Source organism: Mytilus edulis, chromosome 1, assembly GCF_963676685.1.
Source record: "Mytilus edulis chromosome 1, xbMytEdul2.2, whole genome shotgun sequence".
NCBI classification, from domain to species: Eukaryota; Metazoa; Mollusca; class Bivalvia; order Mytilida; family Mytilidae; genus Mytilus; species Mytilus edulis.
Genome location: NC_092344.1, coordinates 95243119 through 95315207, shown reverse-complemented (window position 1 = coordinate 95315207; position 72089 = coordinate 95243119). Strand labels below are relative to the sequence as shown.

Genomic DNA, 72089 nt, shown 5'->3' with positions numbered 1-72089 from the left:
TCCATGTAATATAAATTACTTTTGTTGCAATACACATGATGCAATGAGATAAGACCACACTATTTATATTGTGGTCAGTGATTAACAGCTGGACACTGGCATCAACAGATGATTGACATAAGAGCCCCTCCTAAATGCCTATATATTTAGATAAATTACCATGTCCTTTTATTTACATAAGTTCATTATCAATGTACTCCCTGTTGTGATATGATAATGATTTTTGGATTTTTACAAACTGTGCAGAATAATACTTACTTCAAAATTATGTGATAAAATTTTTTTCCTTAATCAAAGAGCTGAATAGCTCTGAGGGGAAAGACGGCCCTTGTTTCTATTTAATTTTTTTTTTTGGAATGGGGGGGTATCTTTTGATAGTCTTCATATAAAGAATGATAAAAGAGAACAGCTAGAACATGCAAAAAGGTTGACAATATTGAAATCAATTGTTGTTTACGTAATTTCATTTCCTTAGTTTAGGATTCAATTTGGACCAATGGAAAAGATCTGCATGTTCTAAATCTACACATTTGATTAAAGTTGATAGTTAATTATCTAAAATTCAACTGAATTCTGTCATTTCACAGCAACTACAATATTTTTTGAAATCTTGATTGTTTACCACTGAACTGCAGGCTAGGGCCATTTTCCATTTTTTGTGACAGTACTCTTGGATTTTTAATTTTTTTCTTAAGAAAGTGTGGACTGAAAAATCTATTCAGTTTTAAATTTCCATTGATAAAGTTCCCAGTTACAACTCTCATCACAGGGAAACAGGTACTAATACAAAACAATATGATTGATGTAAACTGTGTGAAGCTTGTTTCCAAATCCTAAATTTGAAATATTTGTAAATTTCATGAATAAATAGGTTGAAACTACAAAATGCAACATTTTTTATTTTTTTTTTTTTTTTTTTACAATTACAATGATTATGTTGGTACACAAAAATTTAGTTTAAATGGAAGACTACTAATCCAATGAAATGTCACATTTTAAGTGTTTAAATACATTAACTTTTATTTTAGTGGATAATTACTCATCAGTTGAGGTGCTCCTGAATTGGAGGAAGATTCTCAAAACAGAATTTTTACAGAAAAAAATCAATAAAATCGTTTCTCTCCCCTATCTCATGTTACCCCACGATCTTTGTTTACTTTGAAAGATGCTGACCTACAAATTAAAGTATTGCATGTTGATGTTTGAATCATCTACAGCAAACAATATTATGTTTAGATTTAGCAAATACCAATTTGTAATTAGTGCACGATCTCTGGGAATGATTTAAATAACCAGTGAAGGATATCCCTGCTTCTGCAAAGTCTGGCATTCCAAGAATGACGTCACTATAAAATACAAGTAGGTTGGATATTTTTAGAATATCTCGTCATACTGATTTTTCCGGATTGTAAAAGAATCGTAAAAAGTGTAAAGAAGAGCTCAAGATACGATAATTTCGTCAGAAACAGAAGGGAAATGTGTAAAAAAGTGTTTAAAGTCAAACTATTCATTTTTGGGTCTCCTTCTCTTCAATCTAAGTAAGATTTGTTGGGGAGTTTTCCCCACTATAAAAACAAAATGAATGATGTGAGGGAATGTCACTCTGGTCAACCCCATAGGGGATTGACGGCTTCAAGCCGTCTTTCCCCAAAAATCAGTTAGACTGTAGTGCTACCTTAATCTGTCCAATGGTGTGCCTTCTGCTCATTGATTACAGTATGACATTTTGAGGGGTTTCCCAGACTATAAAAACAAAATGATTGACGTGAGGGTGGACATGAAGCTGTCTTTCCCCAAAAAGTGTCCAAAATCTTTCGTCAGATGAACCTGAAATTTGAGGTCAAAATCGGCCCTTACCAGACCTACTCCTTTGTCCACATGTTTTCCATGGTGTTGATCAAAATATATAGACATTACTCAATACACCTCATCGCTAACCCGGCTGCTTGAACTTTTGACGCATACAACAATCACTTTTCCATTGTGGCGTCAGATATTTTGTTTTATGATGTCAAATTTTTACGGGAACCTGTGTGATATCCAGTAATAGCGGACAAATAGCGATAAGGTGTATGATAATAGGAATACAGTAAGTACATGTATGTGTGTAGATTCAAGTTTCCCTAGCTAGTTGATACAAAAAGAGTTTGTCAGAAATAACATACCCCACACACTACTGCCATTTGTAAGCTTGCCATTCGTAGACGTCTCAGATTTTTCTTCTCCATTAAGTGATGGCTACAAGTATAAATTCATTCATGTACAATGATACAATGTCTACAAATCAAACTATTTCAACTAATAATTTATTAATAAAGATAAGGTTAAAATATAAAGTAATCTGTTCATTCCTATTTATGAAACCATCAAACTTTTTCTTTGATTAAAAAGGTAAAACTGAAAGCTGAATATAATGTCAAAGAAACACCTGAGAAATAAACAAACACAATTTTGAAATTAACATAAAACGAATTTCATGGTTTAAAAAAAGACTTCAATTTTTATTGTGATCTTATTCAAAAGCAAAATTCATGTACCAGTCATACTTTAGTTTAAATGTTAATGAATGACAACACATCCTTTCAAATACTATATATGGTATATATTTTATGTCAGACCAATCCTGAAAACAAATTACTTATTAGTATTTAATCTACTGGTGATTCCAATTATTTGTGGGGTCTTTATTTTCGTGGATTCTGATAGTATATGTAAACCCTGAATTCAAATTAAATATTCAACAAAATTCAAATTTGCTGTAGGCTTGTATGTTAAATTTTTTTAAATAACTATTATAGGCATCCACAATAATTGAACTTGACAAAAAAGAATAATGAATCCACAGTATATTAATAACGTACAAATTCATCTTGAAATGGAGGTTTGTCTTTGTCATCATCTTTTCCTTTTGATTTGTCTTCTTTATCCTTGGAGTTTGTCCTTCCATCTCTTTCATAATTTCCACGTTTGGTATTGACTCTGCTGTTCGGGTAATTGGCGTAGTAAGAATGGTCACCATGATAGTAATCAAAAGAGTAGAGGTCATAATATCCTGGAGGGTAAGGGGCACCATTTATCTACAATGACATGAAATATGTTGAATTATAATCTAATTACAAATGCATTTAAAAATGGTAATACATGTATAAATTTTTCATGGGTCTAAATGTCAGAGCAAATTACTGTTTTCCTATCAACAACAGATTCTGACAAAGATGTTTTGATCATACAGAATCTCTCAAGAAGAATGTTGCTTATAAAAAGGTTCAGTTTTGGTTAAATAATATGCACAACATAAAGGACTTTTTGATGTTAAAATATAAATAAAATTTAGTGTTTTTGTCAAATTGTTTACAATTTTTTTTTAATTTTTTAAAATAAATAAATAATCCACTGCTCTATTTTAAGCTAAATGATGCTGAATATTTACAGTTTATCAGAAACCTTACTTCTTTTTAAATCTTTTGAGCTGTAGGCAATAAATACAAAAACATACTAATAACAAGAAAGGGTCCATAGTTCACAGATGCCCCATCCACACTATCATTATCTATGTTCAGTGGACCGTGAAAATGGGTTAAAACTCTAATTTGGCATTCAGATAAGAAAGATCATATCATAGGGAACATGTGTACTAAGTTTCAATTTATTTGACTTCAACTTCATCAAAAACTACCTCAACCAAAAATTTAATATGAAATTGTGATCATTCGAACAATTCAAATTACTATGATATAAGAGTCGCATGAAAAAGACTAGTTTAGTTTCAATATAAACCAAATACCTGATTAAATCTCATGTTTGGAGGGTACTTCCCCTCACGACTAGGTGATCTATAAATAGAAGGTTGAGAGTTGTAGGGCATGCCATAGCCATTGTAGTAACCATATGGACCATAAGGAGGATATCCACTGTAGTAATCGTCTTCCACTGAATGATGTCTGTATTTACCACCAGCTAAAGGGTGTCGTTTATCTAAAATAAAACACATTTCATTATCTATTAAACACCAATAAGTATTGTTAATCAACTTAATGAATATTCATATTTATTCAATACATGTATTCACAGTGTCTATGAAGGCAGTAAGGGCTTTTCCATTTTAATGAATGAAGGAGGTCAAAAAGGAAAGTTAGACACATGATGGTGATCATTATTGACAACAAGTTCATTTATGTCATTATTGGCAACAAGTCCATTTTATGTTTACCAATAATGATCACCATCATGTGTCTAACTTTCCTTCTTGCCCTAATATATTATAATTACTAACAAAATATGTCAGTTGTTGCAGGACTTTTGAAGTGACTTCCTACTCCCTCAAAATCATTTAAATAGAATGACTAAGTAAAGGTGTTTTTTTTTAATAAACAGGTTGACTGACGGGGTGGGCCAAATAATTCCCATGTAAATAAGATGTGCCAATGCTTATTCAACTGCATACTAAATACCATGGTCTTAACATAAGTGGTTCCCCTTAAGCACACATATTCACTAACTCTAACATGTTATATCTGCAAAAGTTTCAAAGAAAACAGCTGATGACCAAGGGAAATAAGATGTGTTACTGTATACCAAATATTGTTGACTTATCACAAGTGGTTCCCCTTTAATTGACCTAATCACAATTGGTAATAAACCATCTACTGAGATCACACATAACAAACTACATGCTGATTATTTTTTTTAAAACAATGGGTCCAGATAGGGTTAAACCTAAATCCCCAAATAATTAGAGGAATATATATATATATATCCGCCTGTACGTTGTTAATACACTATCAGTGTTCCAGCTAGCATGAAATGGAGGGGCGCCGCGCCCCGCCCCCGAAATTTTGCGCCCCTCTGCCTTTTTTAAGCGCCCCTGCGCCCCTCTGTGCCCTTTTGAAAAAAAGTTTAAAAAACAATCTTTTTTCCTCATATCGTCGCCATTTTGTTGAGTTCTTTATACACACACTTCATTAAGACAACAGATTAAAATTGTTGACACTTGTTACCTGATTATAATCACCTATTTGATTAGAGTCAATTACTTAATCAGGTGAAATTTACGACCCTGTCTAATCCCTTTACCCTGAAGCACCAAACATCGAAGTTGAATGAATTGATTATTTTAACACCTGACGATGCAAAATATAATTTATAAAATAAATGTGAACGGTGTTCATTTCTATTGTATTTGTTATTTATTATGTCATTTAAAAAGAATCATTCCAATAGGCCAACACGCAAAATGCATGAAACATGATGTAACTTTGACCTCCGTAGCAGAGTTCAAAAAATTTATGGGTCACTGAATATTCACAATTCAGATCGTTTTTGTTTTGATGTTTTTATTTTTTAAACTGATCTTTCAAACTAGTTTTAATCCAGAAGAAAGTAAAAACATTGCTTGACTGTACCTTAAGTTGAATATCTATATCCAAATTAAATTAATTAAAACTGTAATCCATGATCACAAATTGAATGCTTTGTTTACAATTGTTGAAAGCCATGTGCTTTTTGGCGGGAAAATTCGGGAAACCCCTTATTAACAGGAAACAGTTACATTTCATTGTTATTTATAGACAGTAGGAATTTCATTTTGGAAATCATTTTGATTACAACTGCTAAGATTCATTCATGAAAAAATTTATAATAATTTCTTGGGGTGAAACTGATAATACTTTTTTTTATTAAAATAATTTACATCTAGGGGTATGGAAAGGGGGGCTGTTTTTTTTGTTTTTTTTTCCAATAATATTACAAATATATATAAAGTTCACCAGTCTGAAAATACATGGTTAAATGGATTTTAATTCTGAAAAACTCATGTTTATTTAATTCCTTTATTATTTCCATCATAATAAGAAACAAGCTACATGTATAAGGTATTTCAAACATATATTTTTGGCTTTTATATAAGAACATTCAAGACTATTAATATGTATGTGCCTGCAGTAAAAACAAACTTGGTAAGGCCTAAAACAATTCTACAGGGCCCTTGAAAAAACTTTTGGATCCAGGCTGGCCTTCAGAGAAAATGTTAAGTATTGTTCCTGACTGTATTGCAGATTTATGTGAAGTTTTTAAACTGACATGCACAATTCATTTCACAAGTGTAATAAAAATAATTCTACAAAACAACGCAGCGCATTGCGTTGCAAATTCATCTTAAACCCACCATTTATCAAGAAATATGTCTTTATGTGGTAATATTAAGTATTTGATTTTTTTCAGTGAGAACGCGCTAAAGTGCCCTTTTTAAAAACGCGCCCCTCTATTTTCAAATCCTAGCTGGAACACTGACTATTATTTTGTATCAGATACATTTATTAAAAAAAACATAATCATTATACAAACAAGTAAATATCTTACTAAAGAAAGAATCATCTTTATGAGATCTTGGTCTGCTGTTGCTTTTGTCACTATCAAAAGGCTTGGATCCTGATTGCTTCTAAAAATTAAATTACATAACATTAACCAAACAACAATGATTATGAATGTTTAAGTTGTAATTTCTACTGCAAATATGATATTAATTCAGAGACTGTTGATTCATGATAAATCAAAAACCAAAAAATTATTTTTCATTATGCTTTAATCATAATATATCTATAGTTACAAACATACACATCTACTATTCCAACAAAAAAAATATACCCATTTACTGCCTTATTTGAGTTAATTTCCTTAAATTAAGACTTTGGTTGGTTTGCTTGCTTTGTTTATATAATCGTTTGCCTAAACATTGTTATTACAATTAACACCTGCAAACAATATAGATTCCAACGAGTTAAAACTTACGAACATGCGCATGTGTCAAACATATTTTGTGCTCATTAGAACATGCGCATGTGTCAAACATATTTTGTGCTCATTAGAACATGGCTTTGTTTACAAAGCGTAATAAGGACGTCATATTAGAATCTTCATTCTGATACATACATTGTTCAAACAAAGAAGCAAGCCAACCAAAGTCTTAACTTACAAGCATAAGGAATCAATTTCTGTTTCGTTCCATATAAATTTTACAAAAGACTTACAAAATGACTTATAATAGTACTCTACGGCTAAAATAATCTGGAAAATTAATAAAACTCAGGATGGTTTGAAGGGATTTTGTGTTGTTGGTGTGCTGTTTCATTACCACATATATAATTTATTCATGAACAAATTTGACATTATAGGAAGCAAATCTATCTTAATTTTTTAATGAATATTCATGACCTTGAGTCATTTTTTCAAGACTACTTCCAACAGTTGTTCTAATTTATGAGGACAAAGCATACGTTTATCCTTGTATGCTAGGAAGGAGAAACTAGAGGCTCTAAAGAGCCTGTGTCGCTCACCTTGGTCTATGTGAATATTAAAGGAAGCAGATGGATTCATGACAAAATTGTATTTTGGTGATGGTGATGTGTTTGTACATCTTACTTTACTGAACATTCTTGCTGCTTAAAATTATCTCTATCTATAATGAACTTGGCCCATTACTTTCAGTGGAAAATGTTAGTAAAAATTTACAAATTTTATGAAAATTGTTAAAAATTGACAATAAAGAACAATAACTCCTAAGGGGGTCAATTGACCATTTCGGTCATGTTGACTTATTTGTAAATCTTACTTTGCTGAACATTATTGTTGTTTACAGTTTATCTCTATCAATAATAATATTCAAGATAATGACCAAAAACAGCAAAATTTCCTTAAAACTAACAATTCAGGGTCAGCAACCCAACAACGGGTTGCGCGATTCATCTAAATGCTTTGGGTTTTGAGTTATAAGCCAAAAACTGCATTTTACCCCATGTTCTATTTTTAGCCATGGCGGCCATCTTGGTTCGATGGCCTGGTCACTGGACACATTTTTCAAACTACTAACCCAAAAGATGATTGTGGCCAAGTTTGGATTAATTTGGCCCAGTAGTTTCAGAGGAGAAGATTTTTGTAAAAGATTACTAAGATTTACGAAAAATGGTTAAAAATTGACTATAAAGGGCAATAACTCCTAAAGGGGTCAACTGACCATTTCGGTCATGTTGACTTATTTGTAAATCTTACTTTGCTGAACATAATGGCTGTTTACAGTTTATCTCTATCTATAATAATATACAAGATAATAACCAAAAACAGAAAAATTTCCTTAAAATTACCAATTCAGGGGCAGCAACCCAACAACGGGTTGTCAGATTCATCTGAAAATTTCAGGGTAGATAGATCTTGACCTGATAAACAATTTTACCAATGTCAGATTTGCTCTAAATGCTTTGGTTTTTGAGTTATAAGCCAAAAACTGCATTTTACCCCTATGTTCTATTTTTAGCCGTGGCGGCCATCTTGGTTGGTTGGCCGGGTCACCGGACACATTTTTTAAACAAAATACCCCAAAGATAATTGTGGCCAAGTTTGGATAAATTTGGCCCAGTAGTTTCAGAGGAGAAGATTTTTGTAAAAGATTACTAAGATTTACGAAAAATGGTTAAAAATTGACTATAAAGAGCAATAACTCCTAAAGTGGTCAATTGACCATTTCGGTCATGTTGACTTATTTGTAAATCTTACTTTGATGAACATTATTGCTGTTTACAGTTTATCTCTATCTATAATAATATTCAAGATAATAAGCAAAAACTGCAAAATTTCCATAAAATAACTAATTCAGGGGCAGCAACCCAACAACGGGTTGTCCGATTTGTCTGAAAATTTCAGGGCAGATAGATCTTGACCTGATAAACAGTTTTACCCCATGTCAGATTTGCTCTAGATGCTTTGGTTTTTGAGTTATAAGCCAAAAACTGCATTTTACCCCTATGTTCTATTTTTAGCCATGGCTGGGTCACCAGACACAATTTTTAAACTAGATACCCCAATGATGATTGTAACCAAGTTTGGTTGAAATTAGCCCAGTAGTTTCAGAGGAGAAGATTTTTGTAAAAGTTAACGACGGACGCCGACGACGCCGGACGCCGGACGCCAAGTGATGAGAAAAGCTCACTTGGCCCTTTGGGCCTGGTGAGCTAAAAATACACAGGCCTAATCTTATCTTAATTTGGATACAAAAAATACACAGGCCTAATCTTATCTTAATTTGGATACAAAAAATAAACATGTAGTACAGAGAATCCATTTAGTGGTTTGGATGAATAATTGGAATGCTGATACATGTACATGTAAATCGCTATAATGGAGATTCATAATTCAATATTATCTTCAAATACTACATACAAGACACAAAGTTCTGATGAAAAATTAAAAATCCACAGAGTTTAGCTTAACTTGCCCTACCAATGCGGGTGGCTAAGACGTCCACGGATACCAGCAGACTTGTCCACTTAGAACAGGGGATCAAGGGTTAATGAAGCCAAATACTGAACTGAAGACCTCTCCTGGCAGATGATTTCAATATTCCAAACACATTAATTTTTTAAACAAAAACTTTCTCTTTTACATTAAAAGATCCACAATAAAGAAAAGAGAGAACTACATTGTTGTATGTGATGGGTTTCACTTGCTGGCTACAGTTTTAATTAAATCAATTTGCCTCGAGCAAGCGAGATAGCTCTTATTTGAACCCTGAAGTTGTCTTCACTATTATTAACTTTAGAATCTAAAGCCCAAGATCTTAATTTTTTTATAATTCTAATCAGATTCTGTTGGCTTGTGGAGATGATTCTTAAAGGCCCTAAAGCAATTTTACAAGCCTGAGCTGCTGGGCCTGAGACTAAGGGTGAAGACTGAGTAAATAACTGTTAAAAATACTTACAGGAGCTTCGTGTGATGGAATCTTTAGCCAAGCCGGTGCAAAATCGTGCTTTGGAGCGTTGTTTGTGGCCATCACAAGATCATCATCACTAACATTACCTTCAAAGATAATCAAATGGCAAGCTTATCAAAGACTGACTGAAAATTTTGTACAAAAGCAAAAGTGTTTTACAATTATTTCACCAACTACACTCACTGCTTTATTCCAGGCCTAAATTAAAATATTGTTTGTTTGCCCTTTTCCGACCCTATGTTTTGAAACAGGGGTAGGTAGGTAGGTAAAATATTTTCTTTTTCTTTCCCAAAAAATAACTTAGCTCGGTACATTTTTTGTCATGGGTAGGCAGGTAGGTATAATATTTTATTTTAGAGATACAAAATCTGCATGATGTCATTTTTGTCTGTATTGCTTTTGTTTAAGTATGCTTTTGCTAATAAGTTTCTAGGACTATTAGTATAATAGTCCCAAGTTTTGAAAAAAAAATACAATGTATCATGTAGAATGTGAAGTTAATTCATATGCACTACAACTTTTTTTTCAAATTTCAAAATATAGGGCTGTGCGGCATATTTAAAACGTTTACATACCTGGAATTTTTAAGAATTTTAACTTGCACTAATAGTACTCTGTACCTTGAACGCTTACTTCAAGGTTCAAACCTAATGTTTTTCTGTAAGCAGGTAAGAAATAACTTTGTTCTGGTAAAATATGTCCAGGCAGAAATACATTGTACATTACAAGTAGAAAAAGTCCCTAGAGTGTTTTTGTGTGTGCCTGTGTTTCCAATAAAAATGCTAAAAGACTTGAAACTCAATTGTCACGTATTTTACACCGCATTCATAAATGATCTGTATGGAAAAACTTGGCGATTTTACTGCCAAATATTCTCCCCTTTACAGACTTTGGTTCATGTCAGATATAAATCAGAATAGAATGAAATTCAAATCAGTGTAGCTGTGGCCATTGATTGACACATTAAATTCATCCATTGACTGGGACAATTTACGTGAACGTTTGTCTGAAACGACCACGGTTCACGACGTACCTACGATAGATATTTAAACAGTGGGGTCACCAAAGGTTTCTTAACGCCTTAAATTATAAAATAATTCGAAAAATGAATCAGGAATAACCTTTATGTTTTGATTTATATAATAAATATAAATTAAAACATCGTGTTATTTCTGATTCATTTTTCGAATTACTTTATTAAGGTGTTGAGAACCTTTGGTGACCCCATAGTTTAAGTGTCTTTAAAAAGTACATAGTGAACAGTGGTCGTTACATACAAACATTCACCTAAATTGTCCCAGTCAATGGATGAATTCAATGTGTCAATCAATGACCACAGCCACACTGTTTTGAATTTCATTCTATATCAATGCTGGTCGAAGGCATCATTAACATAATCATCCTAATCTACGGACCACCAAAGGCCATCCCTACATAGGATACAAAGTCTGTTTACAAAATATTTTGTACACACGTTGATAATTTAGTATTGGACGAACTTTTTTTGAATGAACCCTGCTCTTCATGTATAAAGACACAGAGTAACGTTCGTTAAATCATGATTTCAAAGCTTTCAACATTGATTTCAAACAAATGCTTTGAAACTCCAAATGCAAGTGTTCATTCATGTCAAACGCTCATGTGATACCAAACGGACTAGACCTTATAAAGGAAAGATAAAACCTGAGAATTCCGGTAAAAAAGTTTTGAGCGGGAAATACAAATATAAGATTTTTGGTAGGAACAAAAAATAAAATAAAATAAAATCTTGCTGGTAAACATAAATAAAAGATTTTCAGGCGGAACGAATTTATAGGGTCGGTCGGTAAAGGGCAAACAAACAATATTTTAATTTAAGCCCCATATTTAATCAAGTGTAAAAATTTACCAAATTAAAAATTATGATGGTCAAAGATACAAAGCTAATTAAAAATGTCACTCTTCGTTATATGTTATATCACTTGTTTAAATTATTTTAGATTTTCACCTTAATATCTGAAAATTTTACAACTGTATTAAAAATTAAGATTTAAGGTGTTACCACACACCTTGACTAAAATTAATCGGCTTGTTTATTTTCACAAAATTTTGACAGAATATTTATTTTGACCCTTTGACAAAATATAAAAATTTCAAAAAATTTGAACCAAACACATTAATGGAGAAAAAATGGTTGAATACATGTATGTAGCAGTTTGACAAACACTGATTTTGATCATTAAAAAGCTTCATATTTTATTAAAGTCGTATAAAATGAGTGACTGGTGAAAAGTCATATGAAATGAGTGACTGGTGGAAAATAATGTTTATCCAATTATTGAACCAATGCATGTATATACAATGTATCATAAACTTGGTCTTCATCATTTTTTACACATCCATATCGTTTAATCGTAATTTTTTTTCTCTCAGTCTGTTATGAACTTATGATGTGAACATATGGCAGCTAATTAACTGTTGTGTTTTCAAGCTGTACTCAGTTTACTGATTGTCACCTTAGTAAACAATCAACAAAGAAGCATGAATATTTAGCATGTGTTTAACATGTACAATACAATCATAATAAGTTTATTTCAATGACTGATCCATCACCATGTGTATTGCGATCACAGGATTTTTACAAGAAAGGTCACACTGAGTACACTGCATACCGAAAAACGTAAAATGTACATGTATCTGAGAATTATTTACTGGACACGAGAAAAATGTACATGTACATAATTTTTTTTCAATTTGAAGTTTCATTTGACTTTTACAATAAACATTTTTGTAACGTAATTAAAATGTAAATTCACAAATAATAACTACCACTTTGTAATGTTGTTTCTAATAACATTAACTGGCAACTTTACTGAAATGTCTTGAAATACGAATTAAAAGACTGTATTTAGAAATTTTACAAAAATAAACAAAATAAAATAAATAAAGCATGTTTTGTTTGAAGTATGTGTATTAATTAAATATTAATTAAACATTAAATCTAAAAATAAAGTTCCCAAAACAAATTAAACACCATGTCCACAATGGTATCTTTTCTTATAATTAAAAAAAAATTCAAAGCTACATGAATACAATTATATATGATCCCATGAATAACCCTAAAACAAGAATCAGAAAATATATCTTACCAGGGTTTTTAAGAATGTTCCTTCTTTTTTTAAACCCAGTAACAGCTTGACGATTCTTTACCAACTCCTGTTCTTTGTACTGCACTCTGCAGATTAAGGCACTTTACAATATAAAACAACAACACCAATTTGTCAAGGAAAAATTTCACATTGAGTCTATCATGGAAATGAAGAGTAATGAAACAGCAACTGCAAAGTTGCCACAGTTGTGAAATCAGCTTGTCATTGTAGCCAATTTATCAACCTTACATAAAAAAGTTTCTGGTGAAATTAAACAGCTGCAGACAACTGGAAAACGTAGACTAGAGCATCTTCAATCTGCTTATATTACAATTTCGTATATGTTGTCATCGGCTGATCAAGAATCATCAACTTTCAAAAATGACATGCCAAAAACGTTTTACAGAGTTGTCGAACGTTGACCTTGACCGGATTCTATTTTCTCAATTTCTAATATTCTCAAAATCCAAATTATCTTGTACACAGATATTTCTCTTCCTAATGCTAATTCTACATGGAGTTGGTAGTCTTACATATAGGACTCTGTTTATCGCTATCTAATTCAAATGATTTGGCATATCAACACATGGAGCCGAAAGAGACATAAACCGCGAATTGTTTACTTCTAAATATTGTTTAAAAAGTCTATTATCTGTTTTAGTATTGACCAAACTGACTTATTATGGCTTCTCTAATTATTCCTGCATTTGTTTCAGGTACTGTCAATGTTCATTTTACGTTCAAAAGTTTTCCTTTTTCTTTTTAAATAGTTCGATCACTTATGAATTTCTTTGCAAGTAACAAATATGGCGCAAAGTTTTCCCATCATGCATTGTAATGTTTCTATAATAATCTCAAAACAAACCAAAAACAAAAGAATAAATGATAATGTTTGTAAAAAACTCTTCCAGACAAGGTTTTCGAATGACAAATATATTCTGAAATCAGACAAAAACATAGAAAACTGACAAAACTCAAGATTTCAAAAGTAAATAATACAAACGATGTCGGAATGGACATACAAAAATTCCGTCTTTCGTATATTTTCTTACCTAACTCAATAGACTGGGATCCCGCTATATATAATCACCTCGTTCTTGATATATGAAATATGTAATATGCACATTGATCTAGACAGGCGAACCAGTCTACTAACCCAACGGCTAGAGTGGGCAAACTTTTTTTTATATACTCCTTTCAAAGATATTCAAACTAATGAGCATATATATGAAAAATAAAGTCGTCCATTCATTTTACTAAATTAGCGTTTAATGTGTGAATGTAGGCCCTATCATGTATATTGAAACTTTCAAAATTATTAATAAAGAGCCCCTCTGTGTATATAAGAGATAGGACCTTTATCGGGACTCCGGGATCAGGTGTTCTTAAGCTCGGGATTTCGGGATTGACCCTTTCGGGATTCGGGAATTCTTTTTTTGGGGGGATTTCGGGACGTCGGGATTTACTTTATTTAAATTCGGGACCTCGGGATTTCGTGTTTTTAAGCACGGGATTTCGGGATCAGGACCCCTCCTATCCCCCCTCATATAAAGCTTTTAAGTTAGCGGATCACTATATCGTCGCTGTTATGCAAAAACCTCGTATCTCAATTTTTTGTGGAAATCTTTTTATTGATTATTTAGAATTAAATATGTATGTTCCACTGTATGCGAAAATATCTGATCTTCTAACCAATCATTAACCTGAATTCTGACATGTGACGAAAAAGTGTAGTCGGATTGGTGAGACATTTTGTTGTTCGAAAATATCGTATCTCAAAAGAAAAACACACGGCACGGCAGCTGGCATCATAACAGCTACAGTTTACTGAATCAATTTTAGGTTCTCAAAGCTAATAAAGCTTAGAAATAATATGAAAAGCTTTTAAAATACAATATAGGTGCAGACATTTTTGCTCGTCTTGGTAATTTATTGGTTAGAAGATCAGATATTTTCGCATACAGTGGAACATACACATTTAATTCTAAATAATCGATAAAAAGATTTCAGTTTTTACTGCCTGGTGTAAAATAATCAAAACCTTAGATACGAGGTTTTTGTATAACAGCGACGATATATTTAGATACCACCTACGTAAAAACAACTATTTACGATAAGATTTTTTTTAAGTTGCTGCTGCTACGTTGCGGAACAGCTTTCCAGAACATTTTTTAGGAAAGATTACAGTTTTTTACCAGTTCAAGAGTGTTATAAATGTATACCTCATGTACAGTCCCGATCAGTCCTGGAATACATCTGAATGTCGCTATTCTGCATTTAGATAACATTTTCTTTTTATTTCATTGTGCCTTATTTACATTACTGTTCTCTAATGCGGCGTAAAGCAACCAACAATCAATCAATCAATCATAACTGTTCTCCCTTATTGCGAATTCTTGCATGTATACATTTATTTGCCACGATTGTGTTGTGCCGCTCAAGTTATTTGTTTGCTTTCTCTATTTTTGAGGAGGAAAAAAGGGGGGTCGGAGGGGCCCTGATCCCGAAATTCCGGGCTTAAAACATGAAATTCCGAGGTCCCGAATTTAAATCCCGACATGCCGAAATTCGAATAAAGAATTCCCGTAACCCAAAAGGACCAATCCGGAAATCCTAAGCTTCAGTAAAAACACCCGATCCCGACGTCCCGAAAAAGCCCCCCCCCCCCCCCTCATTTTTAGCTAGCATGAAATCTTGTTTTTTTTTTTTTTGTGTTTTTTTTTCTTTCAAGTTTGCATTTGTTTTATTATTCGATTAAAAGATCCCAATAGCTTGTATTTTATAGGTCATAATTTTAACGAAACAATAATTGAGAATACTAGAACACACATACTATACATACATCAATCAGTACACGGCGGAATAAAATTGAGAAAGGAAATGGGGAATGTGTTAAAGCGACAACAACCCTACCATAGAGCAGACAACAGCCGAAGGCCACCAATGGGTCTTCAATGTAGCGAGAAACTCCCGCACCCGGAGGCGTCCTTCAGCTGGCCCTTAAACAAATATGTATACTAGCTCAGTGATAATGGACGTCATACTAAACTCCGAATAGTCAATCATACACAAGAAACTAAAATTAAAAATCATACAAGATTAACAAAGGTCAGAGGCTACTGACTTTGGACTGGCGCAAAATTGCGGCGGGTTGAAACATGTAAAAAAAAAATAGATCTCAACCCTCCCTCTATACCTCTAGCAAATGTAGAAAAAACAAACGCACTAATACGCACGGTAAAACTCAGATTAAGAGAAGTCCGAGTCCGATGTCTTAAATATCAAAATTTAAAATAAAAAAAATAAAAAAATAAGTCCTAAATATTTGTTGAAATTCGATAGTTTAGATACAATGTATTTGATCAAACTTTGAAAGAATAAGTGTAAGGTGTGCTGATTTTGATTATTTCGCTTTTTTTTTTTTTTTTTTTTTTTAAATTAAAAAGATATAAGATAAGATAAGAAAACTTTTTTGATTCGGCATAAGTACAAATAAGCAACACAAGCTCTAAGGAGCTTTTGACCGAATATAAAAACATATAAATAACACAAAAACAGTGCATTTTGACATATAAAACAACCTGTAATACAAAGTTGAAATCTCACGTCTCACATACATAGCATGCAATAAAAATAAGCAACACATTTTCGAATGAAGTAAAAAAATGCTTGACCAGAGCAACCAAAAGCAGCATACATAATAATTGAGTGATTGTAAAAAGCAAACTTTCAAAAATCAGAAGTCCATTACTAGAGTATGGACTTCTGCTTTGACATACGCACAAGAGACGGAAACTTCGTAAAATAAGGGGTATGTTTACTTTTTGTAGATCTTGGAATTGTTGACTATTATAAAAATGAGGAGATGTGGTATGATTTCCAATGAGACAATTATCCACCAAAGGTAAAATTGAGTGATTGTAAGCAATAATAGACAACCGTACGGCCTTAAACAACGAGAAAAACCCATACCATATGGTCGTCTATAAATGGCACCGAAAAATATTTAAATAATTCAAATGAGAAAAATAACGACAACAAACAATTTACAAAAAGATAATATGACTGCCAAGAACCAACTACCAACCACTGAACTACAAGCTTCTGGCTTGGGACAGGCATCTAAAGAATATGGCGGAGTTAAACATGTTTGTAAGCATCAACCCCCTAACCTAGGACAGTGGTTTAACAATACAAAATAAGACTGACAGATCACAAGAGTGCACACGCTGAAATGTCTCGCCTTCTTTCTAATCATTAATATTATGTTTATAGTCCTAAACTTAACATTAACTAAGAAAACTAAACATTGACCAATATACGGAACCATGAAAATGAGGCCAAGGTCAAATGAACCATACCAGGCAGGCATGTACAGCCAAAATTCTTCCATACAACAAATATAGTAGACCTATTGCATACAGTATAAGAAAAACAGACCAAAACACAAAAACTTATCAATAACCACTGAACCATAGAAAAGAGGTCAAGGTCAGATGACACTTTCCAGTTGTACATGTACACCGTACAGTCCTTCCATACACCGAATATACTAGACCTATTGCTTATAGTATCTGAGATATGGCTTGACAACCAAAAACTTAACCTTGTTCACTGATCCATGCAATGAGGTTGAGTTCAAGTGGAAACTGTCTGACGGTCATGAGGACCTTGCAAGATACACACATACCAAATACAGTATCCTATTAATTATAATAAGAGAGAATTTAACATTACAAAAAATCTTAACTATTTTTTCTCAAGTAGTCACTGAACCATGAAAATGAAAACTTCGTAACATGAGGCATCCATACACAAAGTATTTTAGAAGGACGAATTGCCATTGGGATTTATAAACAACGAAAGATGGTGCCAAAGGAACATCACCGTCCAAAACACGAAATTAACAATAACTAGGGAACGAAAAAACACCCCTTATGTCGTTAATTTTTGTTTAGTTTCTGGTGTAATACTGAAATATCTAAATATAGGAAAGAAAAATTTGTGTGTTCATATTTCTACCTATCTTTGGAAAGGGATTTATAATCCTGGTACCTTTGATAACTATTATATAAGTTGCAAAACTTGTTTCCCAATCCACTATAAATAAATATGTTTAAACTAAACCTATCTATTGTAGAGATTTCGAGATAATAGGCAAATCACGAAAATATGTCCCAAAAAAGTAAAGTGTAAAGGCAATACTGAAATCCTTAAGGAGCCAACCAGTGGTTTCGGTTTTGTTACATTATTGTAGATCTTGTAGTCCATCAGCTGGTAAGGCAAAATTTCAGTTCTGTGTTACACCCCAGGGTACCGCAATTTTTTGGTATAAGTATAAAGAGTAATGTCTTAAGAATATTTTAAGAGGTGTTAGACTTTTGAAAAAGTGTCCAAAAGGGGTTAAAAGGGGTCTTATTTAAGAGTATATCAAAAATTTTGTTTCACACATATATACAGAAAAAAGAAAAAATAACCAAGTATTCTGTACAATTATCCTTATTAAATTGAACAAATCATATCTTATTAATACGGAGGCTAATTTTTATTTAATTTTTAAATCGTATAGGACCAAGAAAAAAAGGGGGAGGGTAATATCCAAAATTCATGATGTTGAATGAACCAAAGCATACATACTAGTTTTCTTGATAAAAAAGGTATAATTTTTACATTGAAACATAGAACATCAAGTAACTAAAGACAGTTGAACAAAATTCAAAGGTAAGAAAGGGAAAAACATGGAATCATGGCGGTTGGTTTAGCCAATTAATGCTGATCAAATCGTTCTTAACAATCCAATCTTGATTGTATGGCGATAGAACAGTGTTGTGTTATAGCGCAGATTTCCAAATCTTTGCCTGAAAGTTGAATCGTTTGATGTGCTTTAACATTGCATCTTTTGTTGGGGCAGTAGATGACAATGAATGATTTTTGCAGTGCAAAAAAAAATCTGAATTTCATTGATGTTATTATAATCGTATCCATATATAGCACACAAAAACCTCTCGAGTGTTTTTGACAGTTCTTCGCCTACCTCTTTTAAAATTTTCACCAAGACGGAATAGACCTTCTGAAACTCCACAGAACGATTCAAAACGCCAAATGCTTTGCTTTTTCCCTTACCAGACAAAGCACTAACTGAATCACAACCACCAAGGGCGTGAAATCCTGTCAGTGCTCTACAAACATTCTCCCCAAATTTTGCGCACATTGATTGCACATTTAATAATCTGCATTTGGACGACGTACCTATCAGAAGAATAATATTTGAACTGATGCGATTCTGAAAATAGCAGGCCAGTACTTCCACATCAGATTGATTTTATTACAATGGAATCGTAACCTTTGTCAGCTGCGTGTTTTGCATGAAGAAACATTTTTTGTCGGCTTCTTCCTGTTTACTTAGAAGCTCAGTGCATTTTACACTTGTCACTATTTCATTTTCAACAGTGATACAAATAAATCAATTCCTTCAAGTGTAAATCTATAGGATTGTTTAATCCATTTCGACACAAAGAATTTAACAAGAGCAACTTTGTTTCTACCAACTGACAACAATTTCCTCCATTGCCGAGGACACGATTGTGATGGTCTCGAAATTATTGTTATGATTTGCCCTCCCAAGGACCTGCGATTCCGTTCTATTTTTTTATGGATATTGTGAGATACTGATCAGTGACAAAATCAATGCGAAATATCCACATGCTTCCTCAGGAATAGCTTGCATTTGTTCAACGCCCTTTTCTAAACGACCAGCAAGGACAGATTTATTTGTCTTTACTAGTGTACCATCAACGTTTGCAAAAGACTATGGAAGAGGACCTAATTCAAACTTGAGGACCTCTCGCATATCCAACTGTCTCGTCTGGGCTATTACTCTATATCTACTTTCAATGTGTTGTTGTTCATATATCAGTTATTAACTGCTTACCTTTTATTTCATTTGTTGAAATTGTAAGCAATAATTGTCTTTTAATTGGTTTGAAAATTCCGATTGACTTTTGAACCAGCCGTTCACTGATAAATTGTCTGATGCCAACATTCCCTTTTTATAGGCGTCGCACATTAATTCAGAGGAAGAAACAGTGCCCGATGACAAGCCTAATAGCTGCTCAGATGTCTCAAATGGGTTTGTCCACCTTTGCAGTGTTTGAACCAATTTCAAAACGTCAGTTTCATCTCATTTCATTCGAGTTTTGTCAAGTTCTGTTTGTGTGGATGTTTCAGGATTAACTATTCATGCCAAATCTCGACATTTTGATGATATTGAAGCTCTGGCATGTGCATTTAGCAACCAACGTTTAACAGAACCTTTATTCAAACTGAAACCAACAATGCCATCTCTTATTTTGGTATCTCTGTTCAACGTTTGCTCGATTGTTTGGTCAACTGGAGATCTAGAAAATCCATGAGATCTTCTCTGAACACAAAAACCACCAGATGAAAGATATACATGGGCATCAGGATATGTATTTGGCAGATTTTGCATATGAAGCAAATATACTGACATGTATCGGGAATAGTTTTGACGGTCATATGCGAAAAACCATGGTAACATTTTTTCAACACATGCCAAATGAAGTTCCCACTTACCTTCCCTTGTTGCTCTTATAAATACCAATAAAAGTTCGACCATTTTTATGTAAGAATTCCAGAACTTTTTCATTAGTCCCTCACTTAAATTGCAATATACACTAAATGCCTCAAATAGTATACCAACAGAAGGTGAAATTAGCAAGGTTTTTAAGATGTTTTCTGTTAAATTTTGTCTGATTTGAACTAAGATTGACAAAGCAGATGCTGAAAATTAGGATCGAGAAATTCATTTTCATTATTTGAATTAAGCCAAGAACCAAATGCTTCCCAACGTAATCGTTCAAAAGCTTCAGATACAATTTTGAGCAATCGCAGCGCTCAATTATAATGTTTACCTTCAAATACACCAGTCAAAGAACCTGACCCAATAACTCCAGACTCCAACAGGAGATCGCCCAGCCCTGCATCGCCAAACCGTTTCCCAATGACTGCTATAAAAGCACATGTAGTGTGACAATATGTACAAAATCTATAAAACAATAGTGAAGCAATATATCCAATTAAAAGGAAAGAAAAATGATAAAAAGCACTATCAAATGAGGAACAATGTAAATATTACGAAAAGCAAATAAATAGTAACCAGATGGTATGTTAAATCGACATAATTGTGTGCCAAAGAAAGTAAAAAGTCTAAACAAATTCCCCAACTGACTATATGACCTACGTTCAAAGCAATGTTTGTCGATTGAAAGACTTAACAATCTTAACTCAATCACCACATAGCTAAAACACAAAATGTAAACAAGCACACCTTTATTGAGTTCGATAGAGTGCACCTTTTCAAAACGCAAAAAATTAACTTTAATTTGTATTTTTTTCATAAATATTTTGTTACACATTTACTTTATAAAATAATTTGTCTCAAAAAAACAACATAATCGACAACTAAATGTTTTATTTCAGTTGCAAATTGATAAGCTTAAAGTGCGTATGTGTGCACTCAGGTATGAATATATTGTCGACTGAATCGAAGACGGTAATTTGATGATTTCCGGTATTTTACGAGTATTTGCACGTACATATGTTTTATTGAATAATTCATATTTTAGACGATATATACATACTGCAAATAGTTTAAACATTGCATACTGGTCAATTTTAAAGTTTAATTCACAAAAACAGATAATTGTATTACGAATTTCTTTATGAAATGAGAAAATATGCCTTAATTTTAACCCAAAAAATCGGATTGTTTGTAATGTAAATACACACTTTTTTTAAACAAAAAATCTTTAGTTTTACATTAAATATGATAGTTTTATATCTGTTTTAGTTGTTTTAACCTATAATTTTTTTTTTTCAATCGCTTTATATTAAAAACAATTATTAAAAATTACTTAGTCGTGATAGCTAAATAAGGGGACCATTGTAAAGGACGTTTTTAAACCTCTTTTGGACACTTTTTTTTTGGTCTAACACCTTGTATTTTATTAATAAGATACTGAAGTTGAATTCTATCAAAAAAAATTGCGGTACCCTGGGGTGTAACACAAACTCCTTAACTAGAGCGCTTTTGAAAACTAGCTGATGGACTATTGTATTGAGGAATCATTTGTGCTATTGATACAAGTTTATATTGCTACTCACAAGGAAGCCATTCAACCAAGAGTTCAAAATGGTGAAGTTGAAATCATCCCTTCGTAAATTTTACGGACGCTATCACGAGGTCTATCACGAGATGGTTGACCGTTATGGAATAACCGTTTCACAGATGATATCGGATATGTTCCTTATGTCGTTACTACAATACCCTTCCCTTTTCACGAATTTGACCTATCGAATAAGACTATTTACCGGATTTGTAATAACATATGCATCACGACGGGTGCCACATGTGGAGCAGGATCTGCCTACCCTTCCGGAGCACCTGAGATCAACCCCAGTTTTTGGTGGGGTTCGTCCCTCTTTTATACCTGATAATCACATATTTGACATTCTTTTTTTGTGTTAATTATCAGATTTTCCAATTCTGTTACATTTTAATTATACATGTATAAGACTTAAAATTAAATTTTCCAATATGTTCTATTTCAGCCAAAGCAGTCCATAAGAACTTGCAGCCATCAACATTTGGTTAGCTTCCCCTTTGAAAATTGTATCAGTGACCGCTGTGGATAGTAAACCTGAAATCGATATAGTTAACAGCAAATACAAGTTATTTCTAGGATATCTATGTTCATCTTTTATCGTTTAAAGATGCCTTATTTTTCTGACATTTAAAAAAAATTCGTTTCATTTGTGTCCATTTTCTTGTCTCCGATTATTAAGGTTTTGAAACCGGCATTTATAAAAAGATTATTTCACTTATTATGATTTATTGGTATATAGATATAAGAAGCTGTGACACGAGTGCCAATGAGACAACTCTCCATCCAAGTCACAATTTATAAAAGTAAACCATTATAGGTCAAAGTACGGTTTTCAACGTGCATCCTTCCTATATTTGATAAAAGGAATTATTGTCAGTCTGACAGGGTAAACTGACCTTGACCTCGTTTCATGGATTAAAGTTCAACATAAAGTATTTCTGATAACGTCCATTTCTAAGGGAGCTACCATTTGATTTTTATGGGGGGGGGGGCTAGGATGAAAAATTTTGTCCTGCATTTTTTTTAGCTGTAATCTCTGTCCTGCCTTTTTATTTTTCACTCTGTTCGGTCCTGCCTTTTTATTTTTCACTCTGTTCGGTCCTGCCTTTTCTTTTTAGTTTATCCTGACTTTTTTTTACCTAAATTGTCGTCCTGACTTTTTTTTTTGCCAGTGTCTTATCCTGCCTTTTTTTTTTAACTCAAAACTCGTCCTGCCTATTTTTTTCAAATTTCATCCTAGCCCCCCCCCTAAAAATCAAATGGAAGCTCCATAAGTTAATTTGAGCCGGATGTCAACTAATTTGTGTTTATGGATTGATTGTAATGTGTTCATTAATTTCAGGAAACATCTGACCTTGACCTTAATGTCATGGTTCATCGATGAGGGTTTTGATTTTGTTTAAGTTCTCAGAAACTATAAGTAGGTCGACTATATTTGGTGTATGAGATGATTGAAAGGCGCACATATGTTTGACAGATCATGGTACATTTGTCATCTTTATTTTATTTTGTCTGTTTCTTAGATACTATACGCTGTAATATATCATCTATATGTAAGGTATGGAATAATTATAAGTTGTAAATGTATTCATCTGACATTGACCTGATTTTCCTACTTCGTTGTTCAATTATAAAGTTTCCTTATTAGTTTTTTCTCAGATACTATAGGTTACTTCTATACATGTTGCATGATTGTTCGGTGAACATGTCAGTCATGGATAATTGATCAACATGATTTTTTTTTATTAAGACCCTTGTTCAGATACTACAAGCAACATGCCAACTATATTTGATGTATTGAATGATAGTCCTTGATGTGTCCTTCTGGCAAGGTTCATACGACCTTGACCTTAATTTGGTGGTTCATCAGTGAACACTTACACACAATCCCCCGGAAATGAAAAGTTATCAGCAGAGCTTCAAAACAGATGCAACCTTAACAGCGAACATTCTACATTCACCATTTAAAAAGATCTTGCAACACATCAAGATACAAGATACCTAAAAACTGGTCAAAAAGAAACTTCATCACAATACTGGCTAAGAAAAGTGGTCTCACAAATTGCAGAGGAATCACCTTATTACCAATTCCAAATAAAATTCTCAACAAAAATGCTAATAAATAGAATTAAAACAGCAATTGACAACAGCTCAGAAATTAACAAGCAGGTTTTAGAAAAGAAAAGTGCTGCTGTGACCTGTCACCATATATTATTTGTGCTACGAAATATTATCAAACAGTTCACAGAATGGCAGAGACAACAAATACTGATAGCCTTTGACAGCATACACAGAAAAAGCTTATGAATGATCCTGCTTACGAACCTATGGAATATCAGCAAAAAAGTACAAATTATTCAAATGTTTATACAGATTCAGATGCACTGCAGGTTCTTCAGCAAACATCAGTTTTCTTGTAATATCAGGAGTTAGACAATGTTTTATGTCTGGTGGACTCTCTTAAGCTACCTCGAGGATCCGGGCTACGAACTGGCAACCCTGTCACGTCTAGAAACAAACAAGACAAAACCACAAAGTTGCAAAAAAATGCAAGTATGATTGGACTGAATATCAACATCAAGAAATCAGAAGTCCATAGCCTCCTGTAATAGATTTGAATTGGACACACCTGGAATGTGCTTCATCGATCACTTGCCTAGGTAGAATAATAATGTCTGAAGGAGCAGCAGACACAAAGACATCCGAGACAGAATAGGAAAAGCAAGAAATGCATTTTCTTTAAAGATACATCACATCTGCAACATCAGTAGAAACACCAAAATTCAACTATATAACAGTTGGTGTAATTTCAGTGCTGCTATATAGGGACTAATGCTGAATGACTGAAAAGGACACCAACAAGCTTTCCAGTTTTTAAAACGGTTGCCTCAAAAAGATCTTAATGATATTCTGGTCATTCCCCTCTGTTGTCCATCTTACTTAAAATCACCAACAAAGACCCCAATGAAACACATGATCCAACAACATGGAGCTTCTACTCATGCAAATAAGGATGAAGATTGGTTGGCAGTGTTCTAAGAAGACCAGATGAGGACATGCTTAGTGTAGCCCTAAAATGGACAACAGAGGGGAAAATAAAAGGGCACCCCAAAACAACTTGGAGAAGAACAGTTGAAGCTAAAATGAAGCTTAAATGAAAGACCATGCAATCAGCTGGGTAAAAAGAGAAAAGTACAGAACAGAGGTGAGTGGAAAGGTCTAATTCTTGCCTTATGTGACTCCGGCATAAAAAGGACTAGGAAAGTAGGTAGCACATGTACAATCCCATAGAACTTTAAATCTTATATTTTCCTATCTTATCCCTGTAAAGAAGACATACACCTTGCATTGATTATATAGACCAAATATAATGACCTATATTACTAACAGTTACTTGGAAACTGATATGCTCATGTTAACTTCATGTTCATACAAGGACAACAGGTCAAGGTCAAGTTGACTGTGTGACATTTCTCAATACTGATGTGATGGATTTACAAGTTGTCACCATAACAACTTGATTAAATCTCGTTTAATAGGTGTCAAACCAACCAATCAGCTTTCAGAACATACACCAATTAAACCAACCAGCATTGAGAACACAGAAAATTTAAGTAATCAACCTTGAGATTATTGTTAAAATTCCTCTATCAGACAAAACATAGAGCTTTTGATGTTGAAGTTTACTATACAAAATGTAGCAGGTAAAACATGAATCTAACTTTGATATATTTGGACCATTTTGAGCCCTAGTTTTCTTGCCCATGAATTTGCATTAAAATTTGAGGGTGGATGTGCTTACTCTATGTCTACTGAAAGTTTAAAAAAAACCCAGATGATATTTTTAGTAAAAAGTGACTTCTGGAATATCATGTTTCACTACAAGATTTAAACATTGGTTGAAAATTAGCATACAGAAAGGTGTTTTTAATTGGCAGTAATCTGTAAACAAGTAGGGCTGTATATCTCGATAAAATGTAACTAGTTGGTCTAGAACTAAAGGTTCATTAGGCAAACAAAAGAAACACTCTGCAGACATATACTTTTTTTTTTAATTATTTCAATTATTAATTTCACTGATTATTATTGAAAGCTCTTTCCTTTAATAATCAATGACTAATTGGACAGGAATGTACATAAGGAATACCACAAACCAGAAATAGTTTCATGTATACTCAGTTTCAAAATTCGTAAACTTTTAATAGTTATTTTAATTAAGAATCAAGAAAAAAGTCCAGTGAAGGGCAATTTGACATAGGCACTTCATAACTATCGTTATCTTTGTGATACAATTGACATGACTATTTTGCTGCAAAAATGGAAATCTTTCTTAATAATTCACAACTTTGCTAAAGATATGACAATGACAGTGGTTTGCAATAGAAATTATATCAGCACCACATTTTCTGAATTAAAAAAAATATAGCTTAAATATTCAAGTCATGTATATTTTCATTTAAATAGGTCCTAATCATTTCTAAACCATTTTGGCGATACAATTCATAAAACAGATGAGGTACTTTAGGTCTATAAATGATCGTCCTTAATTTTTTTACTTGTACATTCATTTTAAGCCTTCATTTTAACGTAATTAATTAAAAAAATAACTCATGAATAATGCAAAATTGCCTCATCAAAATATTTGTGTATACTAGCCATTCTTGTAGTAAAAAAACCTTATTAAAATTTCATGTCTGTTCTGAGAGGTAACATTTTTATTTTTGGTTTGTTCTTCGATCAAAATGAATGACCATTATTGTAATAGTTAATTTTAACACTGAGTTAACCCACTGCACACTGTACCATTAAGTACATGATTAATAAAATAGCATTATTTTATACAAATGTAATTCAAATTTTCTTATAAACATTGTAAATATATAGAAAACATTTCGGTATAAACAATAACAAACGTTTACAACTGTTGTTAAAACAAATCATTAACAATGATATTCCCCAAATCATAATAATAACTTTCAACAAAATTGTGCTAGAAAAAACAGTTAATTGATTATCCACGCTGTATCCCTTAATCTAGCAAAATTCAAAATCTTTTTTTGTTATCACATGTATAATATATTATATAATATCTGTTTAAACCACATCAAAAGAATTAATATGGACTCAAATGTTGATTTTTATGAAAGGTTGTAAAAAATCTAATGTTAAATATCCAAACACACATTATATACCGTTCCACATAAAACACAATGGCAAAGTTCAAAAGAATTGAGTACTTATATTAAATAAGATGTTAAATTGAAGGTATTGTTCAGGAATCTTAAGTCTAAATGAACCATGAGACCCAAATGGTTATCAATCACACATTTCACTACAAAAATGCAGAGAAAAATTTAGTCAGTCTATGTTTTGCTTGGGAGCCTGGTATTCAAGATCTTCAAGCATAAAAAACAACAAATAAGAAAACAAATTCTTTACATTTAGTAGTTAAAATGTTATTTGTATTTTTTGAATTGTTGTATCTTGTTCATACCCTACTTTTTCAATCTACTAACAAAATTTCACAAAACAAGGTTAATCTATGAAAAATAGAAAAATTATATATTAACACAAAACTTCACTTTTTTATATGAAAAAATAGTGACTGTTGCCCTATCAAACAATAAAATCGCTTTGGAATCTTAATATAACATTTTTATCAGATTAAAATTAATTCTTAAATCAAGGAAAATCAAAACAGATCTAAAATTTAACGTAATACTGACAGACTAGTAACAATATCTTTGGCACTTATCTTCTGATACAAAATGAAGATCCAGGTGGTCTACAACTTAACTTTAAATATCATAAATAAAACTTTGCTAAAATACAATATTCAGCTAGCAAAAGAAACATAATTTTTCTGGCAAACAAAAAAAAACAATTGATTTATTCCATAATATACAAAACACTAACATGATTCAATTGACAATATTATTTTTTTGTCAACTTTGATCCCGTTCTGAGTTGTAAAGAGAAAAAGTGTTAAAACGCCTGATGCAATATTTGACATCATTTGTTCTTAATATTTTTGCCATAAGAAAGACTTCTAAAATGACTCGTTATATTTTGAATTTGGTTGTCTTTTTATTTTGATGTTGGTTTAATAATGTATACAATGAATACTAAAATAACTAGCAAGTACTGGTCATTAAGACTTACAAAAGTAATAAAATTGGACTAGGAATTTGACTGCATATTTGAGTAAATTTTGATTCCTGTCCTCCCAATGGACATAACATACAAAATATAAAAAATAAAACAGGAAACTAATCAAATTCAACACTTTTTAAGGCGTCTTCGTCATGAATTTCTAAGGTAGCAATAGCTCCATCATTGAACTTGTAAGAAAATCCACCATCTATAACTAGATGAGCATCCCACATTCTTGAACGGATCTGTATTCTGAAAAGGAAAATGTTAGTCAGTAATATTTGCTTTGTTTATATAAAAAATTAGAGTTTAAAGAATGACTTTTTTTGCAGAGATATCAGTCTGATTAAAACCAGCATTATCTACTAGCGTTTGTAGATTTATATGAGATTTTTTAAACTTAATTAAAGTGAAAATCTATAAATCCCTATTGTTTTTATTGTCCATCAATCGTTATATGGGATTATCTGAGTATGGGAGGTCTAAAAGACTCCAGCCAAAGTTCCTTACATTAACTTACCTTTTTGCAACCCCTTTGACACATGGAACACTGAATACATCTGAAAACAAATATTCAAGTCATAATTGCACATTTGCGATAATTTTTATTACATATACAAAATTTGTCTCTCATGTTGTGTTTGAGGCTGTAGAAAGTTTTATTGCACTTTAAGTGTTTGCACTCTTATTTTTACAGATAAGAAAAATTTATTCTTCAGACAATTTCTCTTATGCGTATTACAAAATTTACAGCATACTTCACTCTACTTTATTAACATGTATGCTTACTGAATTGTTATGCAATTTATCTGAATGACAATAACATCTTGTTTCATTCCACCTTAGTAATATTTGGATTCATCTTTATTCTCAAAATGTTGATGCGATTCGAACTACTTTCTGGGTAATGTCTGTATTTAATTTTTACATAACAAAATAAGCTTAAATTGTCATTTTTGGTACATATCTTTAAAATGAAGAGTTTGGCTATGGCATCAAAATGATAATTTTTGCACTGCCATGGCCAAAATCAAATTACGGCACATCATTTAATTTCCTTTTCATTAAATTTTACACAGAATCACTCCCTCTAACTGTAAGAGGTGTCTTGTTTGATTGTACATTAATATGTTTACCATTCCTAATAGGATCCCTGATTGTGTAAGCCATTCGTGGTTCACTTGGGTCAAACACCAGTGATTCATTGAATTTCTTTGTGACTTCTCTGATTAATGCTGTATCCTCAACGGGAACTTTACAACTAGAAAGACTATTAGCTGCAATGACATCAAATTACTGTCAGAATTATTTCATTTACAATCATAGCATTAAAATAAATTTTGGTCTACAGTTTTCCTTATCTATCCAATTTGATACATGGGAAATTTTTCATCCATTCATACACAGGAGTCATAAAATAAAATTGAGAATGGATGCTTAGCTGGTTTTTTTTTGGACACTGGTTTTAATGTCCATTATTTGTTTTGACCTGAAGATAAAATAAGCTTGACATGCGTTGTCATTCATGTTGATTTAGAAATTAGGGTAAGAAAATATATGTTTTGGGTTGTATTTTTTGAGAATTTAAATTTCAGTTAAAATAAACCTGAAATGGTTATCTGAAATTTCTAAACTTCTATGAAGTTTTAGTTGATTGCTACATTTTCTAATGCTATGGTGCATAAGAACAATTTTCAGGGATGTATACACTTTTCTTTTAACAAGTCCTAAAGTTAAAACTTACATATGCTGAGTATGTTCTGAACTGCATCTGTAGACAATTGATTTATATGGAAATGCCAGGAAGTAGAACCAGTTCCAGTACAAATTGTTATACCAGAGCTTTTCTCTTTCATATGTGGCTCATCATCAACCTTCATTTCATAATAAGAAACCCTATAAATAAATAAAATACAAGCAATAGAAATAAATATTTTGTTGATTAAAAAAATTAAATATTTCCTATTCAATGACACGTTTTTTTAAACAAATCAGCAAACATGGTTATGCTGAATACTGTTAGCTAGACTATATTGTATCAATTTATAATATATTTTGAAAGACTCCAGCAGTAAGATCAAACATAAATCATTGTTAATGCACTGTTTTTATAAATGACCAAAATAGAAAAATATCTTCAAAAATTTTCATACCAGTAATTTAACTCTCATTTCAACAGGGGCGGATCCAGGGGGGGGGGTTCCGGGGGTGCGCACCCCCCCTTTATTTTTGCCGATCAATGCATTTGTATCGGGACATATGTTTTGCACCCCCCTTTGCCCTGGGTGCCCTGGGTTAGCACCCCCCCTTTCGAAAATTCCTGCATCCGCCCCTGCATTTCAACCTTTTTTTCATGCGTTGTTAGTAGTAGTCATCTACAAGATTATAACATGAAAGTTGAATGTCCCAAGATTGCAATTATGTAATTTAAATGAATTCATAAAATTCTGAATTCAGGTTTATTCAAATTCTAACAGGATGTTTTATAATACAAATTTCTAATTTATGCACATACCTAGATGAATGTGCTTCTCCAATAAAAACTTCATTAAGCGCCACAATAGGTAACACCTCAATATTTCCATTTTCATCACTATCTATAGGTTTTGAGCATTCTAATTTTTCATTCATGTGTTCTAAAAATCTATGTTCATGATAAAGCAATTGTTCTTCCTTTAATTCAGTAGGAAACAATTTTTCACTATGACCTGCAATTGTAATTCTTATTCTTTGTCGCTTCAACCACCTGAAAAGAAAAAAAAAAACATAATTATGTATGTGCCTGTAATTCAGTGGTTGTTGTTTGTTTATGTGTTACATATTTGTTTTTCGTTCATTTCTTTTTTTTTTACATAAATAAGGCCGTTAGTTTTCTCGTTTGAATTGTTTTACATTGTCTTATCGGGGCCTTCTATAGCTGACTATGCGGTATGGGCTTTGCTCATTGTTGAAGGCTGTACAGTGACCTATAGTTATTGTCTGTCATTTTGGTCTTTTGTGGATAGTTGTCTCATTGGCAATCATACCACATCTTCTTTTTTATATAATTTGCTACATTTGAGCCGTTTCCAGAAGTTTGAATTTTGCTAGATCTACATAATCTACAAGGACTAGCAGAACAAATAAATGGTTAATTACTTTAATATACTCTTACTTACAAGTTTAAACCTATTTTATTGTTTTAAATGCATTGGGCACACATTTTACTTTCAGAATAGCCCTTTGATAAATCATGTATTATATGTAGGGATGTCAACTCGGTGAAGATTTACTACTCCAGTACTCGTTGGCTTTACCGAGCAATACTCGAGTACTCACTCGGTAAAACATTAACAAAATGGAAATAAAAACATTCATTGTATGTGTTGTGGGTTGTTGACCTTAAAACCCCGGACATTATTACCTAGGACTAGATAATAGTCCAAAGAATTTTATACCATAATTAATAACTCATTTACTACGTGTACTAATTATGCAAACTGGCAATAATGTAATCAAGTAATTAATTAATTAATAGCTATAGAAAAATGATTACTCAAACAGTATTTGGGAACCGTGAAAAAAAACCAACACATTCAATGATCAACAAGGGTGATGATTATAACTTACTAATGCCTTTAAGCATTTTCTGAGGGTCGATATCGGGAGCAACGAATCTTATTTAAAAAAATAAACATGTCTATTTTCTATGGGAACTCTGACTTCATGGCTTTATTTTATGTGTTGTGTGCGTATTTTGTTTGAACTTGTTTTGTTAGGTTACTAACTACAGTACTTCTGATGAAAGTTTATGCAGAGATGTTAGTATGCAGACATCAACAAAAATTATGAGCCTTGTAAAATAGCTCTTGTTCATAGCCTACCTCGGTTTGGAGGCATTTTAAATAACAGTTAACCGCAAAAATTTGTATCGTATTTCATCATGTTTATTTTAAATCAAATTTTGATAATATTCAAATTCCCGGTAGGCGCTCTCAATTACAAATTTTTTGTTAAAGTTTAAGAAAGCAACAACATTCTAACAGTAAACAAATTAGTCGAGGATCATTTTGGTATTCGATACTCGGTACTACCGAGCGATACTTGAGTACTCGCTGACATCTCTAATTATATGTTTAGATAAAAGTCACAATAAATTCTTTAAACATGTATGTTAACAACAGAACTTAAGAGAGGTAAAGTAATCAAAGAGCAGATTGCTCTGAGGGATACGATTGCCATTGTTTTCATTGACACATGTATACATGTAGCTGGATAATATTATTTTCAAAACTAATTCAACTGCACATGTAAAATGTAATTTACGTAATCTGAATAGTTACAAAATAACCAATCCCGGATACAAGTGTATGAACAATGTACTTATTGTGTTTTATTTTTGTACTACCAATTCAAAGTTTACTTTCCACAGCAGTCACTGAGACTCAGAGTGAGAGAAGGTATTTCACTTCGTATCTTATCACCTATTTTCCTACGTTAATTCTAGGAGGAACCCCATTCCTAACTCTTTAAATATTTTTCCTTTGGGTCAGTGGTCATGACTCCTTTCCGTACACATTCCTCGGTTTAAATTGTGATCGTTTTTGTCGAGCCTTCGACTTTAGTCGAAAAAGCGAGACTAAGCGATCCTACATTCCGTCGTCGTCGGCGTCGTCAACAAATATTCACTCTGTGGTTAAAGTTTTTGAAATTTTAATAACTTTCTTAAACTATACTGGATTTCTACCAAACTTTGACAGAAGCTTGTTTATGATCATAAGATAGTATCCAGAAGTAAATTTTGTAAAAATAAAATTCCATTTTTTCCGTATTTTACTATAAATGGACTTAGTTTTTTCTGCGGGGAAACAAAACATTCACTCTGTGGTTAAAGTTTTTAGAATTTTAATAACTTTCTCAAACTATCCTGGGTTTGTACCAAACTTGGACAGAAGCTTGTTTATGATCATAAGATAATATCCAGAAGTAAATTTTGTAAAAATAAGATTCCATTTTTTCTGTATTTTACTTATAAATGGACTTAGTTTTTTTTGCGGGGAAACATTACATTCACTCTGTGGTTAAAGTTTTTAGAATTTTAATAACTTTCTTTAACTATCCTGGGTTTGTACCAAACTTGGACAGAAGCTTGTTTATGATCATAAGATAGTATCCAGAAGAAAATTTTGTAAAAATAAAATTCAATTTTTTCCGTATTTTACTTATAAATGGACTTAGTTTTTTCTGCAGGGAACCATTACATTCACTCTGTGGTTAAAGTTTTTAAAATTTAAATAACTTTCTTAAACTATCCTGGGTTTGTACCAAACTTGGAAATAACCTTATTTATGATCATAAGATTGTATCCAGAAGTAAAGTTTGTAAAAAGATTACTCTGTTTTTTTCTGTAATTTACTTTCAAATGGACATAGATTTTCTTACAATCATAAAATAGTAACAAGAGGAATATTTTTATTGATTTTTTTCCTCATTGTTGTTGAGCCTGTGATTTACAGCAAAAATAGGCGAGACACTGGGTTCCGCGGAACCCTTACAAATTTTTTAATATAATACGACGTTTATTGTCAGAACAGGTTAATTTTTCGCGACGTGTTGTATTCAGAATTGACGGAAGTTACTTCAAACGATAATATGGAAGACTCCATTTCGACTGAAGGGGAGTTGTAGTTACACCTTTACGATGTGGACTACATTTATTTTAATTCAAATGATGCATATGATTTAAAATTATGCAACAACAATAACCCTCAATAGCAGACACACATAGAAACGATCCCATGAGTTTTAAATAATCAATAGAGTGGGGAATCCAGAGCAACCATTCAATCTAATACCCCTTGAAGTCAAGAAAACTATATGCATGTGCATAATTACCTAAACAAACCCTGGAGCAAGAACTTATATCAAATCTTAATTAAATGACCTAGATGGTTCTCTATTTCTTAATGGAAGTACAATATCAAATATCAGTTTCATAACGGTGACATATAAGAAAATTCCACTTCAGTTCTTATATGACAGAAATAGATTTATTGGAATTCAGAGAACTCTCGCATTTTTATCAAAACTGGGGAATTCCCTCTGACGCGTTTCTAAATTTATAAAAACACTAAATATAAATACTGCTTAATTCTGATTTTACGTGTTGTTAAAAACACGCATATTAGTGAAGGGAAATATCAAACATGAAAATTATGAAAAGAACATTATAGTAAAGTGTTTTAAGTTCAATCCTTTTGTTTGTTTTTACCTTTTAAAGCAAGACAATCATAAGAATCTGAGATGTTCCTTAATATTTAGAATAAAACAATTGACGTGAGGGCATGACCCTGAGCCAATGGTAAAAGTCTACAGATTGCTTGAAAGCAATTGTATCCAAAAAATTATAAAGGGTTTCTTGGAACTCAATGACTTGTCTTTGATCGCTGCTGTCAGTGAAATTATGTTACAATGTTGACTGCCATAAAATATGTCTATTAATATCAGTAACATTTACATTTTTTTTTACAAAATCTAATTTTTCAACTTCAGAATGATTGTACTGGAATTGTTATTTCACAATAAATGAAATGACTATTTGCAAAAACTATCTAACTCTTTTTTTGTAGTTCTAGTATCTTCACTTTAACCTGAAGCGGGACAGACGGACAAACAAATGATAGGGTTAACAGAATGAAAAACATAATGCCCGTAAGTGGTGTCTAAAAACCAAGAAATTCAATAGAAAGTAGCATAACTTTCATTATAATTCTGGTCTTGCTCTATTCAGCTGAGATATATCTCTCTTTTTTTAATGCTTTGGCATTGTTTGCCATGAAAGTCAAGATACCTGAAATCTCCATCCAGAAGACGTTTGATTGCAGCATCAAATTGACCGGCTGAGTACTTATCTTTGGGTAAACATAAACATCCAGCTGATCTGAAATGAAGGGATTGATTGAATAAATGGTATTTAAACATTGCACAATATCCCATCTAACATTAATATACATAGTACTTTCTACAATCTTTACAAAATAATCAATAAGTACTTCAATTTTCTGTGCTAATGAATTTGCTGGATAGTTCTATAAGGTGGTTATGGGCGTACCTTCATGACAAATAACGGTAATTTTTTTTGCCAAATGACGTAAACGGTCATTTTTGGTGCATGACAATAAAATGTACACATTCTTTTAGACAATAAAAAAATTGAATGATGTTGACAAATCATGATAATTTTTTTCAAAAAATAACGGTAACGATAATTATTTGAGACCTCTAACGAATCACGATAAGGATGTTTTGACAAATCACAGTTTAATTTTAATCAATTTGACGCTAATGCTAGCCGAATATAACCATTTGACACCTGACGGTAAAGGCCATTACTACCCTAGTCTATCTTATAAACAAAGGTGTAAAGTATGTATACATTTAAAAAATAATTCATGGGGGCTTGAATTTTTATTGAATTTACAACCAATTGGCCATTTATGCCAAATATGTTATCTTGAGGGATAGCCAGTCCTAGTTGCTACAGACCTGAGGTATTGTTAGTGATAATCAAAATTTAATTTAGAAAAGTGATCAACCTCAGACATTTCACTACCTTAACTGAGTATTTTATCCTTTCCCAAGTTTCATAAAATATGATCTTTTACCTATTTGGGTCAGAATTTAATCCTATCACCGGTTTATCTTGACCTCTAACTTTGTCAGCTGCTAACAGAAATGTCCCATCACCTCCAGCAGTGAATATAACATCTGCCCAACCAATCAGGTCATTATCTAGGTCAAACCTCTGTACTACTTTAGCTTCAATACCATTGTTTCTGAAACATACATTAATAACAAATCATGGTGTTTATTTTCAATCTATGAGTTTGACTGTCCCTCTTGTGTCTTTCGCAAAGTGTGGCATTTATCAGATGATGAACATTAGTCAACAGAGGATTATTCATTTTTAATAACCCAAGAAGCTTTACCATCACTTTTACTTAGTGAAATGATTTATGGGCCTTTGTGTGAATAATCATAGCTTTTACAGCTTAAATAGTCAAGCTGCCATTAACACACACAAACAACCTTTAATACATTTCTTTTTTTTATCATAATCATTTTGTGTGTAAAAGAGCACTGAACATGACTTAAATAATTTGTTGACATGAAGTTTTCTTACAGAAATTTCAAAAGGGATGCATCCTTACACCAAATGCAGTCTGCACGGTTAACCACTAGTCCGATGCCCCAGACTAGTAAAATTTCATTCGGACTAGTAAGTTTTTGCAAAACTTTGTTTGGCCAAATAAAGAAAAATGTCAGAATATTGGTCTTCGGACTGGTATAACCAGTATATTTAGATGCAAGAATGTTAAAATGTGGAATTTGAATAATTGTTATAATTCAGTATTAGTTAAGATATTTAGCACTAGCTTAAGAAATAATTTACTTGATAAATAGTTAATATAAATCTTCACAATTTTAGATAAGTGTAAAGCAAATTATTATGTAATCCCCTGAGGCCTAAATGACAATAGAGAATTAAGGATTAGAGAAGTGCTATATATACAAAAGGGATTTCTTACTTTTTAAGATTTTAGGTTATGTCACAAAGACTTGATATTTGGAAAAATAGATAAAATAGCATTATTATGTAAATTAGATATTGAGTATTAATGTGTAAAATTGAATAATGAAAAACAATATATATTAGTTGACCATGTAGTAGTAAGGGACAGTCATGTATTAGACTTGCATTCTGAGACTTGCTTGATAGTCACGTATTGGACACTGTGTTATTACTAAGACTTGGATTTATGTTAGACATGCTGTTTTATTATGTCTCATGAACTATTGTGATTATTGTGATTGATAACTATATTGAATGCTGATTAATAAACATTATATATTGAACTTTGAATCTGTGTTACGTTAACATGTATTCATATCAAAGCTACCAGCTAGTTCCCCCAACCTAGCAAGATGAATAACCAGGTCAGGAACGAACATAGTACTGGCCTTGGTTATACGTGGCGGAGTGACCCAGCTTTCCGGTACTAAGGAGGGATACACGTAGGATGCAAACCTGAATACCTGAAGACAAGAGTCAGCATATCTCCATATAGGAACCAGTGCATTTTCCTGAGTGTGCAGAGGTGAGTCAACCTTTTATTTATGATCTTATATGACACCAAATCTTTAAATTTTACTTTATTTTGTAATTAAAGTTGTCAAGATCTATTAATAGGATTTTCCCTCTAAGAAAAGACTCAACATGTCTAATTCAGTTTATCCTGACCCCTCTTTAGCTCTGATAGCCCCCCTCACGGAAAATATCATAATAGCCCCCTTTTTGGAAAATATTATACAGTTGAAACTAAGTAATCATAGACATAAAGTTAGAATTAGAAAAATCAAATATCAGCAAAGCTTGAGAATGTGAATGATAGTAAAATATTTTTGGATAGACTTTCTTAAAGCTTATAAAGCTAACATAGATTTTGAAAATAATATGTATAAATAAAAGAAATGTATTCAATGTACCCTTAAATAATACAAAGAGAAAAAAAATTAATGGATAGACTTTGCACATATATATCTAAATTCTGCTAGATTAAGTAGAAAAACAAATTGATAAGGAATAAGAGAAAAGCTAAGGATTTTGAAGTAGAAAATAATATTTTGTTTTACTTTAAATGAAAATGAGTCAATGCAATGAGACAATGCTTACTTTTTTGTGTTATTGAAAAGCGGTTGTTTTGTTCTGAATTATGGGTTACAGTACACAATATTCAGATTAGTTATAGTGTCTGTTAATTTAATCCTGCTGGACAAATGTATTCCTTACATTAGTAGTTCTTACTATTAGATCCTTAAATATTGCAGGTAGACGGCACATCTACTGATGTACTTTAAACCAATTTTACTTCAGATAATACAAAATGATTGCTAGCTAATGTACACTAATGAAAAGGCTGCGTACAATTTTTTTTTAATTTAACTAAGGCACTAAGTATAGAAATATAAAAAGGGATGTTATAACTTAAGATATTCAAGCAGTATATTATAAGCATACATAAATTAAATGCATTGTGACAATATTCTTTTATATCGTTGAAAAATGTTATTTTTGTTCTGAATTTCTGGTTAAAGTGCACAATATTCAGATTAGTTATAGTGTCTGTTAATTTAATCCTGCTGGACAAATGTATTCCTTACATTAGTAGTTCTTACTATTAGATCCTTAAATATTGCAGGTAGACGGCACATCTACTGATGTACTTTTAAACCAATTTTACTTCAGATATACAAAATGTACTTTATCAATGATACAAATAGAACTATCAAGTGTTCCCTATACATACATTGTGTATAGGCATCACTGTTTTGAGCTGTGTTTTTTTTTATTATGACTTAAAAGATTTTTAGCTGAAAAGATAAAATAATTAAGGAGTACTTAATAAGGAAGTACAAAATAAACTGGCATACAGTTGCTAAATATATAAATTAGAAATAAGAAGAGAAAGTATAGGAAATTAAGGAAAAATATAAAGGGAACAGAATTAGACATTCTTACATGTAGTATGTTATTTATTGTAATATTTATAAATAGGTAGTTCAGTTACTGGCCTAAAACTGTGGTATTCTAGTGAATATTTAAGAGATAAATAAATAAAAAATCCCTCGATTCAAATGAATTAATTATAATAAGAGATAAGGGTTAATTGGTGTCATGTATGATTATGATATTGGTTGCACTTACATTCATGAAGTAACCTTCCAATGGTGGACCCACACAATGATGGAATGGTGGACCCACAAAATGATGAAATGGTGGACCCACACAATGATGGAATGGTGGACCCACAAAATGATGGAATGGTGGACCCACAAAATGATGAAATGGTGGACCCACAAAATGCAGAAATGGTGGACACACAGATAAAGAATTGGTGGACCCATAGATGTATGGTGGACCCATAGATGTGACCTACCAATGGTGAACCCACAAAATGAAGAAATGGTGGACCATAGAAGTGACCAAATAGTGCATTTAAACTTAATGAAAGACAATTTATTTGAAATTATAAAACTTATTAGCAGAGATTTATTGTGACCCGAAGTGACATTTTAATATTAGCAGAGATTTGTGACCTGAAGTGACATTTTAATATTAGCAGAGATTTGTGACCAGAAGTAACATTTTATTAACCTAACATGAATATTGATGAAGAGTAAAAGACAATGTGATATGAAATTTATAATAATATCTGGAAAATTACTATGACGATCAAACAATAGAAGAAACCAGGTGGACATGTATCATGATGTATAAACAATATTGTTGAAAACTAGTAACTTTTATTTGACTACCAATGGTGAAAAATGTGAAGATTGTACTGTTGAACATTAATTGTCTATATTGAATATGTGTACAGAAGACACTTATATTCGCTTATTTAAATGCTTGCTTGTTTTGATAGAGATCATTACTATTGTTTTATTGTTGTTTTAATTATATATTTTCTTTCCAGATTATTCACAGATTAATCATATAAAAATGTATATGTCTAAATATGTTTTATGTTCATTATATAAGAAGATGATATGATTTGAATAATTATGTGTTTAACTTGCAGATGATGACTGATATGGATAATATATTAATAATCTTATATTTCAGCTATATATTGCTATTGTTATGCCCCTTTATGCACCTAGAAATACTTCATGAAGTATGCAATGAGCTCATTGTCATTAATTATGTGAGAGTTGGACTTGTCAATATTAGTGAACTTCTGAGAACTTCCCTGATATGGACAATCTAAACTTGACCATTCCCCATCCAGGAACATGTACATGTATATATATATATTTAGTAATGTTTTATTACAGGAATCAGTGAATTAATTAATGTTTTCACCATAATTTTTTTTTGGTATATATTGTAATATCTTATTGACAGGAATCAGTGATTGAATTGTTTCGCAATATATTGTAATATTTCTTTGACAGAAACAGCAATTCAATTGTTGCTACATTGTATATAATATGTATATAATATTTTTTTTTTATGATGCATTTTGTATTTTAATTGAAGATTGCAGGAGCAATCTTGGCGACGAAGGGAAGGGTATAACCAGTATATTTAGATGCAAGAATGTTAAAATGTGGAATTTGAATAATTGTTATAATTCAGTATTAGTTAAGATATTTAGCACTAGCTTAAGAAATAATTTACTTGATAAATAGTTAATATAAATCTTCACAATTTTAGATAAGTGTAAAGCAAATTATTATGTAATCCCCTGAGGCCTAAATGACAATAGAGAATTAAGGATTAGAGAAGTGCTATATATACAAAAGGGATTTCTTACTTTTTAAGATTTTAGGTTATGTCACAAAGACTTGATATTTGGAAAAATAGATAAAATAGCATTATTATGTAAATTAGATATTGAGTATTAATGTGTAAAATTGAATAATGAAAAACAATATATATTAGTTGACCATGTAGTAGTAAGGGACAGTCATGTATTAGACTTGCATTCTGAGACTTGCTTGATAGTCACGTATTGGACACTGTGTTATTACTAAGACTTGGATTTATGTTAGACATGCTGTTTTATTATGTCTCATGAACTATTGTGATTATTGTGATTGATAACTATATTGAATGCTGATTAATAAACATTATATATTGAACTTTGAATCTGTGTTACGTTAACATGTATTCATATCAAAGCTACCAGCTAGTTCCCCCAACCTAGCAAGATGAATAACCAGGTCAGGAACGAACATAGTACTGGCCTTGGTTATACGAGTATTTGAAAAAGTTTTTGGTGCAGACTGCAAATGATATAATTGAGTCATTTTTTGAGTGTCAAATTTTATTTGTATGATCATGATACAACAGACAGAACTTCAAAACATAAGGCATCTGTATACATAAAATGAAGTCTACTACCTTCTGAAATATGAAGTGTTTAAATAATGAGGTAACACAGCAGCCATGCTGAATCACTTTCCCTATGTCTCACTTTCACAAGTTGGACAAAAAATCATAGGTTTAAAGTGATGATTAGAACTATATTTTTACAACAATTATCAGAAATGCTGTTTATTATGAAAATAACTTCAAATATGGGGCATTTACCTTAATTCTCTCTCTATCAAGTCCACACAGCTGTAATGACGATTGTGTCTTTCTAACAATCCATCATAATCAGATCTCTTACTTTCTAACTGTTGGTAAATAAAGATTTAAATATTACAGCTTCACAAATTACAATTCAAAATAATTGAAAGAAGACAAATGTATAATGTATGAACTAGGTCTGTTTATGAAAATATGGCTCTTTGAAAGCCGTTTAAGAGTTCAAAATCGGAACAACATGAAAAGTAGCCAAAATCAAGTGGGGTGGGCATCTTTTGATGGCCACTATGTAACTAGTAGTCATTGTAGGTATAAACTATTATCGTGAATGCATGCATAGGTGATATAGGAACACAAAGAGGTATAATATGGCCAATAGGAAACTAGTCTGCAAAATCTAGGTCATCGCTTTGTCAAAAATCTGTATAAACAGACAATTGAGCAGACCTGACTTAACAATAATAATTCGCCAGCAAGACACTTAAGTCCCATATTCTCCCAGTTAGCATGAATGGACTGCAGTAACTATAGGGTAATACTTGAATGACAAAGAAACACAGTCTGGTCAATGTTTACCTCTCAAGGTCGTTTTAAAATCGGAAAATAGACGGAAAATGACCATTTTTCCGTGGGGGTGGGTGCAAACCCACGAGAAAATCTGCCACCTCCCACTCCACCCCCCACCCATGCTATCCGCCCCAAAATCTCAATATATATAGTTTAATAGATGAGCATCAGTTACAGCATCAAGAGTCTGCTAATTTGCATATAATTTGCATATGAATGCAAATTTTCAGAATTGCCTGATTTTTCCAGAAACCTCTTGGGAGCGAATGAGTTAAGTGTCCAATTTCATCTTTGTTTTTTAAACAAATTGTGTAAAATTGTCCTTAAAGGGCAATAACTCTTTAAGGGGTCAATTGACAATTTTGGTCATATTAACTTATTTGTAGATCTTACTGTGCTGAACATATTTGTTGCCTACAGTTTATCTTTATCATTAATACTATTCGAGATAATAACCAAAAACTGCAAAATTTCCTTAAAATTACCAATTTAGTGGCAGCAACCCAGCAATGGGTTATTAGATTCATCTGAAAATTTCAGGGCTGATAGAATGTTACCGTATAAACACTTTAACCCAATGTCAGATTTGCTCTAACTGCTTTGGTTTTTGAGATATAAGCCAAAAACTGCATTTTACCCCTACATGTATGTTCTATTTTTAGCCATGGCGGCCATGTTTTTTGACGAAACAGAAAATACAACACAAACTTTATTCTAGATACCCTAAGGATCATTCAGCTTAAGTTTGGTTGGAATTGATTCAGTTGTTTCAGAGGAGAAGATGTTTGAAATAGTTTACACCAGACGGATGATGATGACAACGGACGCCAAGTGATGGTTAAAGCTCACCGTTCCAAAAATGTTAAATTGTTCAAACTGTTAACTTTTGACTCACAACTGCAATGCAAAAATATACAGAAAACAATCCTCTCGCAAAAAGATATTTGACATAGAAATATCTTTTTTAACATTTTTTTGAAATAAGAAATATTTGGGAAGAGTATTTTTTCATTATCTACATGTTTCAAAAAGAATTGATTGACTTTTGTTATGCTTGAGCTTTATATATATGCTATCTTGAACTCACAGCTTTTGTTTATCGGGTTTGAAAACTTTCAGAATGAGATGTTCAAAAATACAATTTTAAGTAGTATCATACAATGTATACAATTTTTCCTAATTTGTAGGATCAAAAATTCTAAAATACGACTTCACCATCTTAAATTGACTCAAAGATTCAGTCTCAGTGTACTGTCTGTTTTCAAAACTAATGGCTATATAAAATGCATTTGATATGTTTAAGAACGATTCTATAAAAATGTTCAGAGGATATTATGATTATTCATCTATTAATTTCTACAAATATAGTCCCACCGATACAAATACAAATCTCCATACACATCACAGGGACCACCACTGGAGAAAAGTTTTTAAGTGTGGTACAAACAATGACAAAAGTAGCAACTGATTTGTAAATTCAAGAACAGGACAGACAGACAGATCAGTCAAAAACATTATACCCGACGCATTGAATTGTGGGTGTATAAGAGAGATCCAAGGAAGTTTTTGATTCATCAATGTTGAGTTTGAAAAAGTGGTACATTGTATCTTGTGACATTATATTATTCTGTGCAAATGCTTAATTTTTTTCACAGGCTAATTAATAATATGTAATGATTTAATGAGACTTCTTTTGTAAAGTTGACAAGCACTGTTTTAGTTTGACGCCCTCATCCTGATAAAAAAAAACCTGAAAGGTGATAGCAAATTATAATATATATGAGACTTTCATACAAGCAAGGTTTAGCTTGCTATAAAAACCTTGTTTAATCCACCATTTCTTCCATAAGGAAATTTCTGTGACACATTAGGAATATGAATGTTGTTTTCCATTCTTTTGATGGCTTAAAATAAGCCGCTTTGAGCTTTTGATTTTACCATTTGATTATGGATTTTTCTTCCAGTTTGTTATTTTACTTTTAATCACCAATACATGTATGTTGCTGTTTTCAAGCAGATAATGATATATTGGCAGGTCACATTATCATCATTGCAGCAATATTGATTAGGAGGCAGATTTTGGGATAGAGGAAAATATAGTAAGAAAGTACTTAGAAGTATGGGGAAAACCTTTTAATTGATGGCTATATAAGCTTTTCTCCAAGAAACTGTTCTGTTTCAATCTTTTCCTCTGGTTCTAAATGCCCCGTATTTAATATGACTGCATTTACTGAGATATTGCCTATTCAATACTGTAAAATTCTGCCCGTTATCACGTTACATTGTGTTCAAAATAAAATAGGACCTAGAAAAAAAAAAAAACATCTCTAAACTAGAGTATTGAAGTTTGATAAATAATAAATTGCATTGCTAATGGAACTTTATGATTCAGTAATTATTAACTTTTCAGACTAAAAACAGATTGACTAGGGACAGAACAACTTGGGACGGATCAACTTGGCGTGTGATTGAATGGAAAGCTTCTCCATCTGTTTACTTTGAAGTTTGACAATTAATGTTTCTCATTTCTTTTTCGCAGTATGGCTTACGTGGTCTTTCAGTTGCTGTTCTGTAAAGTCTGGAAAAATACGTTTTTCAAATTCGTATCTTGTCACTTTAGACAAAACCACTGCAGTTTTGGGTTTAAATGGTGTTCTGTTTGGTAAACTAGATGTGCTGTTTGAACTTGAAGCTGCTGCTAAGTATGCTGAGGGATTTCTGTGTATAGGAATAAGTCTATGGAAAAGTCGATAGTGCATTTTTTTAACTTGACATTTTACTATGAAAGGCTTAAAATGTCACTTTAGTCTATATGACTGTAATGATAACTTTCACAATATCAAACTCGACCACAGCTCGCCACACGTTTGTTTATGGACGAATAGAGCTAAAATGAATTAAAGTTTCGAAAATTTTAAAGTCAACAATTTTGTTTTATCATAATTCTAAAATTAATATATTTATTTTTACAATTTTAATATATATCTCGTGTTCTTGTGAGAAGTGTAAAATAGGAAATTTCTTTTAGTAATTTTAAACCGGAAGCTCTCGCATACGAAAACAAATGCTAAACAATCCAGACCGGAAAAGTCCAACACGACGTGTCTCTTCTGTCGCATGCCTTGATTCAAACATAGTTTAAGACATACCTGAATAAAAAAAAAATGCTTCCAGTCCACAAAGGAGATAGAGTCCATCGCCCGGGATGGGGAGTAACAGAGAAACTCAAGGCTGCGATGAGGTAAACAAGCAAACATATGGCAAACGTGGCACCTGTCAGAATCTGTCTAAAATTTTCAAGAACTATCTACATAAGTCTACTTAAGTAATTTCAAATGTAAACATAAGAACAGAAATTGTCCTTAAGTGCTACAGTTCTTCTGGTATTCTGTGTATTTCTGGTACATTTTTTAAAAATTTCATACGAGTCTGAATATGGCAAATAATTATAGGACAGTTTTGCTATGACTGGGGGTGGTAATACACCTTATCGCTATTTGGCCACGATTACACAACATCACTCAGGTACCCTTAAATTTGTTATATCACAATTCAAAATATCTGACACCAAAATGGAAAAGGGATTGTTGTATGAAGTCAATAGTTCAAGTGGGACAGATTCTCAGGTAAAACGGGTATCTGGATCGTTCGCCCTGATTACATGTTCGCCCTAAGTTCGTTTGCACTGAGTTTGTTCGCCCTGATAGTCCGTTCGCCCTGGGTTCGTTCGCCCTATATTCATTAATGATATGTATATATTACATTAATGAACGAAATATATATATATATATAATTGTTTGAAATTTATGTATATCTATTAAAAGTTAAATACAGAATATTTGCCAAAATTTTGATTGCTGATAAGGTATCATTTCAATTTGAAATCTTTGATATCACTGATTGTTATATGAATTGTCTTTGATGGATTAATATTAAATGAAAATAACATTTTTCTCAAATAAAATAGTCAGCTTGGATGGGTAAAAACACGGATGACAAGTGATCAATGTACAGCAGTGTGACTGTGTTTTTGGTATTTGTTTCACTAATAGTAATTCAAATTAGTGCTTTTAAATATTTTTTTAGGAAATAAAGGTGTGTGAAGTACAGTTCGGAATTGATCTTGTTATAACTGTTACTGAATATCTTTATATTGTTAAAATATACTACGGCCCTGAATACAATTTAATTAAATATATTAAATAACTGAGAATCCTCCCCATTTATAAGTAGAGACAATCCATAACCTACATCTCAGAAATATTAATCTTAAATTTATATAAATGAAAAGTAAGCTTCCATAAATAAAATTCAACAATGTTTCTTAAAATTGGTAAAAGTGGTATAGTCATACCCCAACATGTTGACCATAGATAGACAAACAATTCACTTGCATTCGATTCGCATTTGAACTATGTGTTTGTTAATGTAAAACGTTTCAAATGTGAATTAAACTAATTCAAATTAGTTAATGTCAATGCAATTCATTTCAAATTAGGTGTGAACTCAGTATGATTGTCAGGTAGTTTCAAACTAAAAGATACTTTTAAGGGAAGGGAAAGAAACGGATAAAACCATGTGTGTTACAAACACTGTTTATTCAAGACAGAATCCTGGATCTCAATAGTACTTTCATAATGTCAAATAAAAACATGAATATGATAGTTACATACAATACTACATGTATTTATTTAGTATCAAATGACATTTATTTTAGTGATTGGTAATTAGGAAAAATCTGAAATTCAGTTGTAAATTGAGACAAACAATATCACTGAATGCAGTTTCTAGTCAAGTGACCAGCAAACATGGAAATCTACCTTTTGAATGAAAGGAGAACTCTTACATTGAAAATGAATGATGTAAATCTAGATTCTAATAATAGCGGAAGGGAGCTCACATTCACAACAGTTAAAGTATTGCTGAATTAGTGAACAAAGCATTTTTCTCATTAACTTGAAAATCCACCTATTAGAATGGAAAAAACCCAAATTTTAAGACATACATTAAATTATAAAATTCCTGATAAAAAGTGGTGCTGAGCATGCATGTAATATTCTTGAAACATATTCAAAGAATAAAGTTTTATAACTTCCTAATGTCATATCCAAAATTTATCAAAACCTTTAGGGGAGTTATCTTACTGTGGATTCCTATATTTTTCGTGGATGTCAATTCACCTGGATTAATGAAAACTTGCATATTCATCGATATTTGATTTTGTGGTTTTAACAATCCAGACAGACAAACACCAATAAGGTGTTTAGGAAAACATGACCTAAAACCTCCTTCATATAAGACAAAAATACATGGGAACTCATACTGAATGGTCAAATGTGTTCAATATGAAAATTGCAGTTAAGATGGTAAAATCACAAATCAGCCGTTACTGTAAATGGACTAAAAGTATGACTTTTGAGCAAATTTAAAGAGAAATGACAGGGAAGGGGCCTAATAGTTTTCAAGGGGAGCAAATGCCCTTTAATTTGGTATGCAGGTTTCAAAAATAGAGGGAGAATTAGAGGGAAGGTTGAGTCATCTTTTTAGACTTCAGTTAAATAATGACTTATGAAGTTATGTAGACTTAATACCTTCTAATTCTAAAAAAAACCCACACTACTCAGAACTATTTCTGATTCACTTTGACTACTGATATGCAAACCTAAAAACAGAAAAATATATCATAAAATAGTGATTGAAAGATTCTTTACACTTTGAAAGGATAACGCCACAGTATTTCAACCAATCAGAAAATGTTTATTTGGGGCATTCGACCTATTTTAACTCAGATTTTGGAATTTTTTAATCGAAATTATAGAAAAATGGAATGTTGTTAGTACATATAAAATAGAAAATGATGTATACTTTTAGATAAAGAAAGTTTGAGGGGGGTTCTGTGTATTTACATTATTTGCACAACTCTCCTTACTGATGCCATATTTTGGAATTTCCGTGACCTAAATGGTTCGCGAAAATTAATATTTTTATATATACAGTCGATTCCACTTAATTGCATACCGCTTAATAGCATAATTCGGTTAATTGCATACTTTTCTCCTGCACAAAACCATTTCCCATTCATCTAATGTTAAATTGTACGGTTATATGCATAGCCCCACAAGTGGCATTTCGGTTAATTGCATAGAAAATAATCGCCAGCTAGATATGCTTAGTTAAAACTGACGAGATGTTTTGACCGGAAACAGCAATTTGGTAAGTATATTTTTTTTGAATGCATCATTATTTTTTATATTTTTTTACATTTACTTCTGTGTTATTTAAATAAAGTTTTAAAACAGTTTCTTTCGTGTTTTATATATGATTATAAAAAAGGCCTCGATGTGTACACAGGTAAAGTTTCCCATATTCTATTTTAAGCCTCGAGGTCATAAAAATGTCAATCAGCTGATTGTTGTAAAAACACAACCATTCTATGATCTTCTATCTCAAAAGGTGTTAATTGATTGCATTTCAAACATTGTTCATAGATTACATTTTAGGTGTATTTTTAAAACAATAACGCCTGCTAATTATCGATCATTATCCAATGTGCAATCTCGTAATTTGGCTAGGGGTGATCTACATTTATGTTAAATATTACAGGGCATTTATATATTTTTTGAAAAGAACATTAACTTAAAATTATTATATTTTCTCACTTTCAACACTCGTGTCCAGCAAATAACCCGTGCAGGGCCCCATTACATGCGCTTTGCATATACGAAACTAACGAGGTTAAAGTAACAGTGTTACATCACTGTGCAATCGGTAAATACTGCATATTAAAGGCAGTTCATTACACATTTATTGTATCAAATGATTATAAACTGTGTAGCATTATTCAACAGTTTGTTTTAATCAAAGCGTTATAATATAATTTGTACATCCGGGTCATAGAAACAAATCTATTTTTAGAACAATTTTATTTTCGTATCTCAGGTAAAGGAAAAGTCGGTACATAAATAAACTAAAACTAAATGTGTTTATAAACTTTATTGAAAGAATAAACAATGAAATAAAATGCATGACACTAGACAAATAACTTTTATTAGAATAAATAATCATTCAATATGTTGTAAGAGGATTATGGACGTTCATCTTTCTTCAGGATTTCCTTTTACTGATCTGCACTATCGATGTTATTTGACTCCGTATTTTGGCATTTCGGATATAAGCATACTCCGCTTTATTGCATAATTTCGTCTGACAAATAGGCTATGCAAATAACCGGAATGTAGTATAGTAATCAATAAAGTTAAATATAGACTTAGTCTGTATAGTTGTTTTATCATGTCAAATACTTTGTAGTCTTTGATTTCACAGAAACTTATCCTCGTAGCAGCAAGACACCAACTTAGTCTTCAGTTGTTTCACATTTTAAAATACAATGTAGTGCTGAAATTCTGAGAAACTTATTTTCTAATAGCAGTACCACAGAATATACATCATAAATAAATATTCGGTGAATGTAAACTTCAACATATTCAATTAGGTACCGTACATACAAATAATTTAGTCTTCAGTTGTTATACATTTAAAAATACAATGTAGTGCTGAAATTCACATAAACTTAAACTTCCTAGTCACGTAATAACATATTACAGATACAAACTTAGTCCTCAAGGCAATACCTTGAAGCCACAATATCTTGTAGTCCTGAAATGTACAGAAACTTATAACCTAGTCCTAGTAGCAGCTAGCTACATGTATAAACAACATGATCCATCATAAATATTTGGCAAAATTGAAGACCGACTACACACAACGCAACACTATACTAAAAAATAAAATCAGGGCGAACGGACTCGAGGCGAACAGGTATTAGGGCGAACAGAAACTAGGACGAACCAGAATCAGGGCGGACGGACCCGGATTCGGTAAAACGGGAATAGTGATATAAAGGTGTATAGGGGCACCATCAGCCATCATGACGAATAATGGTAACATCTCTTGCCAATTGATATACACAGTAAAATGTGCACTTTTAGACTTTAAAAAAATGACAGTGGCTATTTTGCCGGCTCTTATTAATATATCAATATTCAAGCCAGCCAAATACAGACTTATACATGTAGCACACTTGTATTTCTATTGAAATCATTTAATGGTTATTGAACAGGCACCAGTGATATAGTGAATTGTTATTTTGTAGGTTCTTTGTAAAGAGTGAAATTGAATATTTACTTTTGAAATGTGCACTGTCAACATAAAAAGAATCAAATAATGACTGATTTAATAGTTGTTAATAAGAAAGCAGCTACATACATATTTTTTTAAAACCATTCAACAGATAAAGTAAAAATAACTATTAAGAATTTATAACAAGAAAAAAAACAAAATAAAATTTTAGTTTCAATAACAGTTTTAACTATTTAAATAAAAAACTTTGCCTCATTAAATAGACCACTTTCGAGTTCATCCATCACCGGAAAAAAACTCATAAATTATACGCGCCTTTATGACGTCATTTACCAGATAGAGGGGGTCGCCTGTATCCCTGCACTATTTACGTTCATCAAGCGTCTTCGTGATTGTCATTGTGCAGAAATCCTGGTTGTTCTGTAGGTACTTAATGTCAATTCCCTAATGACAGCAATGCTGATTGTCAATTTTGAGAATTCAATTTGCCGAATAATTCGTACAATATAGAATTATAGTTTTCCAACCACTCGCTCAACATTGGAATGGAAGTGACGACGCCCCTAAACGCACAAATGACATGACGTTCACTAAAACCAGAGTTTTTGACGGAAATGCATCGAACTCAAAAGTTGTCTATTAAGAGAAAAAGTAATGAATTTCACAAAATGAATATATACCAATGATTATTTTATACTTTAGATTGTTATCAGAGAAGACTTCAAGGAATATTTTTTCTCTTTAAAACTACTTTATCTTTTAGATTGATATTCTCAGAGAAGACATCAAGGAATATATTCTTCTTTCTTCTATTGAATCTTTCATTTGCATTTGTTGAACTGACATATGGTATCTGGACAAACAGGTAAGCCATATATATAAAAATAGGGAGGACATATGGTATCTGGACAAACAGTTAAGCCATATATATATAAATAGGGAGGACATATGGTATCTGGACAAACAGGTAAGCCATATATATAAATAGGGAGGACATATGGTATCTGGACAAACAAGTAAGCCATATATATAAAAATAGGGAGGACATATGGTATCTGGACAAACAGGTAAGCCATATATATATAAATAGGGAGGACATATGGTATCTGGACAAACAGGTAAGCCATTTATATAAAAATAGGGAGATGTGTTAAGGTGATTGCTAATGAATACCTATCCAACATAGAATAAAAACATGTTATTAGACATCAACCATCAACAATCACTGCACTACAGGCTTTTGGCTTGAGACAGTCACATATAGAGTTAATAGGAAAGAATGCATGTCAGTTTGTATGTTTGATGGAGACATTTGTAATACTTTTTGCTTAAAGGAAAAACATAAATTCAGTGTCTTATTTTCACTTATAGAATAACTAACCTGAGTAGGTTGTAGATTTATTATAATTTATCATAATTACATTGATTTGATTTTTAAATCAAAATGTAAATGCATTGGTTTTATAATGCCATTTTTTCTATTCCAGTTTGGGACTCATATCTGATTCCTTTCACATGTTTTTCGACTGCACAGCTTTATTAGCAGGTCTTGCAGCATCTGTAATTTCAAGATGGCGAGCAACAGAAAATTACTCATACGGGTATGGAATACTATTTTAAATTAACAATAGATAAGTTATAGATATAACTTTACTGGTCTCCCTTGTACACTAATCTATATAATTTATTTGTTTATTCTTGTTATGTTTACCTGACACACTACATTAGTACTGGTATTTAGATATAGCTTACAGGACTGGTTAACAATGCTCGGTATTTCGTAGGGAAACAGTTGAAAAGAAATTATCTAGATTTTGACATTACTGTAAGATATATACGTCAAATGCTTTGTCCAGTGTAATCACACTTTGATTGTATCTTTTTTAGTTATGTGAGAGCAGAAGTAATGGCAGGATTTGTTAATGGATTGTTTCTCTTGTTTATTGGTTTCTTTATTTTCTCAGAAGCAGTTGAGGTAAGTGAAATGTAGATTTAGCTTTTTTGTGTAAACTACTAACATGTTTTTTGAGATACGCTTTCAAGCAGTCTATAGACTTATACCATTGACTCAGGGTCATGCCTTCACATCAAACGTTTTATTCTAAACATTAAGGAACATCTCAGATTCTTATGATTGTCTTGCTTTAAAAGGTAAAAACAAACAAAAGGATTAAACTTAAACAACTTTCCTATAATGTTCTTCTCATAATCTTCATGTTTGATATTTCCCTTGACCTATATGCGTGTTTTGAACAACATGGAAAATCAGACGTAACATGATTAAGCTGTAGTTATATTTAGTGTTTTTATAAATTTAGAAACACGTCAGAGGAAATTCCCAAGTTTGGATAAAATGCGAGAGTTCTCTGAATTCTGATAAATCTATTTCTGTCATATAAGAACTGAAGTTGAGTTTTTCTTACATGTCAATCATCGTTATGAAACTGATATTTGATATTGTACTTCCACAAAGAAATAAAGAACCATCTAGGTCGTTTAATTAACATTTTGAAATACACGTTCTTGCAAATCACAAGTCTAGGGTTTGTTTAGGTAATTATGCATGTGTATAGTTTTCTTGACTTCAAGGGTTATCAGATTGAATGGTTGCTCTGGATTCCTCACTCCATTGATTAATTTGAAACTCATGGGATCCCTTCTATGTCTGTCTGTTATTGAGGGTTATTGTTGTTGCATAATTTTAAATCATATGTATCATTTAAACTAAAATAAGTGTAGTCCACATCGTAAAGGTGTAACTACAACACCCCTTCAGCCGAAATAGTTGTCTCCCTTCCGTAAGTAAATAAAAATACAATTCAACATTTTGAGAAAAATTAGCTCGTTCTGTCGATAAACATGGTATTATATCAAAAACGATCGCAATTTAAACAGAGGAGTGTGTACAGAAAGGAGTCATGCCCACTGACTCAAAGGAAATTAAAAAATTTAAAGAATTAGGAATAAGTTCCTCCTAGAAATAATTACATTAGATGTATGTTTCATTATGATACTTTATTCTGATTGGCTAACTGCACATCACATGTTATTTCGTAAGCAATTGCATTGCTCAATAAAACCTTTCATTCATGATAACACGTGGTCTCACAATAAAGTGCACAGGTGAATTAAATAAAACAATAATAAAATTCATTTTTGCAGGATCATTGCTATAAAAATGTAATTATAAGTATTGAATGCTTCTTTTTGTAACTTCATAGGGTTGTAAAAGCGTTGACCGTGCGCACACTTTTAGTAAATGTACTTCGGTCAACACTTTTACACCCCAATGAAGTTACAAAACTTTTGTAAAATAAACAGAAAATTCAGACGTAAATTACATATTCTAAAATGTGTCTCCATACTTCTTGCTTAAGAATATATATGTTTAGGTATTTATTTTGAGTTATGGGAAAAGTTAAAGAGGGTCTTAGTAGCAGTGTTGGTAGGGTGCCTTGGTCATCTTTTTCTGTATTCTTTATTTTTGATACTATTTTTCACTGTTGCTTTATATCCTAAAATTGTGAATTTACTGAGCACAGCTGTTTTGTGCTGTATTGCCATCAAGCACAGCAGGGGTAGAAAGGTGAAACTGGTAAAATGTGGTAGACCATAGAAACAGTATGAAACAGATCTCCTTTCAAAACATACTGCATATAAAGTTCAACTGTGCCAAGCAATGATAAAAAAACTTGTGTGACAAGCTGCTTGACAAGTTTTTCAGCCTTAAAAGTAGAAAGATAGAGTTCTATATGGGCTAAAGATGTTGTTCTTGTATAACCTGTGATTCAACGAATAAACACAAATGTTTGATTAACATCTTTTATTAAAATATGCCCTTTTCATATTATCATATCGCGCGTTAAATGCCCTTTTTCAGGATTGGCACCCTGCCCTTTTGAAAACCTAGCTGGAACACTGTTTAAAAGAAGCATTCAATTCTTAATTAACGTATGAAAATAGGTGATAAGATACGAAGTGTAATACCTCCTTTCTCTCTCAGTGACTGCTGTGGAAAGTAAACTTGGAATTGATAGTACAAAAATAAAACACAATAAGTACATTGTTCATACACTTGTATCGGGGATTGGCTGTTTTTAAACTTGAGTAACTATTCAGATTACGTAAATTGCATTTTAAACGTGCAGTTGAATTAGTTTTCAAAATAATACTATCCAGTTATACATGTGTCAATGAAAACAATGGCAATCATATTCCTCAGAGCAATCTGCTTTTTGATTATTATCAGTTGTCGGTTAACATTTAAGATGATTTAAAAAAAACCATTTCTGAACTAAGCACAACATCATGAATATCAAAAGTATTATACGTGAATAAAATTCTCTAAAGGGAAATGACTAATTAAAAAAAATCGTTATATAAGTATGGAAATATAAAAGTGTGGGGACATTAAAAGATTAAAGTATATATGGCTATTAAAATTAGCATAGTGATATTAAAAAACTTAATGCTTTTCTTGTATTTTGGGAACATCCGGTGCATGTAGTTAAAATAGTCCCCTTTATGGGATTTAATTTGATTAATATTGATATTTTTTTTAAATTATTTTTATAAGTATTGACTAAGTCGACAAAAATGATGAATAATTTGGATTTCTTTCAGCGTTTAGCAGAGCCTCCTGAAGTAAAACATGATCGATTGTTTATTGTATCTGTTGCTGGATTTCTTGTAAATCTGGTTGGGATCTTTGCCTTCCAACATGGACATGGTCACTCTCATGGGGGAGGAGGGGATGGTAAGACAATTAATTATCAGTGACCTAAGGTTATGGTAACTACCCATGAGTAGATAAAATTATGTAAATACAATTCTAATCATGCACATGTAAGGCATAATGAGGTTATGTCAATAATGTAACTCTTCACAATGAGTTACTGCAACTTATTCAAATACACATAAACAATGGTCAGGTTTTTGTCTTAGACGATACAAAAGAAAAACTTTACGCACAATACTGTTTAGAAGTTTGTTTTTGATTTTATCTGGTGTAAATAGGATCACTTTTATTAGTCATATTAAAAAAAAAAGCCCTGTATTTCCAAAGTATCACTAAATTAAGTTTTTAGATTTAGATTTTTAAATAAATATTTTATTAAGCTTCCATTCAGACTTTATTTGTCAGTCAGTTCCCCTGTGCATCTGTAACTTTCTTTAAAAATTACCCACATGTAATAAGGAAGATTTGATTAACAGTCTGAAACTTTATAATGCTAAATTTTGTGATGTAAGTATTTCTGCTGCAGGGTCACTGAAGGGCTTACAATACTTTTAATTTTTATTGCACTTTGCAATTGTGATTTGTATCATATAAGTGACCTTAGATCTGCTGGACAGTCACTTCCTGTTTGACTTCACTATGAATTTTAATTTTCCCACAAAGCATGGAATTCAAAGTCTAATAACAAGTGAGACATACGTGAAACAATATTGTGAGCAACTTTCTGTGGGTTTTTTTATATGAAAGAAAGTTGTATGGCATAACAAGGCACTATTTATAAAAAAAATTAATTCCATAAAATATTTAAATGATCAACAATGCTAAAGGGTTTCATGAATGATTTATTACATTATAGATCATGGACATTCTCATGGAGGACATGGACACAGTCATGGATTAGGTTAGTGTTTTTCTACATCATCATTTAATGATGTTAATTGTCAGACAGTCAGTGCTAAATACCTGTCAGAAAAGGCAACACAAATTTTCATTGAACATCAGAAGGTTTGGCAAAAAAATTTGTAGGTGTGAAAAATGACTAGTTGAATAATGTCCTGTAAAGATATTTACAGGAAAGTTTTTCGGTATTTTAAAACAATTTTTTAATAACCATGACAATAAAAATCTTAAATATATCATAATTCTTGCAACTTTTTCTTTTTTATGTTTTGGCCTCTTCTATAAAAATGAATTAGATGTCATTAGATATTAGCTCTATATAACAACTGTGTATTTAACGCAAGTATTGCAGGCTAATTTCAACAATGTACATGAATATTTGCCAAAATATTTAATTTTATTAATTAGAATAAACTGAATAGTGTCATGCTCAAATTTTATTTATGGTAGAAAATCAGTTTTTAATTAACGATTTCGATTTCAGGTTTAGAAGAGAAAGACAAAGGTCATGGTCATTCACATGAAAGTAGTAGTCATGGACATTCACATGGAGGTCATGCTCATTCACATAATCCAGCTAATGCTTCGCAAAAACAAATCATGCAAGGTAACAACTCAATTAAGAAATCAGTTTTGGCCTCCAAAATGTTTTCACCAGAAATGTTTTTTAAACCCATTCCTCAACACTGGAATCAAGAATTTCGATCCCTCTTTTCAGACAGGCATGTTTTTTTGTAAAAAATGTCAGTGACTCAGTTCTTAAATAGTAGAACAACTAAAGATAAGATTATTATATTAAAAAATTCTTTAAACCCATTCTTTCTACCCACGAAAATAAATGAACCTATTTATGAACAAATTTAGATCGTATGAAACTACTTGATAGTTTAACTACATTTGTAGGTTATTTTAGATCAGAACTTTTTCTATAGAGTGGATAATCAAGACTATGTATTTTTTCAGGTGTATTTTTACATATAATGGCCGACACATTAGGTAGTGTAGGGTATAATCAACATAATGTATTTTTTCAGGTGTATTTTTACATATAATGGCCGACACATTAGGTAGTGTAGGGTATAATCAACATAATGTATTTTTTCAGGTGTATTTTTACATATAATGGCCGACACATTAGGTAGTGTAGGGTATAATCAACATAATGTATTTTTTCAGGTGTATTTTTACATATAATGGCCGACACATTAGGTAGTGTAGGGTATAATCAACATAATGTATTTTTTCAGGTGTATTTTTACATATAATGGCCGACACATTAGGTAGTGTAGGGTATAATCAACATAATGTATTTTTTCAGGTGTATTTTTACATATAATGGCCGACACATTAGGTAGTGTAGGGTATAATCAACATAATGTATTTTTTCAGGTGTATTTTTACATATAATGGCCGACACATTAGGTAGTGTAGGGTATAATCAACATAATGTATTTTTTCAGGTGTATTTTTACATATAATGGCCGATACATTAGGTAGTGTAGGGTATAATCAACATAATGTATTTTTTCAGGTGTATTTTTACATATAATGGCCGATACATTAGGTAGTGTAGGGTATAATCAACATAATGTATTTTTTCAGGTGTATTTTTACATATAATGGCCGACACATTAGGTAGTGTAGGGTATAATCAACATAATGTATTTTTAGCTCACCTGGCCCGAAGGGCCAAGTGAGCTATTCCCATCACTTTGCGTCCGGCGTCCGTCGTCTTCGTCGTCCGTCGTCGTTAACTTTTACAAAAATCTTCTCCTCTGAAACTACTGGGCCAAATCAAACCAAACTTGGCCACAATCATCATAAAAATAGAACAAAGGGGTAAAATGCAGTTTTTGGCTTATAACTCAAAAACCAAAGCATTTTGAGGAAATCTGACATGGGATAAAAATGTTTATCAGGTCAAGATCTATCTGCCCTGAAATTTTCAGATGAATCGGTCAATCGGTTGTTGAGTTGCTGCCCCTGAATTGGTAATTTTGAGGAAATTTTGCTGTTTTTGGTTATTATCTTGAATATTATTATAGATAGAGGTAAACTGTAAACAGCAATAATGTTCAGCAAAGTAAGATCTACAAATAAGTCAACATGACCAAAATGGTCAGTTGACCCGTTTAGGAGTTATTGCCCTTTATAGTCAATTTTTGGAAAATGACGCAGTCATTGTTCCATAACTGCCGACCTGATTTCTCTGCCTACCGCGCTTGGTTTCGTATTTACTAATTTCAATACAAACTGGAGGAATGTGCTTGTGTTATCATTATGCATGAGCATTGTGTAGTAATCAGCCAGGAACCAGTTTACAAACTAACTGGTTTCTGTTTGTATTCCACTACAGTCGAAGAAAGTGTTGTAGTTTGACAGGAACCAGTCCAGAATTTTGTAAACTACAAAACGTAATCGGTTATTATCATTCCGTTTTGGTGTTTCATACCGACTTATATGGTTTGAATAAGCTTAAGACCCTTCAAACATTAATGTGATAGGTATATTAAAGACTGTTTTACAAAAGGATGAAACTGTTTTGCTTTAAAAGTCGTACTATAGTGATATATGTTATGTACGGATTTCCACTCTCACCGGTTAATTTCTTCTTTTACACATGCTTTTGAAACTTCCTGTTTAAACATCGCAAGTTTTAAAATTGTTTTTTGAGTGAATTAAACTTATTTTAACAATCACGAAGCGTTCGGGAATCATTTCAAGCAGTTTCTTCTTCTCTTTGATGATGGAAAATAGGCTTTCTCAAGAAAATACCGCAAAAGATCGCAGTGTAATTGAAACGTACAAGTCAAGTCGGCACCTGGTTAAATTGGCATCTAGTCAAATCGGCACCTATTTGACGTCAATTCGGCTTCCAATAATATTTATTATAATATTTTCTATTCAATTAATTAATAACTGTTACCAAGTACATAGTGAATATTAGGTAAACAACGAGACCAAAGTGAATATGTTGTTGTGTATAAAAGTAAACAACGAAGCTATTGTTTTAACCATTAGACAATTATTAAAATTAAATGAAAAACTATGAGTCCCTTTCAATAAATCAAACTTTCATGCCAAATAATTAGCAAATTTAAGGTGGGTTTTTTTTTCAGTAATGTTTAAACAGCATTAAACAAACAATCCTGTAAAAGACTTAACTGGTTAAATAATGCATAAAAATATCCAATAAGGCTATTTTATTTTTTTCTGGGACGCCTTCCTAAGACGTTCGTAGGAAGGCTTCCTAAGAAGGCGTCCCAGAAAAAAATTAACATAAGCCTTGTGGTCATAGGAAGGTGTCCCAGAATAAAATTTAAAAAGCCTTGCCAGACGTAATAATTATTTGGACTACTCATATATATCATTAAAAATACACCAAAAAATTCATGTAGTTGAGAAAAATAAATACATTCAAAATGTACATGAACATCCAAAAAAGTGAAAGTTAGTATTAACTCTTTTTGCTTTAAAAATTTACAACTGCATTTAAGTATTGAATGCTTTCTTTTGTAAATTCATTGAGGTGTAAAAGCGTTGATGAAGTACTTTTTGTATGAAGCGCGTAAGCGCTTCATTCTAAAGATGTGCACACGGTCAACGCTTTTGCAACCCTATGAGGTTACAAAAAGAAACATTCAATACTTATAATTACTTTTTTTAGCTAGGATCATGAAAACACGAATTTTATAACTTTTTTATTCAATTCATCTGTGCACTTTATTGTGGGACCACGTGTTATCATGAATGAAAAGTTTTATTGAGTGATGCAATTGCTTGAGGAATAACATGTGATGTGCAGTTAGCCAATCAGAATAAAGTATTATAATGAAACATATATCAAATGTAATTATAACAAAATACATTACGTTGTAAGAGTTATCTCCCCAAACACTGTTTTTCTTGTGGCCACCTCTCCTTCGTAACCGTAAAAGATTTTATTTTACCAAATTGCTCGTTACATATTTAGGATAATACTATTCGTTCGAACCATAGCTCTATGGGGACTCCATATGAGAGTTATTCCCCCTTTTTCATTTGATTCAAGCGATATGCATTTTCAACTGGTAAACCATAACTGATAGAGACCTAGGGTCTTCATGAGGTCATTGGTACTAAAAATGAAAATGAGGTCAATGTCAAAGGTCAAGGTCATATTATAAATTTTGATTTTGGCTTATTTTCACTTCTTTTCAAATACTGTATGACATTTTGACAAATAATTTTTCATAAATTATTAGTTGCGACATGTCCTTACTTGTATATTTTGGTTGAAAGGCTGCGCATACAATAAAAGGGAGTTTTTGTCCATCTTACATTTAAAATTACGCGTCAAGTGGTAGTACTCCTTAACCAAACATATTAAAGACCTAGGATATTTTGATTCAAGGTCCATGGTTTGTGACCTTGAAATTGAGGTCAAGGTCATAGGTTAATAGGACGTCATAAAGCCATAGGAACTAACATTTTAAACTGATTTTTCATATTTCAATATAAAAATAGATCTTTTCTAGTGGAAAGACTTCAATTGTTCTCTGAACAATTTGTTTTTAATTTACATCATATTTTGTGGGAGAAGGGGGTTCAGACTATGTGGTATCAGGTCTGTTTGCGCCCAATACACTTTCGCACCTCGCACGTTCACACCCAAGGTCCGTTCGCACTCTACTCATTCGCGCCCAATTTTAATTCAAATTCAAGTTGAATAATTGGAAAATCATGATTGTTGTTTTAAATTGCTTTGGTGTAAATACTGAATGTATTTTTAGCTTGGTATGAGTAAAACATTGAAGATTTTAAAGGAAAAACACAAAAGATAATTGTTTTTAAGCCCTTTGATCTGAAACAACAAAACAATAAAATATAGGAACCAAAATATAGCAATCCACTATTATAACCAAAACATGATAAAATTTATTCAACACACAGAAAAAAAATAGTCAGAATCTCACTTCATTATGAAAGAGGTCAATGAAACAAAGTATAGCAATACACTAACCAAAACATGATTAAGAGTTATTCAACGCTAAATAAAACGTTGACAAAATACCACTTTATTTAGAAACGATTATTATTATCTTTAACAATACGCTATCCAAAACATGATTAAGATTTATTCAACACAAAAAAAAAATGCTGTCTCACTTTATTTTGAGACAATGACAACAATTATACTTATAAGAAAACACTTGCTTACAGAGTTATTAAACACAAAACCAATTAAGATTAAAAACCAATTGTTCAGAGAACAATTGAAAGTCTTTCCACAACAAAGAAATTTGGATAAGAAGGTAGTTTCTTCATACTGATGCGATAAATAATGGTTTAATTATCTTTTTCAGTGATATAAGGGAGATAATATGCTACTTCCGGTGAAATGAATGTCACATCCGGTCTCATATGATAGCTTCTTTCACACTGATTCCAAAAATATATAGTTTCTATATACTTTTGAATGTAGAATGGGAGATAATTGGCCACTTCCGGTTTGTTGGAAGTCATTTTTAGTCTTTAGTTATCTGTTCATGTATCTTTATGACAAAATATATGGATTCTGAGTACTTTTATGTGAAAAAATTGCAAAAAAAGCTACTTCCGGTTTTACCAAGGTCACTTCCGGTAGCCATTTTTCAAGGTCATTTGTCACTTAACCTTTTGTATAAGGTCAAATGTCTTTATAATGAACTTAATTGAAGTGATTATCAAATAACCTCATATCAGGGGCATCAACTCCTATAAGATGCCATTTAATTGTATAAGACTAAATGTAGCATATCTTCACTACAATAAAGCTGACATTTTGCACTTGTTCTTTTATATGTATCTCTCAAAGTGTCAGAGAAAATGCAAAAACAAGCAAAAGTCACAATTGAGAACTTGACCTTGACCTTTGACCTTGACCTCATTTTCTAAGTAAGGACCTAGGGGACTCAAATAAAAACATTCCAGGGTTATACGGTTAACTGTTAATGAGTTAAATAAACATACCGACAAATTTATTTTGTAAAGGTAGATAACTCCTATAAAATTTCATCGAATCGCTTCGATCCAAATACGCCAAAAATTACTGAGGATGTAACGAACAATTTGTAAAAAGAATTTTGTCGCTATCTTTTTTTGTTACGGAGGAGATGCACACAGAGGATAAACAGTGAAATGGGAGATAACTCTTACATAGTAAATGGTTCGCCTTAGCAGGGTGAAATTTAAAAGCGCATAAACTATACGATACCATATGAGAAATATCTAAGCGACATATTGCGAAACAAACATTTTGCGCAAGAACAAAATTTGGCGGAAGAAAAAAAAAAAAATAATAATCAGAAGAAAAACAATAAGTCTTTCCACAGAAAAGTGGAAAGACTTAATTAGTTGCGAACATGTAGGGTGTGAAAGTGAAAGGGGGCGAACATGAGTTGGTGCAAACGTGAATGGGCGCGAACGGACCCGGATTCAGCCTATGTACCAGTGAGAAATATAGAAGCCTTTCTACGGTATTTATTTGTACAATTCAGGTAGTCTTGACCTATTCATTTGTCTTAAAAAAAAACCCAGCCAGTTGGCACCTTCACTTCACACACACACATATACGAATATCAATTATATGCTTACGAGACATGTTGCATTGTTAAACTAATTACGGTATGTGAAAATCAAGACTTGCATAAAAACTATCCCAATATTAGAGACAGTGGCGTCATTTTTCTTCAGAGCTTTCAGCTCTTTGATTAACCATTTTTCGTTAATTAAAGTAATCTTTTACAAAAATCTTCTCCTCTGAAACTACTGGGCCAAATTAATCCAAACTTGGCCACAATCATCTTTGGGGTATCTAGTTTAAAAAATGTGTGGCATGACCTGGTCAACCAACCAAGATGGCCGCCACGGCTAAAAATAGAACAAAGGGGTAAAATGCAGTTTTTGGCTTATAACTCAAAAACCAAAGCATTTTGAGGAAATCTGACATGGGATAAAAATGTTTATCAGGTCAAGATCTATCTGCCCTGAAATTTTCAGATGAATCGGTCAATCGGTTGTTGGGTTGCTGCCCCTGAATTGGTAATTTTGAGGAAATTTTGCCGTTTTTGGTTATTATCTTGAATATTATTATAGATAGAGATAAACTGTAAACAGCAATAATGTTCAGCAAAGTAAGATCTACAAATAAGTCAACAATGACCAAAATGGTCAGTTGACCCGTTTAGGAGTTATTGCCCTTTATAGTCAATTTTTAACCATTTTTCGTAAATTAAAGTAATCTTTTACAAAAATCTTCTCCTATGAAACTACTGGGCCAAATTAATCCAAACTTGGCCACAATCATCTTTGGGGTATCTAGTTTAAAAAATGTGTGGCATGACCTGGTCAACCAACCAAGATGGCCGCCACCGCTAAAAATAGAACATAGGGGTAAAATGCAGTTTTTGGCTTATAACTCAAAAACCAAAGCATTTTGAGGAAATCTGACAGGAATAAAAATGTTTATCAGGTCAAGATCTATCTGCCCTGAAATTTTCAGATGAATCGGTCAATCGGTTGTTGGGTTGCTGCCCCTGAGTTGGTAATTTTGAGGAAATTTTGCTGTTTTTGGTTATTATCTTGAATATTATTATAGATAGAGATAAATTGTAAACAGCAATAATGTTCAGCAAAGTAAGATCTACAAATAAGTCAACATGACCAAAATGGTCAGTTGACCCCTTAAGGAGTTATTGCCCTTTATAGTCAATTTTTAACAATTTTCATTAATTTGGTAAATTTATGTAAATTTTTACCAATTTTTAACAATTTTCATTAATTTGGTAAATTTATGTAAATTTTTACCAAATATAGTTCTCTGTTACTAATGGGCAAAGTTCATTATAGATATAATTGTAAGAAGCAAAATCGTTCAGTAAAGAAAGAACTTCAAACACATCACCATCACCAAAATACAATTTTGTCATGAATCCATTTGTGTCCTTTATTTAATATGCACATAGACCAAGGTGAGCGACACAGGCTCTTTAGAGCCTCTAGTTTCAGGTGTATTTTTACATATAATGGCCGACACATTAGGTAGTGTAGGGTATAATCAACATAATGTATTTTTTCAGGTGTATTTTTACATATAATGGCCGATACATTAGGTAGTGTAGGGTATAATCAACATAATGTATTTTTTCAGGTGTATTTTTACATATAATGGCCGATACATTAGGTAGTGTAGGGTATAATCAACATAATGTATTTTTCAGGTGTATTTTTACATATAATGGCCGATACATTAGGTAGTGTAGGTGTTATAATATCATCAGCTCTAATTCATCAGTATGGCTGGATGTCTGCAGATCCTATATGTTCTTTATTTATAGCAGCATTAATTTCTGTCAGGTTTGTAAACATTATTTTATATTAGTTTTTAAATTAGATTGAGTTTTTTTAAAAGTTTCTAGAGAATATTTATAATGTAATAGGATATTACATTTCATGATCTCATTAAAAAGAGGTAATGATAAGATAATTCTCTTGCTAGTCATAGAGGCATCTTAGGGAATGGTCCCCAAATTTAAGTTTTTTTAATGATTGTGAGGATATGAGAATTACAAGTAACATGTTAGGTAATCTGTGGGTCTCTTCAAAATTCAATATTTAACACAAATTTTTTTACCAAATCATCAATTTGTGTTAAAAGATTGTGAGAATTTGAGTCAATTTCTGGAAACAATTTTATTTTAGTTTATATAAATTATTTTTTTGAAGAGATGCTTAATATTTTTTCAGATAATGAAATTCATATCTTGTTAATACAATGAATGCAATTAAGCTAAATATTAGGAACACACTGATGTATTTTAAAAATTTAACCTTTAATTTCAGTGTTTTACCATTATTACGAGATTCTGTTGGTATATTGATGCAGAGAACACCAAGACAAATAGAACATTTATTACCAGGTTGTTATACAAAAGTAAGTATGTAAATTCTTAACAATGGAGGAATACTGTTAATTTTAACAGGCACTTTATTATTTTGTACATAAATTAGGCTGCTTGTTTTCTTGTTTGAATTGTAAAGCATTTGTCATTTCAGGATCTTTTGTGGCTGACTTTGGATATGGGCTTTGCTCATTGTTGAAGGCCATATAGTGACCTATAGTTGTTAATTTCTGTGTCATTTTGGTCTCTTGTGGAGAGTTTTCTCATTGGCAATCAAACCACAGATCCTTTTTTATTCTTTATTGATATTCTTGTTCTGTAGGATACTGTAGTGGTGATCATCAAATACAAATATAGGATAAGTTTTGTAATTGATTATCCATGATCTTTCAGAATCCTTACCTATTTTCCTATTTGTAGGTATCACAGATAGATGGAGTATATAGTGTACAAGATCCACATTTTTGGACTTTATGTAGTGAAGTATATGTAGGAACAATAAAAGTAGAAGTAGAGGCCAAAGCTGATACGAGATACATTCAAAGTGCTACTCATAGCATTTTTGCGCAGGTAAATTATTTCTGTATTAATTAACATTTAGTACACAATTTGCGACCTGATCATTTTGCATCCCATTTTTGTATGGGATACTCTATATCTTGTCCCAATCACCCTTCATCTGTTACATAAGGTTGAAGATACATATCCAACTTAGCTGCAGAACCGTAGCTCTTAGGTCCTTATGATATTTTGTGACTATTTGAGGAAATATAGCTATGGATTCTTCCTATTTCAAAGCGTTAGGAATTGCGACCCAGGTTTAGGTAGAACTTATTTCCCCAAAATTAAATTGTTTATTCTCCATGCTAGCTTATCAATGTATATAGTTCTTTCGTTGTATATTTTTCTTGGATATGACGTACCCTATGTTTGAATATTCATTTCCTTGACACTATTAATTGATTATTTCCATTTGTATACATCCTCCACATACTTTGTTCAGCCATATTGAATCTCATTGTAAGGTTACAAAAACAAGAATATGTGATAAATATTGATATAAAATTTATTTATGTACAAATAATTAAATGATTTTGTTTGTATTTTTTTTTCAGATTGGAGTGAAACAGCTTTATGTTCAAATAGATTATGCTGCCATGTGAGACTAGCCATGTCATCAAAACTCTATAGATCAAGTCCTTGCCCAATGGCCACAGACGATTAGAGATCTGCCATTGTGTTCAAATTAATAATATATTGTTTCTATAACAGGTGTTGTTGTATTCATGAGTTTTAAATTATGAAAATTTTGAACTGCAGTTAAAGTATTAATAACACATTCAGCCAAAAAAGCTTGAACATTTTTGTTATATTTGACGTCATTAAATGGCAGATGCCTCCAAATATTGTAATAGTTGCCGTTTTGGCTTATTGTAATTACTATTCGATGATAACATTGTATTTCTTATAGTATAAACTGAAACAATATAAATGTGTTTTACTCTTCCTTAATTTCTACAGTACTGAAGTCAATGTTTACATTATTTTTTTTACTCTAAAATCTAATTTTAATTCACTATATGTTACATTGGAATATAAAATCTGTGAAACTATTCAAAATTTCTGATATACCATCAAATAGCACACATTGCATTACCTCCCATTTAAAAAAAAGATTGATGGAAGATAAGTTCAATTCTGTGTTCTTACTAACTAAGAAAAGTGCACTACTGTTAACTGTTATAATTTGCCTTTTCTCTTATGGGACCAGTTAATGTCATTGTTATTTAGATTTCATTTCTTTAGATCACATGGTATTGCATGTATAACAGTAGTGAATGAGTGGGTATGATGTTAGAATATTGTTGTTATTAAAAATATGTATTTTGTAAAATCAAATCTGTAAAAGTAAAATATGGAATTCCAGTTTTATAAAGATTCTATTTTAAACTTGAATAATTTATTTTTTCATAATGCACTAAATTCCAATAATTATTCTGAAACAAAAGTTTATTTCTTTCTAAAACACTCAAGTTTAGTTATTTTTTTTCTTTCTTCAAATCCTTCAATGCATGCAATATATTACATTGAAGTTTACATAAGATATACTCTTGATATTGCTCAATCTTTTAATAAACCACCTGATATATCTTCTCATCAAATATTGTTTCTTATGTGAAGTTCTTTCACATATTATTTATTTTTATTGTGCTTTAATACGAGAACAGTCATATTTATTCTAGGTACCTACTTTTTCACTTTTTAGTCTTTCCTTTTTTGAGTTGTTTTATTTTGATTTCATGAGGTATCAGGTATCAGTTTTTTTTCAAATTGTTTGTTCAATAACCTAAAAAAACTTGAAAAACAATTTTGTATGATGTATAAGTCCTTTTTGTAAACAACAGCATTCATGAAATACTGTTGTCTTCACAAACATATCTCCAACAAAAATTGACTATCATAAACAATAATGAATTAAATACTTCATGTTTAGTGAAAATTGATAGAGGTATTAAAACATTATTATTGGTTAGCATGCCTCCAATCCTGTTGATTTTACATATAATTTTTATGCAATATGTCTTATTTATGTTTACGCAATATTTCACTAACCATTCCACTGTCAACTGCATATGCATATAATTCATATTGAATAAATGTATCTCACTTTTTCAGCAAAGTCGAATCAAATTATTCCTAGATTCTCATCAATCTGCCCTCTCATTTACTTTCAGACATAAATAAAATTCACAATAATTTTTGTTCTGAAGTTGTAGGAATGGTTGAAATAGAATTAACTGTTGTATATACATTTGTTTTTGACCATATAAAATTGAAAATGGAAATGGGGAATGTGCCAAAGAGACAACAACCCGACCATAGAGCAGACAACAGCAGAAGGTCACCAACAGGTCTTCAATGCAACGAGAAATTCTCGCACCTGGAGGCATTGAAAAGAGAAAAACAAATGTTTTAATTAGTTCAATTTGGTCAACTCTTATTTTTTCCATATCTGTAAAAGTAAAGTACAAAAATTTAGGTTGCGAGCTAACTTAAGTTTAAAACAAATATGGCCAGAATCTAGGGATATATTTATTATGACTTAATCATGGATGACTCTTAATGGCAAATTTAAAATATTTGTCTCGGGTGCTTACTGTAGGATTTGTACATATTTTGAAAGGTAATGGTTGTTTCTCATTTTACATTGTTTCTATTCCATTCTTTGTAAGCTAGATAAAAACACTCAACTTCTATTGACATGGTTTATTTAAAAAGCTGAAAGTCTGTGTCAAAACTTCAGATTTGTGTAAAGTCAATTACACTTAGGAGACTGAATACTAATATATAAGTTGATGACACTACAAGAGACGGACGCAAAGACTTTTAAATAAAATTGTTTATAATAGAATTTCACTGTTTTTAAGTTGCTGTCTTGTTAGCTTCATGTCTTTAAATAACCAAAATATATATGTTTTTTAAGCATCATCTTCAGTACATAGAACTATCACATGATTGATCTGATCTCATTTTTCTTTTTCATATTTCATAACTATTAACATGTATTTCAACAAGTATATTTTACATTGTTGTTTCTGAAAAGAATAATAAAACATGTAAATAAATAATATTTCATTCAGTTGTGATATTGTTTAAAACTACCTTAACAAATGACTTATCTCCTATAAAACTTTTGCCTGCAATATTAAATAAGTTTTATGCATCAGTATTTATCTGCTACTGCAAACTCTATGAAAATCTTGTGATAATAAATTTTAATGTTGGTGCATGAACACACAGATTCAATCTGTGTTAAAAACTGTGCTACTTTATTGTTGTATTCTAGTCATAGAAAATACATGTTTTGCCAGCAAACAATCGATTACTGTATTTATGACTAAACTATATTTTTATTTATGCTGATAATATTGTTTATTGTCAATTCAATAATGTTTGTTTTTTAATGTTGTTAAAGAATGTATTTATTGATGAATATATTTTGATTATCAAACGCCTTGATAAGGGAAATTTGTATCTGGATTGTTGTAGCTATGTTTACTTGCTATATGTGCATCTGGTAGTAAACATAATTTTTATTTTTAAGTTATGGCTAGAAACAGATTATTAATAAATAATAATAAGAAGAACACTCTTTTTATCGTCTCTGACTTTGAAATCCAATACTCATCATTGGAATTTATTGTTTTGATCCAGATCAAAATATTCACACTCAAAAACAAAATATTCATTTATTTTTCTGAAGGCAGGAAAAAAAAAAAAATTGCATGTTATTATTTTTATTGACGACAATTTCTGAAGTCATTTACTGCATTCATATCTTATAGTATTTAGTTGGTAGCATTTTTTTTACAGCTCCTATATTTATGTTGGGTTTATTTGTGTCTCTAAAAAATAAATAAAATGATTAAGCTAAGACACAGACCCTTGTAATGAAAGATATCGAATGGCTGAATTATGTTTACACAATATGTACTTAAATATGTTTTCTAGCTGGTTAGTAAAATAAGTTGTAGAATGATATTATGTAAACATTTTTTTGAAAGAAAAACATAAAACATGAATTGTATAAATAATTGTAGCATGTTAATGGTGTATTTTACATATTCAAAAGATTTTTTCGTCAATCTAAAGACAAATGCTTATGTAAATGTGAAAAAAATAATATTGGGGCATTGTTTTCAATGTGCAGACTGTGAAAAATATGTCTGCTGCTCCTGTGGATTATAGCAGGTGTTTAGAAAATCAAGGTGCTGGTTAGAGCTATGAAAAAAATAAAATTGTTATGAAATGTGCAAATGTGTTATCATTTATTGAAGGAGTAGGTTCGATAAGGCCTTGAAATGACCTCTATTTCTAGTTTAGTTTCAAATTGATATTTATTGACAAATATTACAATTAATCATAACTAATACAATGACTAAAAGGAATTAAGTCTTCTTGTTGAAAATCTACACACTTGTGTTCCATTCTTGATGTCACAAATAGCACTAATTTTCATTTTCAACTAAATTTTCCTGAACTTTTTGAACAAGACAAAAAGGGTGAGTGTGTTTACAAAAAAGGATCTTTAAGCATAATGTTTGCAACAATATATACATGTGTGATTTGAATATTTAGTTCGTGAATTCTTGGACAATTTTGTCAAGTTTTGAAACAATCTCTTATTTTAACCTATTTTGGATGTGACATCAATGCTTTAGAATAAAACTTTGACAAAAATAGTTCTTTTTAAACTTTCTTGCATGTCTTTTCATCAGTGTTTTATCTCAATGATTGGCCCAAATACGGTCCTAACTGAACCAGATTTTACTTTTGATTTTGTAATCCATTGCTATATAGATATAAGATGTGGTATGAGTGCCAATGAGACAACTCTTCATCCAAGTCATAATATATAAAAGTAAACCATTACAGGTCAAAGTACGGTCTTCAACATGGAACCTTAGCTCACAAGGAACAGCGAACTATAAAGGATCCCAAAAAAATTCAAGTGTAAAACCATTCAAATATGAAAACCAAGTCTAATCTATGTAAAAATGAGAAACAAGAAACACTTATGAACCACATCAACAAATGACGACTACTGAAAATCAGATTCCTTACTAGGACAGGTGCAAACAAATGCAGCAGGTTTAAAGGTTTTAATGGTACCAGACCTTCACCCTTATCTGAAACAATAGTGTAACATTACAACATAAAAAGACACTATAAAATATTAATTGTTATGGCTTAACTCAATCAAAAGCATAGTAACACAACAAATGAGCATTCACTAAATGAATAAATTTGAGCATATAAACTATAAAGAAGACCTGGATGCTTCATAACTTGTATGCAGATGTAATCAAGGAAGGTTTAGTGTGCATGGGCAAGTCTTTATCTCATACTATAGCAATAAGTCAACTATTTTTGGTATATGGAATGATTGTGAAGTGTACATGTTCAACTGGTAGGTTTCATTTTCATGGTTCAGTGTACTTTTTTTCTAGTTTTTGTAAGTTTTCTTTTACTCTATACTATAACTTTAAGTATACGCAATAGCCTCTCTATATGGTATAGTGGATGATTGTATGGTGAACATGTCTTACCAAGCAGGATTCATTTTACATGACCTCATTTTCATGGTTCAGTATACATTGTTTGGTTCTTGTGGGTTATCTTTTACTCAATACTTCATTGTATAAGCAAAAAGGCCTCTGTATATAGTATATTGGAAGATTGTATTGTGAACATGTCTTGTCAAGCAGGGTTCATTTGACATGAACTCAATTTTTTTGTTCATTGGACAATGTTAAGTTTTCATGTTTTGTAAGTTAATCAGATACTATAAGCAAAAGATCTACTATATTTAGTGTAAGCAATGATTGTATGGTATACTATTTTTCATGGTTCAGTGGTAAATGTAAAGTGTTTGTGTTTTGGTCTGTTTTTCAAATATTATATGCTATAGAACCACTGTTGTTGGTGTGTGAAATGATTGTAAAGCATACAAGTCTGTCTTGCATGGTTCATCTGACCTGTTCCTCATTTTCATGGATTATTGACAATGTTGAGTTTATATGATACTTGTATTAAAACCTTCATATAGAAGACTCTAAATAAATTCCATCAGAAGTGAAGCAGGGACAACATTTCAGCATGTGCACTCTTGTTTTGATACAAATGTCTTTCAGAAGTACACTGGTGCATAATTAAGATACAGAGATATTTGGGTATCTATTAATCACTATTTTTGGCATATTTTGTTGGAAATGTTTTATTGTCTCTTTAAGTGAGGAGGGACTACTTTCCTGGAAACTACGCAGGAACAACTGGAAATTTAGCTTGACTTGATTGTAAGAGATGCTTTTCATTGATTGCATTCAAAAGAATGACCTTGTCATGAAATGTTTATGAAATAGCAAGTCAACTTCTATTACCACACAAATAAATCATGTTTCATTCTTAGACATAAACTAATTCCTTCCATCAGAAAATGGATGATGAATATACAGCTTTAAATGATGTAATTATCTACATGCTGTTTTTTTGGTAGAAAGAAAATACTTGATCAGTAACCAGACTTTTTCAGTGGTGTACTTGAAAGATGAAAAAAAATATATAACATGGCTGCCAAACACTCTGTACAAGTCATCTAAGCCTTTACTGGAGGCTGCAGAGTCTTGTGTGGTCACCTGGACCCATGTTCATCGTCAACAATGGTAACATTCCAAAATTGCAGACTTAAAGACTTAATTATAATTCAGGTCTATATTCTTTTTTTATGTTATCTTTCTTTTGATTTTTTCTCTGTGTAGTTTCTCTCCATCTACTATAGTTTTTACCGAAATTGGGTAAAAATCATTTTTCAAGGGGAATAACTCCTACAAACAATGGACTGGCAAATCTGTAGATCTTACTTTGCTGGTCATTTTGTCTATCTTATCATTTCATGATTACCT

The 72089-nt window shown here is 31.7% G+C and overlaps 3 protein-coding genes across 5 annotated transcripts in view; 1 reads left to right on the top strand and 2 right to left on the bottom strand.

The window, feature by feature from the left end:
* LOC139515785 (vasculin-like protein 1) overlaps positions 1–13907 on the bottom strand; it is a 22750-nt gene extending 8843 nt beyond the window's left edge. For 2 of the 3 annotated variants that reach the window (XR_011662844.1, XM_071305480.1), the window contains exons 1-6: positions 12886–13907; positions 9746–9843; positions 6358–6436; positions 3785–3975; positions 2862–3077; positions 2166–2238 (exon numbers count right to left, since the gene is read on the bottom strand). Coding sequence is in view for 2 of the 3 variants with exons in the window: in XM_071305480.1 (XP_071161581.1) it covers positions 2166–2238; positions 2862–3077; positions 3785–3975; positions 6358–6436; positions 9746–9817 (631 nt within the window). In the remaining variant the exon portion in view is untranslated. The remainder of the gene's footprint in view (positions 1–2165; positions 2239–2861; positions 3078–3784; positions 3976–6357; positions 6437–9745; positions 9844–12885) is intronic. The other variant, XM_071305488.1, reaches the window with a different exon arrangement.
* A 12197-nt stretch (positions 13908–26104) lies between these two features.
* LOC139515765 (NAD kinase 2, mitochondrial-like) lies at positions 26105–44978 on the bottom strand. Its single transcript, XM_071305459.1, has 9 exons — positions 44478–44978; positions 41362–41450; positions 35867–36037; positions 35053–35142; positions 30739–30969; positions 29968–30119; positions 29360–29500; positions 28744–28783; positions 26105–28475 (listed from the first exon to the last, which is right to left on the bottom strand). Exons 1-9 carry the CDS (start codon positions 44685–44687, stop codon positions 28340–28342), a joined length of 1260 nt encoding a protein of 419 aa, XP_071161560.1. The 5' UTR covers positions 44688–44978; the 3' UTR covers positions 26105–28339.
* Positions 44979–67455, top strand: LOC139515774 (zinc transporter 7-like). The gene is made up of 11 exons (XM_071305469.1): positions 44979–45169; positions 50831–50932; positions 51555–51668; positions 51955–52042; positions 54691–54823; positions 55662–55706; positions 56190–56312; positions 63946–64081; positions 64568–64658; positions 65047–65196; positions 65742–67455. Exons 1-11 carry the CDS (start codon positions 45093–45095, stop codon positions 65787–65789), a joined length of 1107 nt encoding a protein of 368 aa, XP_071161570.1. The 5' UTR covers positions 44979–45092; the 3' UTR covers positions 65790–67455.
* The last annotated feature ends 4634 nt before the right edge of the window (positions 67456–72089 follow it).

What these genes read in the sequence shown, in the direction of transcription:
- LOC139515765 (XM_071305459.1), bottom strand. Translation starts at nt 44,687, where the DNA reads ATGCACTATCGACTTTTCCATAGACTTATTCCTATACACAGAAATCCC. An exon ending in GGAGAAGCACATTCATCTAG is followed by an intron (nt 30,120 to 30,738) that starts GTATGTGCATAA and finishes ATTTATTTATAG; the next exon opens with GGTTTCTTATTATGAAATGA. An exon ending in GTCAAAGGGGTTGCAAAAAG is followed by an intron (nt 28,476 to 28,743) that starts GTAAGTTAATGT and finishes TTTCCTTTTCAG; the next exon opens with AATACAGATCCGTTCAAGAA.
- LOC139515774 (XM_071305469.1), top strand. Translation starts at nt 45,093, where the DNA reads ATGCTTCCAGTCCACAAAGGAGATAGAGTCCATCGCCCGGGATGGGGA. An exon ending in TATGGTATCTGGACAAACAG is followed by an intron (nt 50,933 to 51,554) that starts GTAAGCCATATA and finishes TTTCTATTCCAG; the next exon opens with TTTGGGACTCATATCTGATT. An exon ending in CTCATAGCATTTTTGCGCAG is followed by an intron (nt 65,197 to 65,741) that starts GTAAATTATTTC and finishes TTTTTTTTTCAG; the next exon opens with ATTGGAGTGAAACAGCTTTA.